The sequence below is a fragment of the Thermobia domestica genome, chromosome 2 (assembly GCF_964235325.1).
Source record: "Thermobia domestica chromosome 2, izTheDome1.hap1.1, whole genome shotgun sequence".
NCBI lineage: Eukaryota > Metazoa > Arthropoda > Insecta > Zygentoma > Lepismatidae > Thermobia > Thermobia domestica.
In genome coordinates, this window is record NC_137455.1 from 181,602,815 (window position 1) to 181,669,730 (window position 66,916).

The 66,916-nt window shown below is 35.6% G+C and overlaps 1 protein-coding gene across 1 annotated transcript; it reads right to left on the reverse strand.

Moving 5' to 3' along the window:
- Positions 1–20,549: 20,549 nt before the first annotated feature.
- Positions 20,550–59,880, reverse strand: mRpS29 (mitochondrial ribosomal protein S29). Its single transcript, XM_081748140.1, has 9 exons — positions 59,549–59,880; positions 53,165–53,277; positions 49,601–49,814; positions 48,130–48,222; positions 46,142–46,278; positions 43,102–43,262; positions 37,288–37,429; positions 27,351–27,443; positions 20,550–26,020 (listed from the first exon to the last, which is right to left on the reverse strand). The coding sequence occupies exons 1-9, from the start codon at positions 59,574–59,576 to the stop codon at positions 25,820–25,822; spliced, it is 1,182 nt and encodes a 393-aa protein (XP_081604266.1). The 5' UTR covers positions 59,577–59,880; the 3' UTR covers positions 20,550–25,819.
- Positions 59,881–66,916: the final 7,036 nt, after the last annotated feature.

Sequence of the window (66,916 nt, forward strand, 5' to 3'; positions counted from 1 at the left end):
TATATCAAAGTAAATTAGGTTTAAATTTTAGGCAATAGAAAATGTTATTCTGTAATAAGAACTACTACTCGAAGTCTTTGCTACAATCACTAGTTGTTACCATAGCCGAATGGTCTAAGTCGTTCAGCGTATAAAGCACCATTCGAACTTACTTCGAGTTCCCGCCGGATACAATGCTTTTTTTTCTCTCTCTCTTTTTTCACCTGTTCTCGATGTTTCTGTCTGTGTTCTTGTCGGATTCGATTAAATAGAATTTCGAATAGAGACCAATATATATGATAAATAATAATTTATTTGCGAGTCTGCACTCGTACAATATACATTTTCGAGATTTTGATTTTGGAAATGAAGTGTATATAATATTGAATAGTAAAAATAGTAAAATAAAAAAATATTCGTATAAATATTGATTAATTAATTAGTGTTAAACATGGCTTTCCAATCAGGATTATATAGAGAGGACTTACTTCTAAGTGCAATCCAAGAACAAATATTTGAGTTTTAATCTGACCCAAAGTTGGTAACTTACAGGATAATTTATACATGATTGGTATTGTAATTTTTATGCTTTTATTATAATCCTCTATAAGTTAAGATTTTACAAATTCTAAATGTAGAACGAGAAACAAGTGTAATATTATATTTGTTACGAAAAGCTTTTAAGCAATGATGCTTTCAGGGCGTGATCTGAGGGAGAATTTGAGACCCCTCTCGAGCTAAGAAATTTCCGCCTTCAGGACCATATATTCGATCGTGCTCAATGTGGACTACCAATGTTTACCCTCCACCCGCATATTGAAATTCCCCCCGAGGATAATTTTCTGAAGTCAACACTGTTTATAAATAGTTTTTCGTTACAAATCAGAGGATAATAGAGTAGTGAGTATACTTCATTTTTTTTAACTATGGATTTAAGATTCGCAATTCATATAATGTTCCGTTCTAATCGAATTTGAAACAAAAGAAGTTTTCAATGAGTTACTTAAAGAAATATTTTCAGCCTCCGGATGAAAATAGGAAGACACTTAAAAAAGAAACAACTTGCCACCGGGTTTGAACACACAAACATGTGATTTGTAGTGTATCGACGCAAACCACTCGACCGTTTTGTATGGCTTTGCACATCTTCTTTTGCCTTTTGTGAAAGCAGTTTACTGTTCCATACTCGCTTTTGTTTATTCCGATACGACTATGAGTTATCAGTAAATATTTGGACGTTACAGCTCTTGCAATGTATAAAAGTGTTTTTAGAATAAATCACAATCGATATTATGTCCTAATAACATACGTAAAACAGGTTGAATTCGTGAAATAATTGAGGTTGGACTGAGCGTAAATGTTTTCATAGTTAGGAGCCTGGATATACAAACCCGCTTAACGTGGGGATTTAATATTGTGAAATTTGGTACCACAAATATAACATTTATATATCTGGCTCAGTTTCGCACTCTAACAGTCATTTGTTTTTATGTCATCAGTTGGGACATATGTCTGTCATGTTCTAGGTCCTTTAGGTACATACTATTTCTGATACCCTAACAGCACAAGATGTGCTAGGCATGCTACATTTAGGTGTTCTAAATTCATCTCCTACATTTGATGTATTTGTTGCTTGTTTTTCTAAGCGATGGTGGACTAGAAGCAACAAACGCATCAACTTTATTAGATGGCAACTGTCACTGATCATATGAAAGTGAATATGGAATAACCATGAAATAAAGTAAATAGACACTCGTCATTTTGTTGTAAAATTACATGGCGAGCAGATTTTATCTCATTCCAAACGGTTATCGTAGAATATACGCGGTTAAAGGAGCACTCTGATTAGTCAAATTCAAAAGACCTCAACAATTTATCCCTCTACAAGCGACGTTCTCTTCATCGCCTCCGTGGCCAAGTCGGAAGAGCACGCGGCTAGTAATTCAAAGGTTGGTGGTTTGTGCCCACCCTACCCTGGGGTAATTTTTTCATTTGTTTAAAGTGTTATTTAGAGTCATCTTAATGTACACATTACGCATATAGGTGATTTAACATAGTTTGGGGAGTAATTTTGTGGTTCATTGACGTTTACGGCATAGGGAACATACTGGGCACGTTCCGCAGGTACATGTCAGGCATGTGCCTAGGGGCGGACATAGACTGTGATAATCACTTGCCATCCATGTGATTTCTCTCTCATAGGTACATAAGACACATACTGGGCACATTCCCATGTACCTGAGAGAACATGGTAGGCATATGCCTGCTATGTACTTGTGCTGTTAAGCACGGTAAGCACTAGCGCGCTCAAAGCCACCGTGGTCTCCCATGTGATTACACAAATATTAAACAACAGATCGTTGAAGGCAGATCTATGTTGCCAAAACCACCTCGCGCATTGTTTTTGACGCCTGCTTAGTACCGACGAAGGCTTTAATAATGTCGGGAGTGACTACTGTGGTGTCGGAAGTGGGTGAATGGAGGACGGTATGTTTAACGGCACACTTCCATTAATGTCCAAATACTCATGCAGTCAAATTTTGGAAACCCAAAAAATACATGTCAATGATCTTTAAATCAAATATGAACATCTTTTTTAGCATAGCGAATAGAAATAAAATGTACGCACACTCTCTTGGTTTAACACATTGGAGATAAGGACAAACTTTGGTCCTGCGCCAAATAGGCGAACCTCAGCGTTTCTATCGCATCCAGACGAACGCTGTCTAGAACACGTTAAAAAAAACAGGTAATTGTTTTGTGTATTTCCCCGATTCTGTGGTTAAGATTTATACATTTGTAGAAGTTCGGATTTCTGTGCCGAATAAAGGATGCATTTTGATTCTTGTTTCGTTTTCGTAAGATTATAAGGAAGATTTAGTATAAATAACAACTAAGTTGAAACTCTGATGTGTTGTGATTTAAAAAAAAAAATTAAATGAAAATTTTCACTTTTACGCCCCACGATTATGCCCAGCCAATTAGAGAAGATAGATGATTAATGTAACTAATTACGAAAATATCATGGAATAACACTCTGGGAGGAAACGGGAGATCAGATCCCTAAGAAAATTTACGGACATAATATGTTTGTGTTACATGTAATTTCAGAAGATACCTTGGTTTTGTACCAGAATGTAAATCTAGATAAGAAAATTCAATGAAAATGAAAACTTCTTTTTTTGGACTGCGGAAGAATTCATTTTGATGTAAAATGTATGTATGTGATTATCATTTTGATGAGAAAGTTATTTTAAAGTAGAACTAATTTCTTATTGTAAACAGAAATAAAGTAGAAATTACATTAAATGAATGGGACATAGTAACAGCTGCTGTACCACACATATTACAACCTTGTGATTGTACGTACTTGTAACGCAAATGTATGGTAATATGTATCAAGGTTAATTCTTATAAACTCGTAGACTAATGGAAGTTAATGGAATGAGTGATGGAATTTAATGATTATGAAAAACATCGAAGTAAACAGGAGACTCCCGAGAAAATCCATGAACATTTTGTCCTCTACCGCAAACTCACATAGCCTGGAATAGAACTAGAAAGCCCTCAGAACAGAGGTGAGCGCTATATTGCTGAGCCACAGTGTCTCTAATTGTAGCTACAAGTGTTCAATCAAGTCAAATCAGATTTAAGTTTACTTTCATTAAGGGAAGATGGACTTCTAGCCAGAGACTACTTCTGTATTTAAGTTCCTTTATGTTTATTTTATACAATGTACATTCACATTCAAATGCCCAATGAAATCACAGTATATAAAAAGAACATAATAGATTTATGTTTTCAAAATATATAAATTCATTAGTAGAATTGATGTAGGACATGTCATAGACTATGAAAGCAATTGAGCTGTATTTTCATGTTAGGTGAAATCTCAATATGCACAAATGTTTTAGTTCTTCATCTTTGCCTAGCTTCCTTTGCAGAACTCAATTTCTTCAATGCATCAGTTGTATACGGTTGTTTTCGTAAAGAATGAGTCATGAACAAAGCTTGAGACGAACACTTGTTTTCTTTCCATCTTCTCGGACGCCACGTAGAAAACAACTTCATTTTAATTCAATTTTTCCAGCAACTCAAGCAGATAATCGAATTCCTTAACGTGGTAGAAGACAATAAATATTCAGGACAAATATATTTAGCTCAAATTGGCCAACAAAAATCAAGGGATTTCGAATTTGTCGCAAGCACAGGAAGAGTCTATAAAAATAAATAGAATATGCAAACTAAATTGCAACGGAAGCGCTCATCTTAAAACAGAAACACACTAAAAAGCAAATAGACAAAAACAGAATTGTTTGTTTGTGTAGAAAAGCAGTAGAATAGTTGCAATAACGAAAAATCATCCTTTCAGGTAAGATAAAAAGTAATGGAATTTAGTTATGAACAATCTTATGAAATAATCCACATAAACTTCAACTTTGATCTTCGTCCTTGTATAAATTTGTTGTTGGTACGACTTACATTGTAACGGAAAATTGCAACACTCGTAAATGCAAAGCTACTCGTATTTCTGTTTCATGCACATTCTAGTGGTAACTGTTTTCTTTCATCCAAAATATTTATAATAGCCACACAGGAAGAATATTACTCAAGACAGAAACTGGTAAGATTTCCTACTGCGGAAAAAAAAAGCCTTCTTTCATTGTCTTTTTAAAGCAAATTTTTATTATACAAGAGAACTGGAATCTATCCATCTTATGAAAATTATCTAACATTAATAGACAACAACTATATCCCTACACTTGAATAAAGGTGAAACGTAATAGATCTAATTTTTCTCCATAAAATAGCACAAAACGAGTTTAATTGCACGGATCTCATATAGACACAAAATTTTCATGTCCCAACACTTAAAACTCGTGCTGACAATTCTGGCCTGTTCTATTGCAAGAAAGCAAGGACCAATGTATTATTGAAATCACCAGTCTGGAGAATATGCTCTTCTTATAACAAATTATGTATCGAACACAAAGAAATTGACATATGTAATATGAACTATATGTTTAAGAAAACTATTGTAAATTTATTTTGTAATACACCAATACTATAATTGGGCTTATGTCTGTTGTGTTGACAAATAAATAAATAAATATAATCAGATGCTGCATTTATAAAGCAGGTAACCAACTGACTCATCATTTACTTTCTTATTTCCCAACATTTAATAGGTTTGATCCATAGCAAAAGCAATCAGAGAATTTTTCAAAAGGGTCATAATTGGAAACCAAAATCCTTTACACCATAATATTTTATGTGCATACTAGCATAAGCTCGTCCAGATCTGCCACCATGCCAACTTCGGTTAAGATCGAGTATATCACCGATTGCTTTTATTATTATTATTATTATTATTATTATTATTATTATTATTATTATTATTATTATTATTATTATTATTATTATTATTATTATTTAAAGAAAAATCAGAAAAGAGGAAGAAAAGAGGTTTCGAATGCAAGCTTTATTGCTTTTCAGCAACATTTGAGAAAATATTTTCGCAAGACATAAGAAAGTACTTGTGGTACTTATATTATACCATCTTTTACATAACGTTTGCGAAACTCCGTGCCGCAAAGAGTTAACCGTTACTAATAAGTATAAACCATGATCACACCGTACAATGACAATCAGTGCAGGATAGAAGGAGATCTAGGTCCTATGTTTACATTTTTGCGCTTCAACCCCACACTTTTCCCCGATTCCATCAAATCCTTCCATTTTCATTAATTTTCTTACTATCTATGAAATGTTGTTAACAGGAACAGTTTTATAATATTATATTCTCTAAACGGTTCAAAGTTCTTATTCTGTAACCAAAAGTTCTTATTCTTATTCTGGGGCCTCAGTGGCTCAGTGGTAGAGCGTTCACCTCTCGTGTTTGGGGTCCCGGCTTCAAACCCTGCTCCCGCCAAGTGAACTTTGTATTGGACAAACACCGTGTGCGTGGGTTTTCTCGGGGTTCTCCCACTTTCTTCATTCCACCATTTCATTCATCTCTCATCATCACCGTCTCCTTTAGCCTAACCGGCATAATCGTGGGACGTAAAACTCAAAATTTTCATTTTTATTCTTATTCTAATAATGCTGTAACCAACAGAGTACCCAGCAACCTGAAGTCTTAATCCGAACTAGTAAATTGCCCTGTGAGGAGAATAAGGGAACGATGCAAGTTTGAATCAATTAACAAGTGAATTTTCTTTTACAGTGTAAGACTACGGTAGGCTTCAAACTATATAAATTCAATACTCAAACTTAAAGTAATGCATCTTTAACTACTAATGCTATACAGAAATAAGATCAAAGTTAGATTCTGTTTCTGGGAACGTTGTATCCATATCAAAAAGGTGTTACTCATTATCGCTCACTCTTTTTGCTCTATGGAGATTAAAATAGAACCGAAGGACCAAATTGACGTCTATCATTTCTGGTTGCAATAAAAAGCATAAAATCATAGGAAAAACATATTCTTGATACTGAATCCATACCAAAAATCTGCTTGTCTCTAATTATTTTCATTTTATTCATTATGCGATCAGTGTCGTAATCGAATAAATGTAGATTTTCATCACTTCCGGTTTCAAGAAACAGATAAAAGTCGAGACAAAACTCATTCTTAGGGCGTTTAATTTGTGTCGAAAACTATATTTTGATATCCTTTGTTTTTGCTCTATGGAAATAAGTATCGAAACCTGAATTATTAGTGAATTCCAACCATTTTCGGTTTTGGTATAGTGTATAGTTCTGAATCGATTGCTGAAATTCGCTTATCGCTATCTATTACTGTTTTGCTCTATGGTGATCAACGTTAAATCCGAAAACGGTTAACTTCTACCACTTCCGATTTGAATAGAGGTTTAACGGAAGATTTGGGATGCTCAATCGATTGCAGAAAACCGCTTTTTGATATTTCTTACCGTTTTTGGTCTATGGAAATCAATACTGAAAACACTAGTAAATTTCAACTACTTCCGGTTTTGGTAAAGTGTTGTAAGTGGTGATATGTTCTCTTGAAACGCTTACGGCGATAAACATTGGAATGGTTGTTGATTTCTACCACTTCCGTTTTGAAAAAAAAAAAAAGGGTTAGACTAGAGGATATAAAACTTGTTTCTTGGGACTGAATCGATTGCATAAAACCGCTTCTCGATATCTTTTTACCACTTTTGCTCTATGGAAATCAGTATTGAAACCAGTAGCAGTAAATTTCAATCTCTTTTGTTTCAGCAGAGTGTTGCGATGGTAACGGATATGCTTCCTTGAGACGCTGAATCGATTGAAAAAAAGCCTTCTTTATATCTCTTACCGTTTTTGCTGATATATGTCGACAGACAGACAGACGAACGGACATCTTCTTCTAAGCCTTCTTTCAGTTAGTTAGGGTTGGCCATTCCGGTCGTTGTTCCCCACATGTTTTCATATCCACTGTGACACCACCTGTACCATACTTCACACAATCTTCCCACATTTTCTTTGGCCGAGCTTGCGCTCGTTTCCAATTCAATTCTATAGCATCAACATAGTGAGCTACGTATTCCGAAGGTCTTCTTCATACATGCTCAAACTATTTCAGGTCTACTTTCTTGTAGTTTTTCTAATAGTGGTCTCACTTTTGCTGTTCCTCGGATCACTTCATTCTAATTCTGTCCTTCCACGTCACTCCACCGCAGCATCTTCATCTCCGCAACATAAAACTACTGTTCCTCTCTCTTCGTCATCCAACATTCCTCTCCATATAATATGCCTGGTTCATTGCTATTTTGCATACTTTTCTATTTATGCGTACTGGTACCGTAAGATTACTCAATACTCCTGCCACTTTTCTCCACTTACTCCAACCGCTGCTACTTCTACTGTTTACACCTTCTATTCCTACACTTTTCTGCAGTATTGATCCAAAGAACTTGCATTTGCTCGTCATTCCACCTCTTCTTCGTCAAGTCGTATTCTTGTATTCTCGATTACATTTTTCCTGAAAGGACAAGGTAAATATTGTTTTGGCTTCACTAATTCTAAGTCCTTTGCTCTCCAATATTCTGTCGATGTATCTAATTTCTCTTGCAGTGCTGCCTCGGTCTCACTCGACAGCATGATGTCGTCACCAAATAGTATATCCCAAAGTGTTAATTCCTGGATATCCTTTGTAAGCTCGTTTATTACAACTGAAAAACGGTATGGGCTAAGACTAGACCCTTGATGAAGTCCCACTTTAACTGTGAACACTTGTTATTCCAAGCGTTTAGCGTACGCGCCTTTGGCGTGGGAAACCCGGTTTCGATACCTGGCAGCTCATGTGGTTCGGATTCCACGTTAATCCTTAAGTCCCGTCTCATATAGCCTTACTGCTGAAAGACGTTAAGCTCCTTTCTTACACGCGCTCTTCACTCCTGTACTACATCCATTATACAATCTTGATTTATTCAGATGTATGTGTTCGGAATACACTTCTTCTTCAGTGCTCAACAAATAAGATCTCGTGGCACTCTATCATACGCTTTCTCTTGGTCGATGAAAACCGTATGAAGGTCCTTCTGGTATTCTCTGTACTTTTCCTTTAACATCCTACTTCTGGTGCGAAGTGTGCCTGGCTCTTTCCCGGCCAAGTAAGTTTGTGGTGGACATCGCGTTCGTGGGTTTTCTCAGGGTACTCGATTCCTCCCTCATTTTCAATCCCCAAATACTTCCATCATCGTTTACTTCCCTTACTCATCCTCTCCGTTGGTCTAAGAGACGTTAAACACAAAGATTTTTCCATTAGCATCCTAAGTGCAAATATTGCATCCGTTGTCGACCGTCCTGGCATTAAACCAAATAAGTTTAATGTTATTTCGGTCTCTTCTCTCAATCTTGCTTCTATCACTCTCTCCCAGAGCTTCATTGCATGACTCATAAGTTTTATTCTCCTGCAGTTGCCACATTTTTGCACATCTTTGTTTTTAAAAATTACCACAACGTAGCTGCTGCTTCATTCTTTTCGCATATTTCGTGTTTCCAATATCCTCTTAAAAAGTTGAGTAAACCACTGCACTCTTTCCTTACCCAAACTTTTCCATGCTTCGATAGGGATATTATCCAGCCCTGGGGCTTTATCACTTTTCATTCTTTTTATGGAATTTTCCACCTCTATTTATGAAATTTTCCACCTCTACTATGGTCACAGACCGAACCTGATTCCTGGGTAGAATTTGCAAGTTTCCCTCGGGTTTTCATCACTGAGAAGTTTCTGGAAGTACTCCTTCTGTCCCTTCATAATCATCTTTTTAGTTGTCAGAATCTCGTTATTTTCATCCTTGATGCAGTGCACATGAGAAATACCTGGAATATATTTATTTTGCCTTTCTCTCACGTTTCAAACTGAGTAAATTATTTGTTCTCCCTCTTTTTTTCAGGTTGTAGTAGGCCTACACTTCATATAAAAAAAATTGAATTGCAAACGCCGTGCAGTTAGGCCACCCAATTTACACATTCTTATCCCATAATCGTATGTGGTAAAGAGACCTCTCTCTCTCCTATCCTCGTCTTTCCCATATAAAATCAGCAAAAAATATGAGCGAAATTCTAATGTCAAAATATACACGTATTAGTATCGATAAAATGAAATAATAAAAGCGAGACGAAACAAGATTCATAAATTGATGTAGGGAGAAACTGAAACACACACACACACACAATGAAAAATTGAAACCAATGGATATCTGTTAGACAGAGGTACAGAAGTAAGACAGAGAGAAAAAAAGAGGAGAAAAGAAGAAAAGGGAGAAAGATTTAAAAAATGAATTTAAACATATTAAGGAAATAACCTAACATTATAAAATTCAGTTTCCAGAAGTCCAACAGCAACATAGAAGTAACTTTTGGATTTTGGATATTTTTTTTTTTTTTCAGGGCTATTCAAATATATAGAGAATGTTTGAAAAATGCATTAAGTCACTTTCAAGAGGAACACCAAACTTGGTGATCAAATTAAATACTCAATTTCCAGTGGAACTGTAGAGTTCTGAGACACATCTACAATAATGTCAAAAGTTTATCACACATGCTTCATTTGCGCATGTGCAAATAGTGGCATGTATTGAACGTACTAATCTGGGGTAAAAGTGAGGGGGAACGCGGGGATACCGTTCCCCTACCTCCGAAAATTATCTGTGGCGTCCCTCCACTTCCTAAAAAATACAATGGGGAAAGATAGGCACGGGGGACTGCGTAACATCATGCGCATCTCCACCTTTCCAGATCTACTTTTACCCTTGGTACTGATCCGAAATACATTATCATAAGCCCAGTAGATAGCGTAGGTCATACTTTCCATTCCAGACTATTAATACAAACTGAACAAAAAATGAGTAAGTTGTATTTTAGTGCTAAATTTCTATCAGAGAGAGCCAATATTACAAGTTTAAATCACATAATGAAAAGTTATAAATTCGAAAGGAAAATTGAATGTTCCTTATAGCCTAAGCATACCTTGTATATTTTATATTCCAAACGTAAATAAAATACATTGAATTATAGGGTGCAAACAAATTTTGTGTCAAACTAATATACATTCTCTCTTGAAATAACCAAAAAAGGGGCATTTTCAAGTCATCTCTGAAGATTTATGTTTCGAACTTCCACTCTCGATTTCACCTATTGCGAATATGACGTTCTAATTCGCACAGATAAATGAACACACAAGAGCTGAAACGGGTCATCGTGTCAGTTTGATGATGTGGGTTAGGTTATGGATCGCCACTGGGTCGAGAATTCGAACTCGTACTGACCCGGTGATTCGATTGAGACTTGATAACCCGGAGAACAAAGAAGATATTTTATTTGTTTCCTTGCGTTTAAACAGTATTTCTTTCAGAGGTGACCAGGAATAGAGATTTTATCCCCAAAGCATGAAAAATACGACGCCGAAATTCCTAGTTAATTAGATTTTTCAGACCAGATCGATCGGGTCATTCGAGTCAAGTTTTAACACCGGATGTTTCTGTTTGGTTAGGGCTAGTCAAAACTGGCTCGGCTTTAACTCTGGAACATGCACACCTACAAAAAGAATGTATGTATATGATAGTCAAAGTGAGGGAGAAGCAAGTCTTTTCTTCAAGTTTTCTAATTTTACGTTCATTCCCGATCCAGATTCCACAGTAAGTAGTAAATATGTCCATATGTCTTAATAAATTAACTACTTTTGCGGGTGCTTAATCAAGGAAATAAAGATCTGATTAAGCGGCGCCGTCAAGCAGAAAATGGAAATGTTACTAAAATGATAGATGTTAGTACTGGGAGCGGACGACGCGCCGTTAAGTTCACGTAAATAAATAGAGAGAGATTTTAGATTATTCGGAGAGAGATGGTTGGGATAGGGTGTGGGAAGGAAAGATTTCAGAAATTACAGTACCTGTGGACTTTCCATGTTTCTGCTAGGCTTTTCGCTGTCTTCTATGCTAGCTGGAACCGGCGAAAATACAACTCTGCAATAGGTGTACAGAAATAAAAAATATGAACAAATTTGCTTAATAATGGCTAGTACACCACTGGCTGCGTCAGTATTGTCTAGTTCTGTACAAGGTACAATGCCATTATTCTCCTGCTGCGACAAAGGAAGCTACCATCCCCGCCATCCAGTCCATGTTGGTTGAAATATCATTGTTACCTATCGTTGGCCCAACGTGGGACCAACGTTGATAACTGGTTGGAAGTTGAATAATGGTTGTGTCATCATTTGTATTGTCGTTGGCCCAACGTCGATCTATCGTTGATAAATGGTTGACGTTCATTAACGGTTGTCTTATCATGTGTCCTGTCGTTGGCCCAATGTCGATATATGGTTGAAGTTCATTAACGGTTGTGTTATCGTTTCTATTGTCGTTGGCCCAACGTCGATATATGATTGATATGTGTATAAAGTTGAATAATGGTTGTAATTACGGTTGACTTTTTGTTGGGCCAACGTTGTAAAATGCTAACCGTTGTCAAACGGTTGCGGTAACGGTTGATCTTTTGTTGGCCCAACGTTGACATAAACATTAACGGGTGAAACGTGGTTGAACAAATGGTTGACGCGACATCAACGGTTGGGAAATTGTTGAAAAACTGTTGTTTTCTTCGTGGGACCAACGTTGAGAAATGGTGCGTTGGCCCAACAAACGCAAAGCGGACATGCCCAACCATCGTTTCAACGGTTGATAATTGGTGATATCAACTAAAAATCAATATTTTGCCAACCATTTTTGGTAACATGGGCAGATACACGATGTTGCTCGATCATCGAAAGATATGTCGACGGGCTCTTAGCAAGAACGGCTGTCTTGTTCAGAAAGTTATACTCGGTTGACTCGCTAGCCACTGGACTCGCTAGAACTTCTCGATGGACTTAAACAATTATACCAAAATCTCCCGGCAGACTGTCTGTCTGCAATGAATCTTCCCGGTCAACTCCAACTATCTTTCTTCCGGGTAGCCCTGGGTTTATAAAGATGAATTTCTCCGACGTGTTGAATTCGGGGTGAAGTTCGTGTCCACAGATACTTACGTAAAAAGGTTAGTTCATCAGGGAAAAGGATTCTTTCAACATTTATTACATAAATCATACATTGACACAATTCATTACAAACATAAACACTTTTCAAATCCTGCAAAAATACAGAAGGCTTGTTTCAGCCTTATGGTAATGAAGTACAGACCCGTGCCCTAGGGCGTAAAACCCCGTTTCCACCAGCGATCATGTTCGATGTGAGAGCCCCGTTGGTGAACGATTGCACGACATCATAGTTTCCACTGAAGGAGACCTCTATTGAGCACTGCCTGATCGAATTTCGCCCACTCCTCCTTGCACACTTTCCAAAGGCCACAGAGTTTGGTCGGACGACGCTTATTGATGTTCCATTTGAGGAGGCCGAAAGCACAGAAGTCCATAGGGGGTGCATCTGGTGACTTGACGGGGATGTCTCGAAATGGAATAGCCTTTACACCTGTCTCCTGATCCATATGTGTCATGTAGGCCACCGTTCGTTTGACAGTATGGCTGCTGGCCTTGTTCTAGTGGATGAACACTCTGTCAGTTCATTGCCATACAAAGCCGGGGCATGTTGGCGACAGATGGGTTCCAGTACATGATCGATATAATACGCTGCATTCAGGTTGACATTTGATGACACCCAGTGTATCAGAAGCTTTCATTTCGCACAGAATCCCGTCACTACCATAAATCCCTTTGGAAAACTCACCTTGCAGGAGCGAACCAACTTTGCATGATCAGTTCCATCACTGCGGCGGTAGTAAATTGCACGAATCTGCTGGGATCCTGTCAAATAGATCCATGCTTCATCTAAGGTGATCACATAACGCCATTTGTCACCTGCCAGGTAACCTTCATACAGCTTTCTGCATGCCACCCGCCGTTCTGCGATGTGCGTGGCTTCAGAACATGGACCCGCCGCTTGTGTGCACTTCTGAGTCCCAAATTGTCGCGTATGATTCGGTGTATAGTTGCAGTTGACCGTCCAACATGCCTCGCTATATTACGTTGGATGGGTGGATTCTCCTGGGTCACAAACCTACATACCTTGGCAATGACGTCTTGACTGCGTTGTGGATCCGTTGCTTCTTTTGCCCCTTTTGACGACGCATGGCAATGGTTTGCTCTGGGTTTGCATTGCGATGGATGGCTGCATTAATTCCCTTATCAGATACTGTGAAACCTTTCTTCTTGCACTGTGTTTTTATTCGGCTATAGTTGTAGCCTATATGTAAGTGCTGCGATGTAGCCCTCCCAAAAAGGATCGATTTTCGGCGGCATTCTGTTCACACACGTCTCTCCTCTGCACGGCTTGTACACAAGAGTCTGGCTACTCCGCACTGCGTGCGTCACGTTGCTGACGCGAAACTATCGCCTCTGATGGCGACTGCAAATTGCTACCATAAGGATCAAACAGCCTTCTGTACGGAAGACAACATTATCTACATTCTCAGACACAGCTGAAACCATTATTATGATTTAATCTTCCGTGTCTTGTCATTCAGAGTTCCGTCAAAATAGCTTTATGTAAGGAAAAAAACACAACTGTCTCTAACAATTATGAGTTTCTAATAAAAAAAAAATACAAGTTTTCAGTTTCCAATCGATCGATAGATCGACTATCAATATCAATCAGTGAATGCCAATCATTGATCTCTTCACACTACTTTTACTGATACAAACACCTCTTATGAAAAAAAAATTGTCATTCCCTCTAGAAGTAATATTCATCCCTCTCTGTTGTTATAGATTGCATTTCACAGATAACATGTAACTAGATGGTTCGTCACTGCCCACGCATAACCATGACAGTTAACCGAAATAAGTATGCCACTCGTTTGTATGAAAAAAAAAAGAAAAACTACTCAAAATGGGTCTGACTAAAGATGTGAAAGAATAACAAAAATGGTGAAATGAGGAAAGTTGGAGGAAACTGGAAAACTCCGAGAAAACCCACGCACATGGTTTGTCCACCACAAAGTGCACTTGAGACGAGCCGGGATCGAACCAGGAACTCCACGCACCAGAGGTAAGCACTGTAACTTACCACTAAGTTACCGCGGGCCCACCATTTTTACTTAATTATTCAACACAACAAATTTACTTACTGTTATCTCTATACAGTATCCTACCAAGACTACTTCCAAAAGACAAATATATAAATTTAGAAAATGAGACGAGAAAATCTTTCGAGAATCGAGACTAAACGAGAAAGAATCCTTCGAAAATCGAGACAAAAAAACTTTTTTCTTGGCTCATCTCATCTCGTCGACGACATGTATCACCTACACATTTACAGTCAGTATCAGTCAATGTATGGAAAATATATTGAGTTAGAATTTACAATCAAAAAATTATTAATAAAAATTCGAGTAGCGGGAGAGGTTGAGAATTAGGATTAAGAATAACCTGTATACAATTATGGATTCGTTACAAAGATTGTCATGTCCACACATCAACATACGTATATTCATCCGTTATAAGATATTCTAATTTCTTTAGTGTCTTGAATCCAGATCTTTCAGAAGGATGTTCGAAAGTCAATGCAGAATTCATTAATATTTAAAACACGGATTATGGTACATTTACATAATCAAAATAAAATTTGCCGTATAATAGTAAACTCGGTTTTTACACACGAAACAATTTTCTACAATTTCCATTCCTGTCTTGTGATGTATATATCCAACTTGCTCTTGGCTAATCGATTGACTATCGTGGGTTATAAGAGAATATATGCGAGCTCCTTCGTGGCTAAGCGGTTAGCGTACGCACCTTTGGCGTGGGAGACCCGGGTTCGATTCCCGGCGGGAGCTCATGTGGTTCGGATTCCACGTTAATCAGTAGGTCCACGTCTCATATAGCCTCTCTGCTGAACGGGACGTAAAACTCAAAGTCAACTCAACTCAAGAGAATATATGCATATATAATTTGTCAGAGCCCTCAAGCTTTGCTTCGAATGGCTCTATTAGGTTAACCACATTCAGCTTTCCTTACAATGAATTGAAAAACGACCACTAGCTGATAATTTATGACGCTTTAAAAATTACTGATTAAAATGTGCAGTTCGAGCTTCTTTTACACACACAAAAAAGCAAGCTTAGCTGTACCTCGCTTATCTTGTAGCTTCGTTACTGGTCCTATTGATATTTTCCTAACTTCTCGATTTCCGTTCCGATGTAGTTAACATAAAATAAATAAATAAATAAATAGAAAGGGATACTTAATTTGTACCTGCATAAAGGACCATGCAGACACACTTTCCTATTTCATACCTTGGTTCGACAGAAAATATTCGATTTTCTGATGATGAACAAATTTTTGCCTCCTGTTTTTCGTGCATCTTGAATAAAAGGGGTGATCGTGATTGCACTGCATTTAAATATACCAGAGGCATATAATAACCTAGAATTTCGAATTACTAAAATAGAAATCTGCAGTTTATCTGCTGTGTATGCTAATTGAGAATGTATTCAATCTAGGAACAGAACAAGGGGTCATGTGCAGCAAATATGTGGGGATTCAAAGGTATCACTTTAGTACACTAGACGTTAAAAAAAACCTGAAAGTGTACCTCAGTAGAAGTATCGGCTGCAGCATTAGTAACAATACGAAGCGCTCGTCTACACAATGCAGACACTATAATAAATATCCCCTTATATGACGATAGAAAGCAATAGAAACCTTCAATTTCATTACGCATATTTGACTTAAGTATCTAACCAATTTGTCAAGACTGGCAGATTTACAACAAACTACTGCTGAAGGAAATAACAGTTTTAGATTTTATCCACGATTTTGTTTCATTTAATTCCTGACGTTAGAACAGAATCCTACTGTTTTCATCCTCGAATTTCGAACTCTTTTTACCCCTCTATCTATGAGGGAATGCTACGTTACACATCTTAGACCTTCTAAGTAGAATCTTTTTATAATATACACAGTACGGCAATTTGAAATCGGCTCAAGGTGAGCAATTGAGCTGAGGTGCAAACAAAGAGGAATGTTTCATGAGTAACGGACACCAAGTGTATTGACCTTGACTGGTAGTTACGTATATGGTCGTGATGAGAGTAGACAGGTGTTGCTAAGCTGCGTACTGAGTTTAACATCAAACAAAGAGCAAACATCAAGTTTTATTCACATCTAGGTAAGACTGCTACAGAAACTTACCACGTATTGCAGCAAGTGTATGGAGCCACTTGACTATTACATGTGCGTGTATTTCCATGGCATAGGCGTTTCAGGGAGGGACGAGAGTCAATTGAAGACGATGAACAGGTGCAGAAGGACAGTGAGAACATAGGAATTGGTGGAGAAAGTATGACTGGAAGACCGAAATGCGACACTGTGAATCCTTGCTGAGGAGTCGCAGTGAACAAAGAAACTGTGAGGCAAATAATAACCCACGATTTCAACAACAGGAAAGTCTGTGTGCGTTATTCCTTAACAAATAACCAATCAAGGGGCAGGGTTGAGCACCGCAAAGAACTGATTGCTACCGCCAATAGGAACCCTAACTTCCTCTTGAATATCATTACTGGGAATGAGATATGAGTTTCTCGATATGATCGTAGACAAAACGTTAGAGTGCAGAGTGGAAGTCTCCTTAACTCTTCACAAGCCAAAAAAAAAAAAAAAAAAAAAAACTGCGCCAGTCAAAATCCAAAATCAAGCTTTTGCTCATTGTTTTTCGCGATAGTGAAGACATTGTGCATAAGGAATCTGTGCCTACAGGATAGACAATTAATGCCTCAATATACCTTGAGGTATTGAAGCGGTTACTGCAACGTATCATAACCCAAGTGTCGGAGTGATATTTGATGGCGTCTACTCCATAACAATGCCCCAAGTCACAAGGCAGTGATTGTGCAAGACGTTTGTCCAAAAGAGATCTGTGTGTTGTCCCACCCTCCCTATTCACAAAATTTGACCCCGTGCTATTAGTTTCCATTTCCTAAGCTCAGTCTACACTCAAAGGTTCGTACTTTGATGACGTAACAGCCATTAAGAGGGCTTCAACTAGGATTTTCAACAGGATTCCACGAAAGAACTTCAAGCAATCCTTCTATGCACTGACGACCAGGATACAACGATTCTCCCTCTCGCTATTTTCAACCCCAAGCTATAGCAGTAAATCTCTTAATCTATGTCAAAACATACACAGCATCATATAAAAATCTGTGTTTTTAATAAATATTCAGGAAAATATGTTACATAAAAATGGAGAGAATGTGCTGCCTCATTATTGGCCCATTTCAACTGCACGAAATTGAAACAAAAAATCCCGGAAAAATTTAGACCATATTCGACGAAATTGTATTTTTTTGCAAAAGTTATCATTGAAATCCTCTGGCAAAGGGTGAATCAGTCCTCATGTTTGTTTGACTTCAATCGCAAGACTGAGAATTATATAAAAATCTCAATAAACACATACATCATATTGTGTTGAAATCGAATAATATAAGAGTGTTTTTCAAAGTCTGGGAGGAGAGAGGAGAGGTTCAGTCTCTCGTTCTCGATTGATTTAAAATTCGAATAGTGGGAATGATTATAAAGCCTCAAAAAGTACATACTATTTTCTATGAAAATCAAATATTTTTAAGAAAGACATCTTGGATTATATATTTAATTGGAGGGGGGAAGGGGATATCATGCCATATTAAGGAAGAAATTCACAGTCCATTATTGACTGATTTTCATTCCCAAACACTGGAGATTGTGAAGAAGAGTCAAAGAAAATTTAGATTATATTGTATCAAAACCTAATGAATTTTGAAAAATTTATAGTGGAAATCTAAAACAAATCGGGGATACTAGAATTTTAAATCCATTACTTTGTTCTTTACTAACTTTAACTTCCTGTTATGATTGGGAAGTTTCAAAGAAAATATACGACATATGACACCGAAATCAAAATTTACCATGAATATTTTTTATTGTTATGGAAGGGGGGGAAGAGCAGGAGTGGGTTGAATTCATCCTTTCATTCTTGGCAGTTTTTAGTCTCAAGCTGTGAGGGTATATACAATGCCATAAAGAAAATTGACAGTACATTTTGTCATAATCGAATAACTCTTACGTACCGTACTATATACTGGAAAACTGTCTTGCATGTAAATGTGCAAACTTGTAATATGGGGTGGATTTTACCTTCTTTTTAATTGATGGATAACTAGTCCAAAGAACGGGGTTGTTTCTGCATGTTGAAGGAAGATATATACTAGTTTTCGTTAAAATCGGATAAGTTTTAAGAGAGTTATCGTGGAACAAGAATAGAGGGACAAACATACAAATGCCAATCGAGTCGAATGGTAATGCTTTGTTAACGCTTGCTTCAGTAAACTAAGCAGCGTAAGATAGAACTACGATCAGAATTTTAAAAATTACTAGCATATATTACCCGCTTCGCTGGGTTGAAATGAAAATTTAAATGCACAACTCCGTATCTCATGTGTTTAGCGACCCAGAAAACTATAAATTCGACACTGCTAGTGGTCATTTTCGATCATTTTTATATATCTGTTTCTCCCCTCCCTCAAGTGGCGGGGCTGATTTTGGATTTAAACCGGATCGGAAATGTCACTGTTCATCTGAATGATCCCGAAAACTATAGATTACACACTAATATTGGTCATTTTCGATTATTATTATATATAGCTCCCCCTCCACGTGCTGCGGCACACGGCATCAGAATTGTCAATGTTAATCTCAGCTACTCCTAACACTAATATTAGTCATTTTCGATCATTTTTAAATGTTTATCCCCCCTCCGTTGTACCCTCCCCAACTACCAGGGCTGAACTTAGATTGAAACAGTATCAGAAGTGTCACTGTTTCTCTCACCGACTCCGAAAGCTATGGATACAACACTAATATCGGTCGTTTTTGATCATTTTTAAATTTCTCTTCCCCTCCTCCATGCTGCAGCACACGGCATCAGAATTGTCACTTTTAATATCAGCTACTCCTAAAATTATGGATTCAACACTAATATTAGTCATTTTCGATCATTTTTAAATGTTTATCCCCCTCCCCTACGTTGTACCCTCCCCCTCCCCAACTATCAGGGCTGGATTTGGATTGAAACAGCATCAGAAATGTCACGGTTTCTCTCATCGACCCCAAAAGCTATAGATTCAACACTAATATCAGTCATTTTTGATCATTTTTAAATTTCTCTCCCCCTCCCCTTCGTTGCATCGTCAAAGTGAATAGCCTAAAGTAATCCCTGTCCCTAAAGTCATGTATGTTGAAAATTTCATTGAGATCGGTCGGGTGATTCAAGAGTGATGAAGTCACAAAGGCAGTCATTTTAATTTTAATTTATTTGACATATATCCCCCATCCCCTAGGTTGGCTCGTCAAAGTGAAACGATAAAAGGCCCGACCCTCATATATGTTGAAAATTTGATCGAAATTGGTTGGGTTCAAAAGTTATTAGGTTTTATTAGTTTTTATTTATACGTCCTCTTCCTCTCCCCCGCCCCTAGGATCTACCGTTAAAATGAAATTACAAAAATGTTTCCAGATCCGAACCTCATGTATCTTGAAAATTTGATTGAGATCGGTCATATAGTTCAAGAGTTATTAAGTTACAAAAATAGTAACTTTCAGTCTTATATAAATTGATTTTTATATATCTCCCTCTCCTTCTTCTCCACTACGTTCTCTGTCAAATTTAAATCATATAAACGATCCCAGGCCTGAACCTCATCTATGTTGAAAATTTGATCAAGATCGGTCGAGTGGTTCAGGAGTTGTTTCATTTATTTTTAATACCTCCTCCTCCTCCCCCACCCCTCAGTTCTACCATCAAAGTGAATAGCCTAAAACCAGCCCAGCCTCGAACCTCATCCATGTTACAAATTTGATCGAGATCGGTAGGGCTGTTCAGGAGATTTAGAGTCACAAACATAGTGATTTTCAATTTTATATATATAGATTAAGTTTACTTCTTGCACTTGACTTTATTTCTATAAAGGATTTTTTTCTTTATCTTGTATATTTACTGATGTCATTCATCCATTAATAACAACAGCAGTAATTACTAAATAATCAGTTTATTTTGCTTGCATTGGAAGCATTAGCAATTGACACAGAATAAATACACATAAAAATATGCCATTAGCGAATTTAGTAACCAAAATGAGTCACTAGGTTTATGCAGTGGTAGCATAGCAACAGATGTGACATCGGAAATAAATTTAATCCCTTACACTCCACTGTTCTTATTATCACATGTCATCATATTTTGTATACAAAATTAACCATATTTACCTCAAAATGTCTATAATACATAGCAAAATATATATAACAAATTACTTAATTTTATAATATATATTTTGTTACAGACTTGCACAATATGAAAATGATCATAACACTACCGTATCTCAATTTGCGCAAAATATCCAACTCAACATAAAAACCTCAGCTACTGATTTTAAGTGTTTTGTCTTGGTATTACATCCAACGCTTCTGCTACGTAAACTAACACAATATGTAGAAGTATAAATGTAAGATGAATTGAACTACTTAAGGTCAAATGAAATCAAATAACAAGTCTTATGCTCTAGAAATTAGCGATCTGCCATTAAAATAATGTTTTACCTAGTAACGTTAAGAAACAAATAAATGAAAAAAAATCAAATTTAAAGTTTTTCTGCTATAGACTTGGGAGAGAAAAGAATAGAATTTGTTATAGTTTTCCCTGCAAATTTTTTACTGTTTATAAAATTCTATTGTCTGAAATAGTTACTCTCGTTGAGATGCTTCCCATTGTCAAAAGTTATTTTCATTCGAAATATACTTTGACCACGATCTGTCAACACTAAGTAACATCTCGTTCTTTTTTTTCTTTATATATATATAAACTAAACGAAATGGAACACCGTGAATGTGATACTGATAAACACATTGAACAACCAAACAGCTTAGCGACAAAAGTAGGTTTCTTCTTAAAAATAAATACCGACATATCACTCGCAGGCCAGATGGGTTTTATATATAAAATTATTCCCATGGCTCTACCTTTCAGGCTAAAGAAAACTACGAGAAATCAATGATAAACAAATGAACTGTGAAAAAGATAATACCTGAAACACACGCCCTGAGCGAGATTTCAACCTGTGACAGACAAATCTTGCGGTCGAAAAAGCAACTACTTAAGATCACTTGACCGTTATCCAGCAGAACAGGTACTACGTATATCAAAAATAACCAAATCAAATCTAGTCGGAGATTGGAGTATCTTTTCTGTGGAAGCTTCAAGACTAAACAAAACCAATTTTGTTTATGTATATGATTTATATATATATATATATATATATATATATATATATATATATATATATATATCAAAACTTCGAGGTTAAAAGAAAACCAAGATGGCCGTCAATATTTCGTTTTTGTCAGATAAAAGCTCAACTTCGTCAAAAATGAAAAGTTCCACTAAAAGACGAATTTAATATCTAAATTCAAAAATAAGTGTAAAACACTGATGTAAAATATCCCTTAAAACATATCTTCAAACACTTTTCAATATTTAAAGATATCCAGGAGAGAAACACTGATTTTTTAAAAAAAAATCATTGGTCCACATTATGGGTGTCTCTCCAGATAACGTCTGGCTTTTCCCAAAATAGATAGTGTGCAAAACTGCACAAGCATATCTTCATACGATATTACAAAAACAAAGTATATATATATATATATATATATATAGCTGAAGAAAAATATTTCTTAAACATGTTTCATCGCAATATCGACTACAGCAGAACTTAAATAAAAGAATAGATTAAGAGGCAAGTGAACTAGCTACCTATGTGTAAATAAAATTGTTCAAACTTCAAATCGATTATTATTATTATTATTACTATTATTAAGTATTCTGTCATTGGCAAAATCATGTTATTAGTAACTACCTTATTCTTTTGTTTGATTCGCAAATTCGGTTAATTGACTTTACATGAAATTAGGTTATATTAAATTTTACATATATTCAAACTTGAAAAGAAGTGCGTGGTGTGAAAGTGAAATAGTGCCTTTGTCCTGTACACTTTAGCATAGTGTAAATTAGGGATGGGCAAAACCTGTTTCTATAAAAACCGGAAAACAGTTTCTAGAAAAACCGAAATCTGGAAAACCGACATTTTGGTTTTTCACCGAAACCGGTTTCGGTTTTCAAGACCGGTTGTTTTCACGGAAACTGGTTTCGGTGAAAACTTTTGGAAAACACAAAATTATTTGTGTCGAAACGGAATCGGTTTCCGGAGAACAATGAAACACTATTCTGGTCTGAAATAGAACAAATTTTGAAAAAAACGGAATCGGTTTTGAAGAAAACCGAAACCAGATCCGGTGAGAAACCGAACCGGTTTTAGAGAAAACCGAAACCGGTTTTTGGTGAAAACCGAAACCGCGTTTTTTATGCCCACCACTAGTGTAAATTGATATATACTAGTAGTAACTGTAGTCTTTATGATTTAAATTATACTTCACGAAGTAAGAGCTTAAAGTGGTAATCAATATAAATTAGCTATGGTAGTACAAGACTCATTTGTTAATAAATGATTGTAACGAATTTAATTCTGTATCTTTACAGTTTATACCTAAAATATTGCATACAACGAAAAAGTTCAATAACTAGTATAGTAACAGAATTTAAGCCTGCCTCTGTTATCGTAGAAAATGAAATGAAATGAAATTTTTGAGTTCTACGTCCCACGCTTATGACAGTTAGGCTAATGGAGAAGGTAATGATGAGAAATGAGTGAAATGAAGAAAGTGAGAGGAAACGGGAGAACACCGAGAAAACCCACGTACATGGTGTTTGTCCACTACAAAGTTTACTTGGTGTGAGCTGATATCGAACCAGGCACCCCAAGCACTGTTATCGTAAAACTAAGAGATCATAGTGTATTCTATTAAACTCACCAAGTCAATCATGGGTACTATAATTAAGACTTTTACGGCAAGAGTGACTTTGGTTTAACGTAGGGAGTAGAAAGTAAATTATTATAGTGCAGTTTTACAATATATCGCCAAACTTAAACTCGCTTTATTTGGTCTGTATGCAGATAACCCCTTAGACTTCCGATAGAATCTTGAACACAATTTACACCATTTCCATGGAAACATGGTGCAGAGTCGTTTCAAGTGGGCGTAGCTTAACAGTCTTTTTAAAGTTTACTTTCTTAGTTCATATTGCATATACAAAAGAAAGAAATATTTATTTATTTAGTCATTTATTTCACACACCGTTCTTTTAAATTAAAATAAATAAATAAAAGTAGTGGAAGTTCCCATTCACACAGTACGTATTGGTGTTGACCGTAACAGCATCGCCATGTGGTGGAAGTTTTTGACGAGACTTGAAGCGGAGCAGATAAACCTTAAGAACTGATTTTGCTTCGATCGAGCTATAACCGCCGCAACTCTTGCTATTGTCAGAAGCGTTGACGAAGTAATTTGGAATAACCAACTGACTCAGTTCGGACATAGCTTCTTCAAGTTTCATCTCTTTAGTAGCCTAAAACAATTCACTTCAACTAAAGAAGCGCAATCCATCGTCCGCAGGTGGTTACACGCTCAGAAAACGAACTTTGAGTAACAAAGTATACTTCACTCATAAGCTTGCGTTCACATCACACACACAAAAACACGAAATGAATCATTTAAAATATACTTTCCTGTAATGTCTCATCAGTCAACAGCGATTATCTTGAATCTCTGACACTTTTTTTTATGTATATTTAATACAAACCTTCGTACATATGAGAAACAAATATTTCTAATTAAACATTTTTAAATAGATTATTACCATCAAAAGTTAGTGCTTACTCCGCCACTGATGATAAATTACTATGTTTGCAACGCCACCTCTGCATCTTTATCCCGAGCGAGATTTCGAGATAAAAGAAATTATTTAATCATTTTGATCAAGAGTTGCTCTAATCATGTTTCAGATTTTCACTCCAGTTTCTGAGCTATAAGCCCTAAAAACATATTCACAACAGTTTCTGAACGAAGCTCTTTTATAGATGTCCGTATTTGTGTTTCTATTTGAACACACAATCGTGTATCTAATTTGTTTCTGGTACTTCACCCAAGCATTCACTAATTTCTTAAATTCTTCACGCATAACGACATTACTTGAATTTTTACCAATAGACACATATCTCCTTTATATAAACGTCGAATGTCTTATTCATGTGTATAAAGACTACATGGCGTGGGAAACTTGCATTTGTTCAGTCCAGAAAATTCTACAGAAAAGATAATCTACATCACAGTCTAAGTGTGGTTTACGAACTACCATTATTAATGGTGACGACATAACTGTCAAAAAGGCTTTCGATCAAGTTTTCTTTTCTTTTTTCTTTCTTTATTTTTTTTTAAATCAGATTTTATTCCTGACCAATAGACCTGACTTCCCTAAAAGTGATAAGTCAATATATTTTGCATTATTAAGACGTTAAGCAACTTCACCATAGGGAAAAGTTTAAAAATAAAAAAAAAGTTAAAAAAAATAATTTAAAAATCGACAGTACGGATGGTCAGTCTGAATACGATATGAACCTACTTAATATCACGTTTTTCAGACCCACTGGTCGTAATGAACGGCACAAAAAATATAAAAACTAGAGCCTGAAGAAATTACTTTAAAATAAATCTAAGGAATAAAATTATTAAAAACAATGTTACCTATTAAGTCTGTACTCATTGACCATGCATTATTGCGCTTTTGTTCCATCACCTATTAACAAGTGGAATAACTGATAATCATTACTGTAATATTTAAGAAAAAATATGACATACTAAACAATTCCGGAGCCTAAAGCTAGATTTACAACAGTTTCACGCCATGATCCGTATTAATTCGTTATATTCAAATAATATTCGCAAATAATACAATAGCTTTGTTACCATAACCACAGGCAATCCGTATGTTGTCCAAATCTGTTTATTAAAGTATCTTTTGACTTAGAAATATTCTGTTTGTAACACCTAATCCTGTATCATATCTGTTAATGGTACCTTCACCAAAGGATTCACTGGTTTCTTAAATTTTCCATATAACAATGACATATTCCTTATCAATCTATACTATGTAGTTATTGCAAAAGAATAATTACAAGTATACAAATTAAAGAAATACTCTATATTAATGACTGAAAATATTATCACAAGTACACATATCTTAGCATTCACACGCACACAAACATCACTCAAAAAATACATCTGTACACTTCATATTGTATTCACACGTATCAACAAGCGTATTTGCTCTACAAAAAGATTTTTGTTTTTAAAAAGTTACAGTGAGGAACACAGTTTCATTAATTTATGAGGATTCATTGCACTGAGGAATGCTAGTTCCCTCTTTCCTTGTTCAGTTTGTGCTTTCTCTGACTGTAACCAACGTCGTTCGATGTAATACGCTATACAACTCTCAAGTTCTTGATCGTTGTATTCATCAACTTGAATTGGTACAAAAGGATCCAGATGCTCGAAGCCCTGAAATCAAATTTCATTAGTAATAGTTTTCTAAAGTACACAAAATTTGTTTTGAAATATTTAAATAGTAAAAACTGGAAACAATAATATTACTTTCTCATTGTTACTTCTAAATCACGAGGGCTCATGTATAGATAAAAATGAAATCTTCGTGACGTCTTGAAAATAAAAAAGGAATTAACTGACAGAATAGCATCAAAATTTTACGGCAATAAAGTGTTCGAAACTTAACTCCAAAATATGACGCGCTGGTATTGAGTTCAGGAAACTTGAACTGAACAAAGCTTTATTTGTATTTGTCACTTGAAAAAATACGCTAGCTAATTTCAATACCTTTTATTTTTTTTTTTTTTTTTCAAATTCACAAAAAAATATTAAAATTTCTTAGTCTCGTATCAATACACTTTATTTTTCGGGTTTTAAACGCTGTAATTCGCCTAGAAGTCGAAAATTTGACATCCAAAACGTAATTCACGGGATTTCTACTTAAAATAATTATGAAACGAAATTATTAATAAGTTTAAGCAATGAACAGCTATGATAAGGGTCACATACTTTAACTGGATAATACATAGGATTCTAATGTCCTATTTCAGGCTTTCTAGGTACCCGAATACCTAAGTACAGGCTATTTCAGGCAGTTCTGACAATTTCTACCGGAATAGTTCCCGAATTGCTTCCCAATCACGAAAAAACTGATCTGATTTTTTTAATTTTTCGTGATTGGTGAGTCTGTTCCGAACATATAGTATATGTGTATTTTTAATACTCTCTTACCAATTAAAAAAAAAAAAAAGAAAAAGTGTAGTGTCCTCTTTACTATTTTTACTCCGGTTTACTTAGGAGAGGATTCCTTAAGAAGAAAAACTGCCTCAAAATTCTTAAGAAAATCACATGAACTCAGAAAGTACAAAGCATAATGGAATTTTCAGAAAATTAAGTCTTACATTCTTCTCATAAACTCTCTTTGCTGTATTATGCAACTGGAAGTATTTTTATCTTACTCTATTTTCTATTAGCTAAATCACTATTCAGTGAATACAAAGTGATATATTATCTTTCTTTATAATTGAAATAGAAATTGTATATTCGGTAATTCTCTTGTATTAATTTTCTATTCTCTCGTGGCCAATTGGCTAACGCCTATGCTTTAACCAAACTATAGTTCCAGGTTCCAATCTATTTGATATAGCTCGCTGCAGGAAAGAACATAAATTAATAAATCAGTCAATCTTGCATGAGGTTCCATGGTGATTTTGTAGGAAAAATTAAAAAATATAAATGATCCTAAACATAATAAACTACACAAAACAATTTATTCCGAACATACCTCCTTCCCTAACTGATAGAGTGGAAAATCGGACCTATTTTCACCTTCAGGCGTTGCCCTCTGATCTACTGATACAATCACAGCACTGTTCCTCTGACGAAAGAAAAAAAAAGTAACATTTGTAATCTTAAAAATTTCAGTCCCACAAAGCACACATTCATAGTATCACAATTTTCTTTGCAAGCATAAACTTAACATTTCTTACCAAAGCAAACTGATCTAAATTAAATAATAAAAGTGGTCGATTAAAATTAATCTTTCAAATTTAATGGCTTATGTATCATCAACTTTGAATCGTGGTTTATAATATTTTTTCTTCAATATTATATTCTACAACCACAGCGTATATGAACTACTAAAACAATTACTTGATCAAACAAGTAAGTAATATTTGTATCTCGTCTTCATCAATGACTAATTTGTAATTTCAGTTTACGTTTCGTTACCTATACTTCTTTCACTCCACACTCTATGGTTCATCAAAATGCTTTATGCAGCTGAAACTGTCTACTTTACGAGTATTTTGCATACACATTAACCCATATTTACTACTTTGAAGAGCCAATTTATACCAAAACAAATAGAAAATTACAAGTAGAAAGCAATGTGCGTGCAAAAACCTAACTTCTATCTTGTGATTAATAAAACAAGGATCAAAAAGCATGTATGCATTTAAAACCATCGAAGCCGGCTCCGCAAACGCTTGTGAATTTTACCAGTTTGCAGATTTTTTTTTCACTGTAAAAGATCTTCAGACACAGAATGTCAAGTTTCCCCACTTTGTAGTTTCAATTATACAACAAAAGACTTTCAGAATAATATAATAAAATTAAGGAAATTATAAATAAAATTTATAATTCTAACAAATTAGAACGTCTTTTTATAATAAAAAAGTACACAAAAGAGTTTTAAAAATCAATTACGAATTACTCCTTAAGAACTATGCAACTTATAAACGTTTCACACTCATAGGAATATATTAAAGTGGCATTTTATTCACGTGTTGCCATTATTTTGATAACCATATATATATATATATAAATAATTATAAATGAATGATAAATTAATCGGTGTGTGTATGCACGCGCTTTAATTTTAACTTGAAATATTAATTTTTAATACCTGCACCTCCTATATTTGACTCTCTACATCATAACAAATCCTTTTTTTCTATATTTTTGCAGTATATACAGGGTGATTCAATAAGAACGTACCAGGCCTATATCGCAGCTAATACTGCACGTAGAGCCTTCAAACAAAAAATTGCATTACCAAATCGTATGTGTAGAATGCAATAAAAATAGTAGCGAGACCAGTGGCGTCTCGTAAATACCTCCAACGGGGGGTAACTTCAATATTTGAAATGGAAAGTGGTATAACTGTTGGAATCGTTCGAAAGGACATTAAATGTCATGCAACTTTTAGAGGACAAACTATATCATATCCTTTTCCATTTAGACGCTAGAGGCGTTGTTGCAGACTTGTATCTGACTACCCGTAGCAGGCCTTTATCTCAGCTAATAATGCACATAGAGCCGTCAAACAAACAACTGAACTACCAAATCGTATGTGTAAAATGCAATAACAATAGTAGCGACATCAGTGGCGTATGGTGAATATATCTAACGGGGGTCATCTGCAAAATTTGACATGGAAATAGGGGTTGGTTGTGCCTCCATTGAAACAAGCGCACAATGGGAGAAACGTCGAGAGGAAACACGTTGGCATATTTCTTCCTCTGTGGCAGCAACACGATCGCATTACGAGGTCAAAGTCAGATGATGTGAGGGTTTCTGCATGCGGAACCAAAGGGAAGAGTAAATACTGGTCTGAAACGAACGGGACGTACAATTGTACATACGCGGAATCACACCGTGTAAGTGGCGACAACAATGGCGTCAGCAAGAGACCAGACGAGGGAGGGTACATACTGTAACAGTAAGCAGAGGTACATTTGCTGCTGTTGAATGAAGCTCTAAATAGGGAACCAATGACATACGCAATATTTGAAGAGAGTGGTTTCCGTATGGCTGCGACAGAAGCGCAGTGGATGGGGAGAACTATGATGAGGGACAATGTACGATGCTATAACAAAACTTAAGAAGAAACTATTGGTTGCAACGAAGAAAGACGAACCGAATGTGCTGTTGCCAAAGCATGGAACAAAACATGGGTACAGAAAGCTGAGGCGTTGCAATCAAGCCATTGGAGAAAGATGAGTAAATTGCTAAAGAATCAGCTTACCTTCTGCGGAGTGTAGTTGATGCCCCCTGGCTTTCACAAATGTTCAAAGTGATGTCCCCGAACAGCAATACAGCGATTTATTCGCTGTACGTAATTGTGAGCAACAGCTTTCAACTCGGCCACATTGATGGCCCGGAATGCGGTTGTAATGCAGTCTTGCATGTTGCGAATTGTAGTTGGTCGGTTGACATACACAAGATCCTTAATTTGACCCCAGAAAAAATAGTCCATACAAGTAAGGTCGGGCGACCGCGGAGGAAACTGTGGATTGGAACCTCTTCCGATCCAGCGTTGCGGAAATAGAACATTTAGCTCTTCCCTACACATGGCAGCATTATGGGCTGGACAGCCATCTAATTAAAACCACAGCGCCTGACGTATATGGAGCGGTACGTTTTCCAATAGCGGCTGTAGATGGTATCGCAAGAAATCACGAAACATTGCACCTGTTAAATGACCAGCAAAAAACCATGGCCCAATGGCCTGAGTTCCTACAATGCCACCTTACACGTTAATGCGCCATCGATGTTGTCGATTGACTTCTCTCATCCAGTGAGGGTTCTCCGCTGCCCAGTAATGTGCATTGTGAAGATTCACGTTGCCATCACTGCAGAATGTCGCTTCATCAGTCCATAAAATGAAGTGAATGAAATTTGGATGTTTTCTCATGCGATTGACCACCCAGTTGCAGAACAGAAGCCGTAAATTACAGTCCGCATTACTTTGTTCTTGATGCAGAGAGAGGTGGTACGGGTGAAAATGTGATTTCCACAGAATACGCAGGACACTACCTTGACTGATACCCCGATCTCGTGCGATATGCCGCGAAGATACATGAGGATTTACTACAATAGCGACAAACACATCAATGGCAACGTCTTCGTTTTGTACGACTCTTCTCCGGACACCATAGCGTCCACGCATGTTGCCTGTCTGCCGCAATCGTGCTGCTAATCTCCGCAGCAGATTGTGAGAAATAGCTTGTCGCTGTGGATAGCGATCAGCGTATAATCGAGCTGCAGCCCTTTAATTTTTCCCGGTATTCCTCTAAAATCATGAGCATTTGGAATGCCTCCAAATTCGTATACCGCATGAATGTTATTTACTACCGACACTTCCTACTACAATCACTCAAACATCAACACAATCAAATAGGTTTCACTGCTTGTGGAAGTTTCGTATTCGTCTCGTCACGAGCTTGTAATGCACAGGGGTAGTAGAACTCAATGCACGACATCTTGTCCAGTACACGGACCGCTTTAACTCACTGTAGAGGTTAATCACTCTCGGACTCTAAAAGCTTGTGTTACCAGTTTTGGCTACAGCATCGCTCCTTCTGCCCTCTGTATGACATAGCAGCAATCGCCTTCTCTCGATTTACAACACAGTTTTTATCATGTTTGCACGGCGCACCACCTCTTGTGATTTCGCCACATAAAAAAAAACAACCTCAAACTAGTTAAGTCTCACGTCACAAGTAAACGTTCTGTCCCAATAATTCGTGATCCTGGAACTGCTCATATATTTCGATAGAGGAGGGTCACGAGGGAATACAGGTAGTCTGCTGGGCAAACAGCAAAAGGTTGGGGAGCAGAAAACCTCTAAACCTATGACCGGAAAATAGGTCAGAGAGGCAGACAGGCCCCACAGAGTTAGAGCAGAAAAGCACAGGATATGCAATAAATATGTACATGTATGTCAGTGCAAACGTGTATATGTACGTCCGCTCTTCTCTTTCTCTGATTTTCTCTTTGCTGACTTGTCTCAGTCTCCGCCAGATCACTTTGCTTTTCTTTCCTCACTCTTCCCCCCCCCCCCCCACTTGTTTGCAAAGGTATTCCTTAATGTTTTAATATTTGTTCTCGTCTCTCTCCCACTCCAGTTTGAACTCGAAAACACTATTCCTACGTCGTTTCAACTACTACTTTCACTCTCCCCAACCTCCTGATATGTGCATGGGACTGAGCCGGTAGTAGTCGAAATGACGTGAGTGTAGTGTTCTACAGTTCAAACTAAATGAGAAAGAGACGAGGACAAACATTCATATATAAAAAAATACCTTTTCAGGTAAGTGGGGAAGAGAGTGTGAAGAAAGAAGCGAAGTGATCTGGAGGAGAGCATTAAACTGGTCAGCAAAGAGATGATCAGAGTAGGGAAGGAGCAAATAGGGAGATGCAATGACACACATGTGTGCATCGCACATAATCTTTCCTTTTCTGCCTTGACCCTACGGGACCTGTCTCCTGTTTTCCAGTTACAGGTTTAGAGGCCTTCTATTTCCCAACCCTATGTTGTCTGCTCAGCAGATTATGCCTGTATTTCTCCCTGATCTTTGTCCATATAAATGTGGCTGGATGGAAAATGTGCATTTAATTCTCTTCCGACGATTTTCTGTTTGAAATCACTATCTTCAAAAATAACGGAGTTACAGCGGTTACTACAAACCTTTGTAAACTGTAAAATAGGTTTACGCGCCTATATAAAACGATTGCTCAAAAATAAATAAATAAATAAATCCAAATATAGTATAACTTTGTGTGCAAAAATTAAGAATAAATTTTATCAGCAACTATCACTAATTAGTTTGATATGGATTTTCCCCTTTATAATTTATGTGATGAGAGTGGGCGGTTTAAAACATCAGGCAAAATGATGTGTATGCAAGATTTATTACTCAAGTTCGCACAATAGTTAGCCTGAAACTATAACAAGACTGTTAGGAGCTAAAGTGTCTTAACACAAAGGATTTTCAATTAGCTTTCAAAATTTAGGGGCCTCAACCTAGTCCCTCAATAAATATAGCCTTGTCAGTAAACACTCTGCCTCTCCTATTTTTTACAAGTTATTTACTATACTGGATATGGAACAGTTTGAAGTGTCTGTTCTCGAATTTTGAAATGAAAATGAAATGAAATTTTTAAGTTTTACGTCCCACGGTTATGCCGGTTAGGCTAAAGAAGACGGTGATGATGAGAAATGAATGAAATGGTGGAATGAAGAAAGTGGGAGAAACGGGAGAACCACGAAAAACCCATGAGCACGGTGTTTGTCCACCACAAAGTCCACACGGCGCGAGCTAGGATTGAACCAGGGACCCCAAGCACCGGAACTGAACGCTCTACCACTGAGCCACCGCGCCCCCTTCTCGAATTTTATCCTATTACTTAATGCAAAGTTGAAATAAGCTATTCTTTGTATTAAATCACTTTAAAAAAGATGAGGGTGTACGATATGAAGAAGATAGTTCTTATATATAAAAAATCACAATAATTATTGCTGAAACTTTTTCTATTTCACGTCCCTACTATAATGTCTGTTTTCTTTTAGTGTAAATTTTAATGTCTACTTTGATCAACTTTTATACCAATTAGCCTTCCTATATCGTAATTTTTATTGCTCATGTTCAAGCCCTAATGATCATGTGCAGAACTGCAGAAACTTAATGTGCAATACAAACTGTCGAAAAGCATAATTCTTAGCGTGTGACTTGTGTGTTCAACTTTCTAGAAGCACAGAACTTAGAAATATATATGTTAACCCTGTTTAGATGTTCACACCAAATATTAATATATACTGCTTTCGGTAAATAAAAGAAAAGTAGTAATTATTGATCCACAAGACTGTTAATTGACAGAACTGACAATTGTCAATGGGGAAATCTAAAGAAAGTCTATTATGTGGGTCACTGAATGAAGAGTTAAGGGAATATTGTACTATATGCGACACAAACATTGATATTAAGCAAAACCAATAAAAAAAGATCGGAAGACTTTCGAAATGGGTGTGTGACAGGGTTTGCCCAAGTGGGCCCAGCCCGAAAAAACCCAGCGGGTTTTTTCGGGTTGGACCCACCTGAAAAAAAACGCCTTAAAACCCACCTGGGTTTTTGAGCTTTTTGTTAGTATATTATTGTTACAACTAAGGTGATCACATTGAAAGTTATTTTTATCAGATTTTGAACTTTATTTGGGCGAATTAGATGCTTTCACTTTAAGGTGGACAACAACATTCAACATAAGACCTTTATAAAGTTCTGAATAAACTGAATGAATGAATAAAAAACTTCCCTTAGCTTGAGATAATTATAGAACAAATTAATGTGTGGATTATGTTTATAGCCTATTTGAAGTAAAATAAGCAATTCTATATTTTAGAGAAGTACTTTCCGTGAATAGCGTGCTTGCTGACTCGGCGCCGCCGAGAGACGTTATCCCTCATAAGTTGACGGGTTTAAGGTCTTAGGTGCCGGTACTAACAGTAAATATGTAAATACATTAGTAAACCTATTAGTATTATTTCTTACCTTTGGTGGTAACAAAAGTATTCAGTAAAATTTGGTTTTCCAATAACAGTCATTTGTTGCTACCCTTCAAATAAGCATTCTGTAGAATCAACACCAGCAATAGCATAAAAATTCCTGTCAAAATTAAGAAGCTTAATGCTCGGAGCTCCCAAGACTACGTAACGCTTACTATTTCAAGTGCTGAATTCAAACTTCAGTGTTAATTGAACTTTCGATGTACAGTAAAGCAAGCTGCATTTTCAGGGAAAACCTGTCGTGAAAGAAGTGTTCGGGAAATTCCCGCAATTGAATGCGCAAAGCATCGGAAGTGAATACTTCAACAATAAAACTATTTATTTTACGCTGGAAGATATTTAATTTCATTTATTACATTTTGAAACATTTACTTTATAAAATATGGATTTATAGGCCTATTTTTGTTAATTGTTTTAAATTAATTTTCGAAAAAGAATTGGGTTGGTTTTTCACCGGCCTGGCCGGAAATATTGCTGTTATTTTGATTAAAGCCGGTGACCGGTGCAAACTTCTTACCAGCCCATTTATGACCGTTTTTTTCAAACTTGTATCTAGTTCAAAACATTGATTTAAAAAGTAACTTTCATTCTGTAAATCCAAAACTCATCTTTCACCATCTATCAACGATTAATATATTTTGTTCATCTGCTTACATAATTTTGAAGAGATGACAGGGACAGTATCACGGAAAATTTGAAATTTATTTGTAAGGAACTTTAGACATTTATTGAGAGTAAAAAAAGGACTTCTTAAAGCAATTTCCTGTAGTTGAAGTGTAAGTTAAAAGAATAAATTTAATTTTCCAAATCCAAAATTGTCAAGATTAATTTATTCATTTGTTTCGATAATTTTAAATAAGTGGTGATAAATACAAAAAAATGATCAATGCCGATTTCAGTTTCTTATTTATAGTAAGGATGGCCAATCCTGGAATTCGGAAAAATTTCTGAACTCTGGAATTTTTCGAAATCCGGAAAGTCAAATTTCCGGAATCCGGAAAATTTTGGCCATTCCTAATTTATAGCATTAAGCTTATTATTGAATGTACCAAGGATATACAGAATACAGGTGCTAATGCACTTTTGTTCACGATAGTATTTTCCTCCCTATGGGGGAGAGGGTCCGAACAGAGATACGTTACACTTAGACCTATATTATAGGGAATTTTGCGTTGCGGGGGTACGGTTTTTCTACTTTCCATAATTGGCAAACACTAGAAAAGAACCGTCTTGCAATAAGTGCTCGGGAAATTCCCGTAATTGAACGCACATAGCATTGAAAGTGAACTTCAACAATAAAACCATTTATTTTACGCTGGAAGATATTTAATTTCATTTATTACATTTTGAAACATTTACTTTATAAAATGTCAAATATTTATTTCATATAAGACATTTTGATGAATTACGTCTTTGTTTCAAATTAATACAACTATTTGGTATTCATATTTGCCGAACGTCACTCAGGCTCCTGGGATGATCTACATTTGTTCGTTTGTCTGCCTGTACTACACAGTGTTCAACTTTCGGTCTTTTAAATTTCCAGGATACAAACTGAGGACACTCTAAATTTTCTGCATAGATTTTGGCGGCATACGAACGTAAAATTACAAAATGGCTCTTTAAAAAAAAATAGCGGATATCCACGCTACAAAGGGCAGTTTTCGGTCTTTCAAGTTAAAATTTTCAGAGTAAAAGCACGAGACTAAATTAGCTGTATATATTTTGACGGCATAAAATTTCAAAATGGCGGCCATTATTCAAAATAGCGTGTATCCATGCTACAGGGTACAATTTTCGGACTTTTTAAGTTCAAATTTTGAGGGTAGAAGCACAAGACATTCTAAATTTGCTGTATAGATTTTTTCGGATATCCAATAAAAAATTTCAATATGGCGGCCATTTTTTCAAAACACCAGAGAATAGAAAAATGTTGCAAGTTGTGACAATGACAATCTTGAAATGCAAATCATTTTTTAACATTTTTACCCCAAAGACATTGAAATATTTCGAAAAAACCCAATTAAACCCGAAAATACCCGAAAAAACCCACATGGGCCAAGGTGGGTTGGGTTTTTTCAAACCCTGGTGTGTGAAGAATGGAGATAATTAGCTGGATCGAACAGAAAACGTATGAGAATGTGGTAGAAAAAGAGGAGTAAGAAAATAACAATTTTAGAGGTAATTCGGAAGAAGAAGAGGAACTGATTGGGACATTGGCTCAGATGGAATTATATCATGACGGACATCCTAGAAGGTACTGTGGAGGGTAAAATGAGGGAACGAAATGTGCTCAGCCGACAAATGGTATTAAAGCAAAAAATTCTTATGTCAAGACGGAGGTTAGCTGAAGACCGTGGTGCACGGAAGCTCCTCAATCTGCAGCAAGTCAGCTGCTAATAATGGTAGAATACCTATGATGTTTTCAGTCTGCCACCAGCGTCGCTATTACACAGTTCTTACGTACAATGACATGTAGTTCATTTCAAAGAAACTCGTTGGTTGATACAGAAACATAACGTCAAAATCAAACATTGCTCATCCTACCATTTCGAAAGCAGACCAGTAGACAAATGCACCCGAATTTAGCTCCTCTATTGCTATATAATTATCAGACAGACTCAAAAAATGGCCTAGGTACTATTTGTTTCTACAGCACAAACATGTTTAAATCAGGAACAGATTTGTTTATGGCAATTTCTTCTCATATACTTTGTTTCAGAAATGTAGGATAGCTTGTTTCTCCTTGAAGGCTTTCGAAGAGATCACATATGCAAATAAAACCGTTAAGTCAATTTAATAGTAAGACTATTCATGGCTTTGGATTAATTGTTTTAACAAAAGAGACACTGACCAAAGCTTATGTCTGAAGAAGGATATGCCGAAACAGTTACAAATTATAATTTAAAATAAAGTAAAGTTTTAAGCTTTGGTCAGTGTCTCTTTTGTTAAAATCAATTTAATAGAGAAAAAGACCACGATTCAACTCTTGATTTAGCCTTTTTGCGTTAGCATGTCAAAAATATTTTTTTTTTTTTTTTTACACAAAGTCATTAAAAAAAAGAAAAGAAAAGAAACTTTATAGACTACTACTGTCATAGGGAAGTGAGCATCAAGATTTTAAAGATGCCCGGCGCCCTTACAGACAAGTCATTGAAACTCAGTGTACAACATGAAATCGTGACCCCTTCCTCGCAAGGTAGCCTGGTGGAAATGCAACAAAACGCGTGAAGTAAGACACATTGAGAAAGAAGCGCAGAATGTGATATGAAATATTCTTCACAACCCTTACGTGTTCCCTATATATGTAAATCCTGTTAAGATTTTCCTGAATTATTCTCAAAAGTATATATACAATACTGAAATGCTTGCTTACCCAATTAAATTTTGTCACAGATAGAAAAGCTTCTGTCAAAGTAAATTTCGACGGTGGAACCATACTTTTATCAGTACGTAATACTTTTGTTATAGGATGAAAGAATGCATTATATCCATCAATAACAACCAATGTTTTACACCTGAAAAAAAAAAAAAAAAAAAAGTGTGTTTGAAATAATTCTAACAATGTTAAGTTAAACAATTACACTCTACACTCGAAATACTTGGACCTTAATGTCTCACAGAAATAATCATGTACAGAAAGATTATATTAAGTATTTGCAAAAGAATGTCACAATCAAAATTACTGATAACACTTTTAAAATAAACTTGAACACCAACCTCTCCTTACACCACTTACGCGGTCGTGTAATTGATTTGAAAGACAATGGTGAAATGCATGTTTATCAGATAGTAACTGAAGCGCATTGCTATACCCGATAAAAGAGATGAACAAAAAATATGTTTCATATGTAACCTTCTGGTTTAGAAAACACGCTGATCCGAATTCGAATTCACTTAGGATTCGGAATTATTCTCCCCAGTTTAAAGTCACACTAAAATTACTTGATACGTAAATAAAAAACAATCAAATTGCTTTCTCAAACGAAAAAATAATACATTTACTTCATTTCATGGAAATCTTCTGGCAAAATCGCGCTCGCTCGACTTTCGAAAGGAGTTTTATTCGAAATCGTTGCATGACCTTCCGAAAATTCGCACGAAGTATATTCATCCCATTTGAAGAAAATTGTATATATCTTGCTCTAGCTGTTTTGCAGTTCCTCAGAATCGAAAAGCCCTATTACGAAATTATGCTGCGCGCATATATTCGCTATGGACGATCTTTGCCGGAGTATTAAATCACAATATAGTCAAACTATACACATGAGCATTGCTCTGAAGAAAATTATAAAAATAAAGGGAAAAGCTTTTCCACAAACCACATAACAAGAAATAAAATATAAAACGAAAAATTTTCTAAAATTCACTCATTTAAATAGAATGTAATATACACCGTTAATCTATAAAGAAAATAAATTACTCGTCATTATTTTAATTGTGTAATATTATTTTGTTAATTATTATTACACAAAAACTTATTACAAAAACGTTACTGTTTTCATTTTGTATAATGCATACTTTGCATAATAAAAGGAATAAAAATACCAACCTACATTATGTATTTATCTTTTTTATAATCAGGCTGCGATAATTTCGACACCTGTAATAAGTCTCTCTAGGTAGGCTTATTAAAGGGTAGAAATTATCGCAGCTTGATATATAAATAAGAATGTGCAAAGTATGTTGAATGTATTCCTATTCCAGTATTACAAAATCTTATTACTTACTTGTGGCTACTACGAAAGCTGTGATATGACCCTTAAATCAGGTTTCCTTGAGGGTGAAAAGAGAATGGGATGGCAAAGAGCCTGTTCTGTGTGAAGTGATCCTGCACGGTCTTGCATCTTACATAAGAATGTCAAACACAACTCAATCAATCACTACCACTTGATTCACGCTTCCATTTTTAATCAAAAAGTCGAAATAGACAAGAAAACAATTTTCTACGTTTAAGAGCATTTTACATTTTTAACACTTTTTTGCCTTAAAAAAAATCTTGTAACCTATTTATGTTACTGAACTATCTAATATTTTAAATCAGTTTAGTATATTACTTACTTACTACTAATATATTCGTATATGCAGCTATGCAACAAAAATCGCAATGAACAGGATACATATATTACTGTAGTAGCGTATACTTTTGTGTTCACTTCTTATAAAGTTTCACTATTACAATTTAGCTCTTCAATTTGCAGACTATTTAAAATGTGTGTGCTTAACGTTCGGCAAACAGCTTCACTTTTAGAGAACAACTTCGTTTCCAGTTGTACGGTAACAGTAAAGGTAAGTATATTTAATCCTATGTTCTTTCGCCAATATCTTCTCAAAAAAGACCAGGTAGAATACAATTTTCTCTACTGAGCTGAAAATACGTTCCATCAACGTAAAAAATAAACTACAATGCAATTAGTCAATTAGTTTTGAAATTATTGACGAAAGAGCATGCATGATGTGTATAATCACTTTTGCTGGTGACCGCTCTACAGTATAATGTATTTTCTTTCTTGCACTTTGTGACTTGTTAAAATTGTTACAATATCAGTTACAGTATTTTTTTTTTATTCTGCTATTCGGTAAATATATTTGGGACCTGAAAGTGAAAAGTCGCCCTAATAAAAAGGACTGTTTTCGAACTCGTCCCTCTGAGCTCCTTCGTGACTAAAGGTTTTGTCTACGGGACTTTAGCGTGGGAGACTTGAGTTCGATTCCCAGTGGGAGCTCTTGTGGTTCGGATCCCACGTTAGATCCATGGGATGGATATCGATCAAGAGTTCGTAGATCCACGTCTCATATAGCCTCTCTGCTGAAAGGGACACTAAGCTCAACTCGGACTCGCCCTTAATTTACTTAACATGATCATTTAATTTGATTTTTGTACTGTCACTAGGAATGCAAAAATATACTGGCGTTGGCTAAAAAATGCTTCAAGAAGCTGATAATTAAAATCTCGAGGTCGCTATCACACGTAGCTGGTCTGTGAGCAGTTACTGAAGGTAAAGATAGCAATATTATTACCAAAAAAGTTGCAAATGTGAAATTCCTAATGGAAACTGACACAATCACAGAGTAAATGTGTGAAACTGTTGCTGGAGGTGTACGATAATGCGATGTCATGTGAGCGGGTATTTAAGTTGTACGAACTCTTCTGACAGGACGTAAAAATGTTGAAGATGACGAAAGATCAGGTCGGCCCGTCACAGCAATACAAAACGTAAGTCTTTGCTATTGGTTTAGATGCTAGAGTATACGGGATGCTAGATGGTTTAGATGCTAGAGTTTAGGTGCGCGCCTTTAGTATACGGGATTCCTGGTTCAATTCCCAGCGGAAGAGCGTTGAATGTAGACTCTTACACTTTTAACTGTAGATTCACGTCTTATATAATCTCGGTACTCAAAACGGACCTTAAACTTCAACAAATAATCAAGAAAAACGTGTAGTAGAAATGAAGTTCGATCGTCGGGTCAGCATTCGAACACCAATACAAAACATGATGGACATCGATCGATCAAGAGTCAGTCCAACAAATTTTGCAAGGCAAATTTTACTACGTGACAGGATTACAAGATTCCCAAAATGGCAGTTCGTTTCTTTGATTTCAATATTTGTATACTGGACTTACATTAAATAGTCAAATAGAATATTTGAAGTCCGCAGAAAAGTAATTCAAAGTGAGAACATGATGTAAACGTACTTTCATTACAAACGGCATGTGAGTTTCGCGTCTTTATTTCTTTGTGGGAAGTAGTATTGTTTTCTTGTCTGCAAGATGGAATTTAGCCAACACAAATAAGTTGGGCTGGATAACTTAGTTGTGCAGGTAAACAAGATAATACCAGTTTAAAACTGAAACCAAAACAGCCAGCACCGTATGGAACATAGAACTCAAGTACTGTACGTTGTAAAATCTCTTTGTTAATCAAAGTGTTCATTATACGAAAGTAATGGCTAGTAGTTGAAGAAAAATTTAAAAGCCGAAAAAGCGTAAGTTCTTTTTTTTTCCCTCAGAAATCCGAATTTTAACTTTCTAAACCAAAACACAAGCTACTTTGCATCTCTAGATATTACGAAGAAAGAGCTAAAGAGGACTGAGATTAAATTAAAGAATCGACGACTTAACAAAAACTTGAATCAATGGGTAAGTTGAAATATAAGAAAGGATGTGTAATTGGGAGGGAGGTTAAACAGTGTGTTGGTCTTTTTCCTTTCTAACATGATTCGGCTACTTAAAGGAAATAGTTATATGTCTATATAGTGACGATGATAGTACTGTAAGTGGTAGAAGTGTTACACATATTTGCTTGGGAGCTGATATAGCTTTCGTAGGAACATCTAACGAAAATCTGAATTGGGAAAATAATAATGTTTAACACATTCGAGTCTCAGCATGTCACGTAGCCGTGATGTTTTTTCTTTTCGTCAGTGGACGGATCACGTCTCCCCAACGTGCTGAAATTTTAGTTAATTTGAACATTGGATGGCTATCCATAGACGACTTTCGACTTCTCACATATCTTTGTGATCCTTTAAGTACTTGTAAAAAAATCCACGTGGCAGTGCATCCTGTGCAGAGCGAGTTAGAGCAACAACAATTAGCATAGTTTTCCGCGTGTCTAGTAGCATTCTCCCTTCGCCAGCAGCCATTACTTTCGCGTCTTTATATGCAGTTTTGACTCAAAATGGGCGATTTATCCGAAGAAAAAATATGGAATATGCTTGATGAGTTTGCTGTTGATTCTAGATCTGAAATTGATGATTCAAATATTGACCCACACTATGTTGGCTTTTTTTTTTTTTTTTTTTTAAGTTTGTAATGACTGACCAATAAGGATGATTGTAACATAAGTATTTATGTGAATGGGTGGGGATCTTTTCTTTGTAACATTTTCTTAGGTACAACAATCGTATTTATTTGTTTATTTGTATTCTTATACATTTTCTGGCAATGGTAGCACGGCGGAAGAGCGAATGCAAAAAGAACCAACGACAAAAGGGCGACTTCAGCCAAAAAATAGAAATAATCGGCCTTGCACTATATTTTTATCTTATACCTTTCTGCCATTTCAAAGTATCTAATGTTTATATTGATGGTTTGTAACATCTGGAGGGCTGTAATGCGCCAAAAAAGCTCATATACTTATAATCAATCATATTGCTTGTCGGATTTTTTTATAATGGAAAAAGGTACATTTATGAAAAATATAAAAAGATACATAAAAATGAGAAAACAGGTTGATAATGTTTATTGCGTAGTATTAAGTTCATATTTCAAGAAAATAAATTTTTCTTTGCTCTAACGTTTTTACACTGTTTTTTTATAAAAATCGAAAAATATCGCAAAAACTGCCTACTTGAAGGAAAAACATCGAAGAAATGGGCTCCAACTCGAATGTGTTAAAAGACGAAAGCAATGGTGGTTGGAAATGTATCAAACATGAAAGAATAGTGGAAGGATGTAAATATATGATTACTTTTCAGTACCTCGGCAGCATTGTTAGTGACGATATAAACCGTAAATGGGAAATAAAAGCAAGAACAGCATGATGAAGGAAGCGTTTAGAATCAAGATAAAATGTAGTAAGTAAAGAGTTCAAAAAGATTCATCAAATTTTTCAGTATAGCATCATACTCTTGCGAGGCATAAAGGTGAAACGATTAAAAAAAAAAAAAAAAAAAAAAAACATTATAAGTGCTCAAAATGTAATTATAAAGAAATATTCTCAGCTTGGTAGAACCCAAAATTTATGAGAAAAACACAAGCGAAGACGATCGAAGATAGTACTATGGAAGCTTCTGAATTTGCGGCAAGTTATATGCAGAGGTGGTGGAATATTTTTGATAATGATGATGATGATATACAAGTATATAATGATTAAATCATCGTGCTCTTCCGTCATCCCATGAAGTATTTTCAAGTAGCACACAAACACACTCATTGTATCGTACTAAATTTACTTCATCTGATAATACAATTGCTTCGATTAATTAACAAGTTTCACTTTTTTAAATGAGTTTTATATTTTTCCAGTTACGTTAACATCCATTTACCAACCTGTCGTAAAGAATGTCGAACAAGATGAATTTGAAAGCCTAACATATAATAATTTTGTTGTTTGAATAATATTTAAATTTCTTGAGTTGAATTCCGCAGGAAATTTATTTTTAATGAAAACTCTCCGTACTTACTTGTTTTTTGTAGATGCCAGTTTAATTTCCCCTAGCAAAGCTACTACACATTCAGAAGCAAACTTAGCTCTGTTAATACCATGATCAATCAGATCAAGAAGAGATGACCCTTGAGGAGTTGCCTCACGTTTACTCCACACATATTCTTTGGAAGTAGTCAACTGAAAATGAAAAAGAACATACTAACAATTTATACAACATGACATAATAACATAAAAGTATTTTGCTTAAATACATTCGTTAAAATTAATTACCGGATTTCGTTGATTTCTACCAGATAAAAATGCTACCACTTCTCTTCTATAAACAAAGAGAAGAGAAGACTTCAAGATGTGGTAATAATATAGTACGGTGTGCACTACAGTAACATCACGAAATTTCTTGATTTTCCATAACCAGAATATAATTTTCCGTAACTTAATGTTCTGCAAAATTTCGCAGAATATTTAAGTGTGAAAAAATAAATATTAATTGCTGAAATGTCCAGCTAAAGTATTAACTATTGTTTATAAAGACATTATAGTAAATGACAAACACAAAATTGAATAATGCTGCAATAATTGAGCTCGCTAATCCCACATTTATAAACAGATTTACCCTGCACTCGGTATGAAAACTACTAAAATAATCTGGGCAAAAATTGTCCATCAAAGATAACTGGGGTAACAGTAATAGCAACAAATAAATATTTGATTCTTAAAGTCAATCTTATTTACAGTGTACTTAATACATATACCTGATTGTTAATAATATCAATCTCTTGGAATGTTATTTCAAGAATTTATTCGTTTGAGTTTCCAGGTGTACTGCAGTTTTTTCACCTAAGTAAGAAAATCCTATCGACCACCACAACGGATCACAAAATAATAATCTCCCTTTACCGGTCCTAAAGTAGTACCGACTAACACTAAACTGCCAATGTTTATCCACAATGTTATAAACATGACAAACTATCACACAGAAATAGAAGAAATAATAATTATTATTTTTAGTTTTTCCTTGTGAAACACCAAGATCATGAAGGACGAGAGTTAATATTGGGTTGATGCTATTGAAATGTCCAATTTTTTACATGTGGTGAGAAATCGCCCACCCGCGTACGACATCACAAACTCTGTACATAATCGTAGAATAAACTCGGGTGGCCAGTCAATCAGGAGGAAGTACAAAGGGTGTTCAAAAAGTTTTGCACAGTGGTCTCTTTTTTTTTATTTGTTGCAGGAGGAGAATGAATTTTTTTGTGAACATACTTGGAACATTTAGCTATACACTGAGCCTACTCAATGTAGCCTCCATCAGCTGTGACGCATCTGGTCTAACTTTTTTTCGATGCTGTAAATGCACTTTGGTAAAATTCTGGGGATTGACTTTTACACCATCGCTTGACACAGGAAATAAGATCTTTCTCACTATCAAATGTTTTACCGCGCAGGTGGGCCTTCAGACGTGTTTTGCTCTCAGGTTCAGACAAAAACAACCATGTTCCATCCTGGGTAATGACGCCGTCAAAACAGTTTCCACTCTTCAGTAAAGGTCGTCATGAGACCTTCGCACACATCCTTCCTCATCTTTTTCATTTCTCTTGTCAATAATCTAGGCACCCAACGTGCACAGATTTTTCTGTACCCTAGTGACTGTACCACTCATGCCACTGGCGTTCGACAGCTCTAAATGGTGAGAGTAATCCATCATGTCTTTCTTCGTCGGAACGAAACAATCACTACGGATCGTTATATTACTGAACTCCATCACATGCAACACGAACTTCTCAGGAAGAATCTAACAATGGTCTACAGACATAGTGTTCACGTGTTCACGCCCACATATCATTCAAAAGACGTTGCAAATCTTCATCCATTGCAGTATGAAACCCTTCTTCACCCATTGTACTCTCTAGATGTCTCTTCCACTGACTACCACCTCTTCCAATATTCGATCATTTCTTGGCAGGGAAGAACTTTGCAATTGAAGACTTCTTCGCAGCTGGAGACAACTCTGACTAACCAGGTATTGTAGTCCTCCCCCCTCCCTTTGAAACTGACACATATCAACGGACATTTGAATCGCACCAACTAAATATTAACCAAGTATTGAATCCAATACAGTTGGCCGATGCACAAACCATCATGCAAGGTTTTCACAGTACAAGCCGTTCCCTATCATACTATTTCGACTCCAAGGGAGTTGAATTACAGAGCCATGCCACCAGTCCCGGGCTCATCATTATTACCATGGTGATAGTGATTATAATGATACTCGATGTTATTGTGGTAGTGGTGTGGTGTATTCTTACTATTTAATAGTTTCCCCAGTTTGCCTACTAATATTACCGCGTTCTCGACTGTTTCCCTCATTAGTAGAAACTCTTCATATTAATAGTTTAGCGAGTTTACTAAAGAGTCAGGTAGAAATTACTGAGTTATACATACACATACAATGTGTACCTTCGAGTTATAGCAGCTTCAGATCATTAGCATAGCTTCCATAAAACAAGCATAGCATAGCTTCCAATGTATCACATATACTTTCGTATTTATCAATCTGAAACTTAAACTACACTACTGATAATCATAAATATTCTGTCGTCTTCAATGCACTATTGTTTACTATTAACTTCTTTGTTTTCACAAAAGAATTATCCATCAACTTGAATCGTCTTCTTCCCCCTCTTCTTTTTGCCTACTACATTATCGTCTACCACGTCACTACGACCACATTTATTTTTCAACCAGTTTCTCTTTCGTTTGCCTTTCTTCCTGTCAATATTACCACGTTTCCGCTACGACTGAACTCTTTCCCTCATTAGCAGAAACTATACATATCAATAATTTAGACAGTTAGCTCTTTTTTCTATTCCTCAAAGTCTTCCGTTCATCCAACTAATATTTTCCCATTCCTCGCTATACTCATAACAGAATATAGATAACTTTAAAACTACATTACTATTCTTCCTCCACTACTACATCATTATCACTATATTACCAAAACAAATTCTCTAACACATTTTAAAAACACGATTATAAACAGTACTAAATCTTACATTCAACTCCTTTAACAAATTTTCATTTTGAAACTTGAAGTGCAAAAGCCAAGATGCTGCGTCAAGTGGATGATCAACGTAACCTTCCCTGGTGGCAGAATCAGCTGTCTCCTTGAAATGTCTCGTGAACTTCGGAACTGAAATGGGAAAAAAAAGAAAAGGTTACTTGTTCCGTTCTTAATGATGTAATGTCCACAGACAAAAATTGATATAGCTGAAGTTTTGCTTAACGAAATCTGTACTAGGCAGAAATTTGTATTTAATGCTATTATTTTGCGGTTCTATACATGTTTAGGTAGTGTAGTTTCACGCATTATTCGGAAACCTCTCCACAACGGAAACAAATTGCATTACTATAGCAACGGCCATTTATTCGAGGTACACCCTCGATAGAACAAATGAGGTGGATTATAAATTTTAACTAATCAAGAATGTATGACTAATTATGCTTAGTCTGCTATACGAAAAAGTCCATGATCTCTTCTAACAATAAGTCTCATTTAAAATTTCCTTAAATTATTTGTCAATAAATTAGAACCTTTTGGACACAATTAACAGTTATTTCATAAATTAACTCAAAAGGCACTCATCATTCACTTTGCTCTTCTGTACTCTGTTGTGGGTTTGTTTTAAAAAATCATGTTTTAGCTCAAGCATTCTCAAGACACAGATATGAAAAATGTGGCAGCTGGAATAGGATGGATGGGAACTAAATACATAGGTGCTAACTACACGCACTACCATTTACACTAGTAAAAAAAATGAAACGAAACCTTTGAGTTTTACGTCCCACGATATGTCGGTTAGGCTACAGGAGACGCTGATGATGAGAAATGAATGAAATGGTGGAATGAAGAAAGTGGGAGGAAACCCACGCACAAGGTGTTCGTCCACCACGAAGTTCACTTGGTGCGAGCTGGCATCGAACCAGGGACCCCATGCACCAGAGGTGAACGCTCTACCACTGAGCCACCGCGGCCCCTCGATTTACGTTAGTAGTGAACAATAACTTTCTTGAGGCTAGTGCAGGTTTTCCAAGTAATTCTGAAGTCATTTCGTTCCTTTTGTGACTGGTGATGATTATGAAATTGTCATTTATGTTATTCCAATTTTTATTTAGAATGCCCATATCGGAGTTTGATTGCTTTGTTCAAATGAATAAAAGGTACGGGCCACTACACTAAACTTTCTTGCTTCAATTCCCCAAACTAAATCATGTTACGCTGCAGTTATTAAAGACATATTTTCTTATAAAATAAACAAAATTATAAGGTGTTTTCGGAAATTTTCGCCCAAAGAAAATTCACCCCAAAAAGTAAAATATTACTTGCAGATTTTTCCATAAGAAAATGACTTTGCCATATGTTAGGGTTATTAATAAAATATTTGTATATAAAATAAATTGCGGAAGTTGTACTTCACAAAACCGTAAGAAAAACTCACTCGAAAAGTAGAGTTAATATAAATAAATAAATTATTCATATATTTAAATACAAGTTCTCTTGATTAACTTTAGCTCTCTCCTTCTTGGTTCCTTCTCAAAAGGAATAAACTGTTACAGATTTTTTTCTGGAAATTTAAGTTTATTCTGGTAATGAGTAAAATTTTAAAGGTATTTTAATCACATATAAGAGAGTATGTTCCTCAGATGCCGCGAGAGTTTTCTTTCCCGTGTGTTGGCTCTCATTAAACACTATGGAACGATATGTAGACGCGGTAACTGGCCGCTTGTGCAGTAGCTTCTTGTTTTGCTCCATTTATTACCATTGTATCATAACCGTTCTATGTATGCACATAATAGTTGCGAATAGCGGAGATTAAGTTGTTCGTTGGGTAGAAGTCAATTCGGTGAGTAACTAAGGCTACAGTCGTTTTAAATAGAGTGAATTTGCAAGTTAAACCTTTATATACTGTATTTTAATGACAAATAAATAAATTACAAGAATTAAACTTATAACGCTAACTGGACATTTTTTAACGCAACTTACCCCACGGAACGTGTATGAGAAGATATCTACCATTAAAACCATAATGAAGAATATGAGCTAGAGTCATTGTTTTCCCACTACCTGGCTTTCCAACTGTTAAAACATTAAGGAAAATTTCAGTATAACTGTTATTGATGTGACCTTAATACCAACTTTTCATATAACCATTTCGGAAACATGACAACAACGTACCTGACCATTTTGCTCAGAGCTTATATTATAAACTTGAACAGTTAATCTTATCAGCATGATACGAGCAATTCTAACTTAATAGATCAAACATGTAAATTATCACTATTGAAAGTATATAAGTGTATATATCATTTCCACCCAAGAAAAAAATAAGTACGACATAAAAACAAAGAAACTTTAATATAGACAATGTCTTATCTACTACGTTCTGGAATGTTTTAGAACTTATTTAAATATTTCCTCACTAAACGTGCCAGAGTTAATATGTAAGAACGAAATGGGACGTTCTGTATTTAAAGTAACAATCATCGCCAATTTCTTTGGGAATCCCAGTAGGTCTGGATATACGAATCCTCTCTAACATCTTCTTTCAATCCACCCACCATTCTTTACCCTGAATATTTACCAATTTTATTTACATTTGTTCCACACGTTTTTGCGTTTCAATTTGGCGTTTTTACTTCGTGGGCGCTTTCCGTGGGCCATTTTTGTTTTAGATAAAGAACAACCACATTCTAAAAAAAATAACTGAAAAACGAAACTAAAAACTTTTCAACATTGTTCTACGTGCCAACTTTTATTATTATTATTATTATTATTATTATTATTATTATTTCAAATACGAACAATATTTCCAGCAGGCATATCCACTTTTTATGTTAAAGGACACAGGCTTAATATTTTGCATAACCTGACACTTCTTTACATACAACGTAAGAAACTTTCCTAATCACAAACTCATGACGATCATAGTGGGAAAATAATTCCGAATATCATCTAAAATATTCCTTGACAGGAGGTAAGTTTCAGAACTATCATTAACAAGTGCTTAATAAAATGCATTATAACATCAAAACCTAAATACATGGGTCTGCGTAAAGCATAAAAAAATAACAAAAAAATCCGAAGATTTTGACTGACACAATCTATCTTAATTTTATGCTCAACCTTAAAATCATGATTTGCATATAATATGAAATAAAGAATACTTAAAGGATTTCTCTAATTCAAAAAGAAACTAACCACCGATTTCACGAACGGTCGTTAAGATTACCAATCATATGTACTCTCATAAATAAATCTCACAGTTTCAACTGTTATCCTAGTCATAATAAGTTGGCCTTGTTTAGCTTAACGTGTAGCGATAATATATTCAAAAAACTAGATATCCACCAAAAACTGCAACTTACACGAAACTTTCAGACACTCAAGTAATTTTCTCTAAACACATATACAGCATATTCATACAAAACCTTACGGTCAATAAATCAAAGGATACATAACACATATCGTATGGCTGGCCCAGAATAATCTGCTGCTCTGAGGTAATCCATAATTTCGAGGGCTGGACTGCGAACCATTATAGATGTTTCTTGGAATGTTTTTACCTGTTTTTCATACAGAAACGGAAGTGTGCCATTTATGAAAAGTTTATTAGCCACGTTAGGTGGTACAGTGTAGTATCGAGCTGCATGACTTTCATTGTGGTTTAACTGTAATAGAAATAATAATACAAAAAACGCTTAAATAAATCCTAAAACACTGTTTATTAACACAAAGTATATAAAACACAAATTCAGACCGTAGATATGTAACAAATTACCTTACTAACTCACCTAAAACAGGCAAATTAAATACGAACTTTGTTTTTCTTAGTTAATTAATACCCATTTCGTCAATTATTCTTACGAATTCCCTCGTGGCTATATAGTTAGCATGCGTGATTTCGGCACGGGAAACCCGAGTTCGATTCCTGATGGGAGCTCACGTTGTTCTCATCCCACGTTTTGCATACAGCCTCGATGTGAACGCTAAATTTTAAATCAATCAACCATTTTTAAATCTACAATGAAAATACATGATTCTGTACCTACGAAAATCTAGCACAACATCCTACAAGACGATCTCAGTATGAGTACCAAAGCATAGCTGTAAGCAACGTTAATATTGTTGCTAAGAAGAACCTCTAGAGGAAGACAAATTAGTAACTATTCCTGAGATTAATGCAAGAATAACTTTAGTATACGGCAGGTTTTGCATCACCATTTGCGGGTCAGTGAACTTGAAAAAAAATGAAATGAAATCTTTGAGTTTTACATCGCACAGTTATGCCGGCTAGGCTAAAGGAGACAGTGATGATGAGAAATGCATGAAATGGTGGAATGAAGAAAGTGGGAGGAAACGGGAAAATCCCGAGGAAACCCACGCACACGCAATCGAACTAGGGACCCCAAGCACCAGAGGTGAACACTCTACCACTGAGCCACCGCAGCCCTCAGTAAACTTAAGCTAGGAACCCCGTTTGTTTCAGTTGCAGAACCTTGAATGATCCAACAATTCACGTCAACTTCAAGACCTTAACTTGTTAGGGGACTTATTCTGGCAACAAACTAACACTAACTGTTCAATCAAATATGAATTCCATACTTTAATCTCGAAACCTAAAAGACAGTCTAAAGAGTAAGGCAAACTAAATTAAGAACATCTACTTAAACCTAGTTCTGTTCCTTCTGTTGCATTCTGGGATTATGATGGTGGCTTACTTACCAAAGGATTAGGATTAGGAATTACATTTCTGGGTATTCGAAATTTACGAGCTTTCAAGCTCGTCACGTATGAGGGATGACGTCCTTCTGCGATAACTACCCGGGAAGGTGGAGAAGGAAGGATGCGAAATAGGCCATGTATGTTAGGAACCATCCCGGCATTTGAGTAAAATGAATGAGAAAAAACCACGAAAAACCTCACACTCCGGATTGCTGGCCTGAAAAAGGTCTTAGAGTTGACTGAGTGTCCCTACCTGAAAAAGAACCCGGGACCGCTTGCATCAAAGGCGTTAGCGACTACGCTATGCGGGGCCACTTGTACCAAAGGGAATCATAATAACAGTCTTCTGTCAGATCCACAGTTACAACTGCTTACCAAGAACAGACTTGGAAAAAATCCGCAATCGATCACTGCATAAACATGATAATATAAAAGTATATATTATTCCCTTAACGAAGTTAATAAGAAAATTTTAAAATGCCCTGAAAGTTACTCGCAACTCCAACACGGACACATGATCAAGGGACACTATTACTCGTAGTTAACTCCCAAATTGCGGGCAGTTATCAAGGGAAAAACGGGACGCATGTTACGCAGACAAGTCTTTTTGCAAAGGATAATGATTCCGCCCACAGAAGTCACTACACAATGAAACAAATCGAGGGTGCAAGATTTCAACTACATATACATCTTTCCTACTCCCCTAGATCTCGCTTCTAGCGACCTCTATTTGTTTCCCAAATTCGTATAAATTCGCGGGAGGAAGTTTCGTGGCTTGCTGACCAACTGCCAATTTTTTTCCACAACTTATAACAGTTCTAGAACTAGGTGGACGAAATATATTTTTGTTAGGGCGACTTCCGTATTTAAAAAAAAAAAAAAAAAAAAAAAAAAAAAACCTTATATATCAGGGCAATAACTGCTGAGCATTCCTCGTACAACAAGCGAACTTAATAGTACTGTTCCGTGGAGGTACTTTTTATTTTCCCAATGTTTCTCCACAGAAAACACGAGCCATTCTCAGGGTAGGCAAGAAAATATAGATGAAATGATTCGTCCAGTTCCAAAACGGCTCTTGACCATTTACAGAAAATGCCAAAAAGCGTGGAAAAAAACAAAAGTAGGATCTGCATGTTTTGTAGAACTGGGATTAATTTAGTGTGTTCTTGTGAAAAACCTAAACATAATCAAATAGTTTCAGTTCTACAAATCGCATCCAAATAGATTCTTCAGTTTTTTTTCGGTTTCCTGGGATTTCCTGTAAATGGATAAGAGCAGTTTTGGAACTGGACGACTTAAATAGGAATCAGTATTAGCATGTTTTATATTACAGACACTCTAAGAAGGAATCACGTTTCCGTACGTGAAATTTAAGTGAAATAAAAAATATTTTCAGGAATACTACAGGCACATGTAATTATAAACGTATTTTCCGAGACTTGCACAAGTTTAGCATTTTTTAAAATAAGCACTACTTTGTATCCAATATATATAGTGTATACAAGGTCAGTGTTTATTGTAATTTATAAATATTGTATATATCCTATACAGGCCCGTATTTATGTATTGTGCGCCTCTGTGCTCTAAAACATTTGCCACCCGCCGCACAAAGTTTGCCGCACCCCGAAAACGGCCAATATTAGAGTTGAATTCATAGTTCTTGAGGTCGCTGACATGAATAGTGACAGTTTTAATGCAATTCAACTTCAAGGTCATACTCCACTCCCCAAGGAGAGTGCGAGATTTTAAAAGTAATAGAAAACGCCATATATTAGTGTTGAATCCATAGTTTTCGAGGTCGCTGAGTTTAACGGTATCAGTTTTCATGACGTTCAAGTTTATTCTCACCCCTTATGGTGACGGTGGGAGAGGATTACTTTCAATAATAATCAGAGAAGCTAGTTAATTAGTAACTACTGTAATTAGAGCAAATTAAACACATTAACATATTTTCTCGCGCTTGCGCGGGACTCTGCAGATTGCTAGTTTTAAATATTAATGTGAACCTTAAAAACAAGTCCAAAATTTTGCCGCCTCCTAAATTCAGCCGCTTTGTGCTCGAGCACAGAATAGCACTTACCTAAATACGGGCCTGATCCTATAGTGTCCATTAGCAAATATACAGCAAATTCTTTGGTATTAAACACTATCATGGAACATACTGTACGAAACACCAACAAGTCCAAGTTCTGCATATTTCATTATGTCAACTGTAAGTTACGTGACAATGAACATAACAAATGAAACAAATTAAAAAAAAAAAAAAAAAAAAAAAGGAAAATCGATTTCCACTTACAGGATCAGATTCTGCTGTCCGAAAAAATGATATGCGATCATCCGCTACTTCAGGTGCTGTCGATGATAAGCAGCGCTTTATGGTGTTCAGAGATAGCGGTCTTACTAAAACTTCTGAAAGCAAAGCAGAAATCATATAAGAAGGGATTAAGAAATAGTTAGCACAAAACTTCACTCTTCTAAAAGACATCGTTTAAACAGAAAAAGCTACTTGAATTAATAGAATGCATTCAATATTCATTAAAACGTATTTACCCCAAAAGCATCGAAATTATTCATTTGTGAACGTTTCGGCAAAAAGTGACTGCCTTCATCAGCAAATATCTTTTCAGAAAACTAACGTTGTTTGTGGCACATGTAGAAATAATCCGAAACCAATATGTCCTAAAGGGGCCGGGTGGCTCAGTGATTAAGCGCTCACCTCTGGCGTGAAAAGTCCCTGGTTCGGTACCAGGCAATGAGAGTTTGGGTAAACAACATCGTATCAATGGGTTTTCCCATTTCCTCCAGCATTCTCACTCCAGAATTCTTTTATTCATCATCTGTCTTCTTTAGCCTAAAACAGTGGCTCCTAAGGGATGTGTCGCGAAATTTTAGAATTGAACCAATTGAGAATGCCCCAAGAGCACTGCCAGAACCAACTTCAAAAATATTAATTTTTTTTATTAACTTCTACAGACTTTATATCAATTGTTCTATCTTCTTTATTATTATTTTCATTAAACAATTCTTGTAATATCTCTATCTATTTATAATTTCCTTGAGTACTAAATTTTTCCCACATGTTTTGTTTAAAAGTTCTGTTAAAACGTTCTACGATATTGTTGTTTACGAAGGCACATGCTCAAAATGGTGGACTCAAAATTGAAAAATTCGCAAAATATCATCTCTCTAAGACTTACGGTTCCCGAAATACCACTCCTTAAATCCCCCGAAATCGGAACTTTTTTGCCCCATATTCCAGGAACGATACGTCATAGAGAGAGGATACTGTTGTTGATCAATACCTAAAATGATGGTAAACATTTTGCTACCAAATAGTAACCGGTGGCCACTGGCCAAACCTATTTCCTATGCTAGGAAGGAGCATTACAGCTAGTTGTTAACTGTAAATAGGAAGAAAAAAATATATATTTGGAAACAAAAAGTCATTCTTGACTAGAAAAACCTTACTAGTAAAAGATCTTATGTTATTACGGTATTATTTTTTATACTAGATGTAGATGACTTGGAATCAAATATATACAGACATACACAATTTATGCTGATATGAATGTTTACCCTGAATAACTGTACAACTTTAAAGCAAAGGATACTGTTATTCATTGTTTAAAAAAAAAAAAGAAAAAGAAAAAGAAAAAAAGTTATGATGACGGTAGTTTAAAAATTGTATTAAAATTATAAAAAAAAAAAAAATTAAAAAGGATATACATACTCGGTGTGCAACGTAATGTAAAATTTTTGCAGTTTGCAAAATTGTAGGATACTCTACACGTCACATTTTATTTTGGTTCATTACTGATTAAGATTTTTCAAAAGTAATGCATACTAAGATGGTCATAATTATCTTTCTTTCGTGCAATTATTGTGAACGAATTCTATGAATCACTGTGACTGTTCACTCATATGTCATAACACCATCTCAGTTCGAATATTTATTTAAAGAGTTATCATAGAATATATTTATATAAAATATTGTTATCATTGACTACAATAATAATTCAAATTACTAGACACTAGTTTCGTTACTTAAGAGCACTATATTTCAAAATACCTGATAATTGCTTCTCAGCAATTTGATGCACTACTAAATTATATGCGCCCTCTTGAATTATACATTGATACTTATTTATATACAAAACCCTGGTAACGAGAACTATTACCATAGCAACCGGATTACGACATATAAACGAACATTTTCCTCTAGCGGGAGCAAACCATAACATTTACAAATCAAGACTATTCATGACCTTTTTATAATATTTCTTCTTCTTCTAATTCGTAGCTATTGCCAGATAAAATAGCATTCTTACCCGGCATATTAAATAAAATAACAGTAATAAATATATGTTATCCTTGTAATATTGGGAGAATAATATTGTACTTCTACTGAATAAATGTCACAAGCGAGAAACCCCTTGTGGAAGAAAACATAAACATAGAAACTAAGAAACTCCCGATTTTGTTTTTATTCTAACAGCACATGACAAAAGAAAGCTCAAACCTCCGTAGTTTATCAGCTTAAAAGAAATAATATTTATATTGCTATCCTAAAAGAACCAAGTACAAGCGATTAAAATCAACTAGTCGATTTAACTAAAGCAAAATAAACATTTTTTTTTCAACTTTGGTTGAAACAGATGAGGCACACCTGCTGAATATACATTTCGATTTACAATTTTAGGTATTCTTTGTTTTTATTATTATTATTATTATTATTTAACTTCGTTTGTTATATCTGTCTTTTCATTTTGACATATAACAATTGCCGTTAGTGGGGTTCCCCGCATGAAGTGTAGAATTTAACATGTCACTTCTACTTTACATTAAGCGTCCTCGTTTTTGACTTTATAGTTGGGTTTTCGTTCATTAGTTAATCTGCTTCTGTGACAAGAATTGCGATACAATGGCTGGTACAAGATTTCTTTAAATTTTGTAGTATGCTTTTTAGAAACCGAGAAATATGGTGTAACATTCTCTATTACTATATTATGTTTCGATTAATTTAGGCCTATAATAAGAGAGGAAGTTAGCGTGGTACTACATTTATCACACGGTTTGAAGCAAGCAATATTAAAAATACTTGTAGAAAAAATACAGCAGGTGCCACCATGGTATCTAACCGACTCAATTTCTGAGGAATCGAATCATTGAATGAATTGCCTAAGGTAAAGACGTGCCTTCCTTTGTGCAACATACTAGTACCTACAGGTAAAGAAATTTTGCAGACATAATTAATATGCACCTAATACAATTAACATTATTCGGAAAGTAAATTATGATTTTAAAGTTTAAAAAAAAAAATCGTAAACTGTATAATTTTCATTTCGGTGATATCAAGTGTAACTACGCAGGCATAACGTTACTTATTGAAGATTAAAAAAAAAAAAAAAAAAAAGTTTATGGAATAAACGCTTCCAGAACTAGTATGTCTATTCTTTTCTTGCCCGAAACACTTCTATCTAAACACCTACAATAATAACTATATGCGTGGAGCCCAAATAAAATTCTAGTATATTAGGCCCTTGTATTGCAGAGTAGATCCAAGATGCTCACCTTGAGTTACATAGTTTAGGTTGTTTCACATTTTTGGACTTAACCTCCCGCTACTTGACCCTTATATTACATTTATTTTTAAAGGAGAAAATAATTTTGAAATCATTATAATTATCCATGTATACTGTAAATCTGTATCAAGGTGAACGTAACAAATATAAACGCGCCAACAAAAGCATAATTTCTCTGAAAGCACATTATTTCTATCGAAAGAGAAAAGTATATTTCTAAAATTTCCTTAGGTGTCAGTAGTTTAAAAAATAAATCTATTGAGTTTTAAAATTTACAGAAGAAATAGGTAATGTTAATTTGAAAGCATATCGTGTAAGTAATCAAAATATGTTGGCATCTTCTTTCCGAGATATCTAATAACGTAGAAATACACCAACAAAAGTTCAATGTTTCATACAAGCATTCATGTATAATGAAGCCATCAAGTCAAAGCATGTGTTAATAAATGACTCGCTACTATGAAAGTGTCCAAGAATAATAAAGGAAATTTTATCTCATGACGCGGAATAGGGAGGAATTTTTTTTCGAGTTCTTGAACTTAGGAAGGAATGTTGAATAAGGAAATACAGAAGTACAAAATAAATATTTTTTTCTTATCCGCGACCATCATTTTTAAAATTTACAAAAGAAATACGTAGGTTATTTTTTGCCACTATCTGGGCCTATGCTCATACTTACTCGCTAATACACCTGCTCCCCCAGGCCCTCAACTTCCGCCTTCCATTTGCGCGGGTTAGAGACAATTCTTATTTTTAGTAAAAACAAAGCACACGTTGATATGCGTTTCTTTAACTGTTCTTTCTACAGCATACCAAAAAAATCCCGTATTTATACTCATATCCTGTATTTATACAGGTTAAGCCCTCCTAAAGTTGATTTGCACATAGAAGTGGCACTCCATCCATTTTTCTTGTTTCAAATGATTCCCTAAGACGTTCTTAACTGTTATTACCCCAATAAATGTTCAAATAGTTGCATAGATTGATAAATGCGTACGAACTGATGTGCTTACCCTTATGGGGATAATTTTGGAACTGGGAGGCCAAAATCAGGTAAAATTACCATATTTACACGAGAAATGAGTTGATGTTACGTAAGTATAATTACTAAGTAATAGTAAGTATAATTACTAAGTAATAAACTCAACTAACGTAACCTAACCTAAACCATCAAAAACACAAATATTGGAAGAAAGTACGAATTTTAAGCAAAGAATTCTAGCCTTCCAAATCCAAATATCCTAACCTAAACCGGCTAGAGTGCAATTTATGCCGAACAAGTTATTTTGTCACTGAAAGTGGTATTGGAGGAACAGAATCACAGTCACTGGAACAGGTACGGAATCGGAGTTTTGGTGGCTAGTGGCACTGATGTTGGCCTCCTATGCTGTGGTTGGTTGTACTGAAGTCGCTGATTGGTTATGTATTCGTAACTCATGTTCGAATGTTGTACGGTTGAACATGTGTGTTGCGTTGGTGAAGTATGGATGTCAGTATGGATTTAAGTCAGTTCGGATGTCGTTTTGTTTGTGATATTCTCAAGTGTTTCAGATTTTTTAATTTTTTTTTAAAAATGTTTGTGATACTGAAGTGAATTCCTATCGTTTCGCAATATTGTGTGGATTGATTAACATTGAGAAGAATTTTTATCATATTTTTTTGTTTGTAATGTTACTAATTATGATTTGATTATCAGCGAATGTTCTGAAATTTCCTCGAAACGTAGTAGGCACACTGTTTCGGATTGGTTGTGTTTCTGTAAAGTGTGTCTTGAAACAATCGTTAGAAATTCTAGTGACCTTATCGGAGGTCTTGGAATAGCAGTTGAAGTGGACGAGAGTTTGTTCGGTAGAGATAAATTTAATGTGGGTCGAATGTGCCGTAGTCAGAAGTGGATAGTTTGCTGCTGGTTGGTGAAATGTCTTTATTTTTTTTGGCATGCTGGATTGATTTATAATTAGTGGTGAGTGTTAATTTAATTTTTACAGTATTTTTTTCTTATTACGTTAGATTTATAGTAGTGGTTTGATTATTTATTGTTGTTTTAGGTGTTTTTATGGTACTTGAGCGGGGGGCTTGGAGGGGCGGTACCCTCCATTTAGATCTGAAAATTGATAGTCACCGTTTCACCTGAATTGATTTCTCGGAAAACTTCAGCGTCAATTCTCAAGGATATTGCCCCTGTACGTAGTAATAGAAGAATAAATTCTTGGTGAGTGTGGTAGATCATTTGGTTAGCAATCGTAATCTATTATCATTGTTATGATATATCTTAGCTTGCTGGTGAAGTTAGATTACGATTGCTTCCATCCATGGGATTATTTTTGGGAATTGATCTCTGAACTGTTCCGAGGAATCGATTCCAATGAATGTTCGGCATAAAGTGCACTCTTACCCCTAAACCATCAAAAAATACAGAAAATATAGCAAAAAAGCACGAAATTTAAGGAAAATATTCTGGTCCCCCAGTTCCAAAAGGGTGCTCCCTTACGGGTATAAACACGCGCCCAGACGTACGCTATGAAAGTGGCTGTACAATAAACAGAAACCAACTTGTGCTACGTGTCAACTGAAAGAATGCTATCTAATAGTCAGGGAAGCAGCGCAGAGGGAGAGGCTTCTGTAGGTAGCAGAGACGCGTTGGCGATGGAGAGTGCACACACTAATGAAGGGAAATAATATGGTAAATTTAGTAGTAGCTCTTGTTTAAACTAAAAATCTGAAAAATTTACAAAACGGAAGTAAGCAAGGTTGATTTGCAGTTTTTATATAGTCTTTAGGTGTGTAAGCTTCGGAGTAGAGTTACGTTTAATACAAGAAAGAGTAACTATTTGTAACACACGGAAGCTACCTAACAATTTTTAATGTTTTAAGTAGTTTTTTAAAGGTTTGAAACTGGAGACAGTTCTAAATTTAACCTGAAATAAAACTTTATATCGCATGATGTTTATATTTAATACATGCTCAGGAATTTTAACACAAATATATAGGCCTTGTACTGGTTTGAAAATATTATGACAATGAACTTGTTCATAAAATACAGATTTCTATATCACGGATAGCACGAACAACTGATTAAATAAGTTATGTTTACTTACTAAAGCTAGTTATTCTTTCCAGTATCATGGTAAGTACCTCTGAAGTGATATTAACCACTTTAGTATTTCAGGTAAATAAAATTCATCAAACACATACAACGTGATTTTTTTTTCTCCAGGTGCAGGTACTGTTTACAGTAATTATAATTGAAATTTCTACGATACCGTGATGATTACTAAAATGCACTCTGTATTAAGTACCGGACTCACGCCGGACGAGCAGAAAGCCGGGCACAATGCAGAGCTTCGACTTAAATACAGTTCATCACTTATTTTCTGACCTTCCACAGAATAGAGTTACATAATTTCCATTCCTGAACCTGATATTTTAATATCCCAGGGTTGGAAACTTACTGAAGCACAAGGTTCAAATAAATCAAAATTATCGAACAACATACAATCATCATTTAAAAAAGCAATCTCTCGATTGGTTTCACGCAGCTTTCCTCCCTTCACTGCCCCGGGCCACATTTTAAGTTTCTTTGTAGTTTTACTTCTGTAGTTGTTAGTAAATTTCAATCATAGTCTACTTCAAGTTTTTTTTTTCTTTTAGTTCTGTAATTCTCTCCATAGCTACTTTTATTATGCTATGTGATCTGTGATAGCTACTTTTGTCGTTCCACTATAGGGGTAAATTCGTAAAAGCCACCCATAAATCTTGTTTACTAAATCGCAACGCAAAAAAGTAAATATAACTGGTATGTCGATCATCCCAAAAGTAAATTGCGAATTTTACATTATGTTGACGCAAACCATTACCGAAAGTGCCCCTTTAATGCTTAATTTATCCAATCATCCCATCTTGTTGTTTCGAAATATTCTTAAGAAATATCATATAATAATAATAACAATTATAATGATGTTGATGGTGGAAAAATTAACCCAGATATATCTAACGTCCCATACATGGAACTTGCTACACTTTGGAACTTTTCAATAGTTCAAACCGATTGTTCACTCTTGCTATGTGGCTAAACTCTAATCACAATCATTGCACACCATCCAATTCAATTCGTGTAAGTGTCCTAGGAAAAACATGGAGATGTGCAAAGAAAGCCGTACCTTTTTGTTAGAAAATTGAAGGCGTTTTGCATATTCATAGTGCGGGGATTTTTTTTTTTTTTTAGTGTTGAATTGTGTTAAATACAGTGAACTATTTCCGATAATAAACGTGCTATAAGTGCCTGGTTTTTAATGTTAAGATAAAATAAATAGGTTTGAGTGTTAGGTTTGGTCGGTGATCTTTCAATTGAATTAATTGATTGTTGTTTATACACTTGTTGAAATTTACTCTTATTTTCGTTTTAAGGCATACTTTGTATGTCCTTTGCATCATCTTTAGACTGTACCGTATAATATTAATATATCATGTAGTTTGATAATGTTTAATTTAGTTTTTTGAATAATGGATGAGGATAATAATCTATCCTCAACAAAAACTTCAGATCCTTATAGTTTAACTAATATGGCAGATCCAGTAGACAAAAATATGTCAGTACTCGAAAAATATAGTCGTAGCTGACGTAAGCACAAATCTACCGGTATTGCCTTGTAGGTAGAATAACTTATTAGACTAATCTAAGACTATTAATAAAAATAAAATGTCGTTTGAAAATCAAAATAAAAATTACACAGCTGGAACCTAATAAATATAAGACTTCGCACTTAGCTCCGCACTACATATTCATACAATCTAAAACTGAAAAATTGGGCAAGAAACATATAGTGTATATTAGCCCTAGGTATAGAAACAATAGAAGGCATAGGTAGAAATCTACTTAAAGTCAAATTTCATTCAAGTGAGGAAGCAAATAATTTCTTAGATCGTTGATGTACTATCGCAATACAAATGGGAAACAATCACACCGAACCATGTTTTACAATACGTGTGTAACTAGAGACATTGACACTGATACTACCACGGATCAGTTATTAACTGACATTCAGAGTGATGTTCCAATAACATCTGCGAGACGAATACACAAAAAAGAATCGAATCGTCAATTTCAGGCAATCAAAACAGTCATAATTACCTTCGATTTGCAAGAGTTGCCATTAGATGTTAAATTGTATTATATACGCAGTAAAGTACATATATACAGTGTATATGCCATCAATTAGGCAATGTCTAAATGGATGTTACAAATATGGTCATTTAAAACGAAGTTGTAGATTAAATAAAATTTTCTGTAAAAATTGTGGCGCCATTCATCAATAGGAAACGTGTAAAAAATCTAGTAAGTGTATCAATTGTGGTCAACAGCACATGGCAGATAGTACTGACTACCTTGAAAAGCTCCAACAAAGAAAGTAGAATTAATGGCAATCAACAAAATCTCATTTACTGAAGCAAATATATTAGTAAATGAAATTCAAGATAAGTCTAACACTATGTATACACATTCTCAGCGAGACTTTTCAAAACCCATGGAAACTAGAGATTATCCCAACCTACTGAAAAGAAATACAAATACAACATACGGTAGTCGTTATATGGTACAGTCCGCGACTTAGAAATTGTTACGAAAATTCTAAGTCCAAATTAATAACAAAATCTTGACCCGTTTTCTTATGCAACCCAGAAATACATGTCTCAATCGATTAGTTATTTCTTGTCTTCAATCCAACTCTCTCCCTCCTCCGCCTCTCCTTGTCTAAAGCAGCGTGTGCGACGTAATAATCTTTCCATTCAGACGAAAAAAAACACGAATCAAGTTTACAATGTTATAGCTCTAAAACAGTCTTTTTCATTCGTTTGTTCTGAAATATCTTTAAAGAGTCTATTTTTAAAAAAAAAAAAAAGTCACATAATATTCCCATAGCTTCATTAATACCTTTAGTTTCATTCTTTCCCTTCTTTAAAGACTGCAAGCTAGTAAGATGCTCCCTAAGAAATCTATGGAAATTGCCAATAACGGCAGTAAAGTTTTGTGCTTCCTAAGGTCCGTAATGCACGCACAGAGCTCGAGAATATCTACTGACAGAAATGAATGTTATTCAATGATTCAATTCATTTCTTTTCAGTAATTGCAAGCAAATATTCCAAGAGCGTCATTTGGGCAAGACAGGAGGATGTAATTTCCCCTCCCTTGAGCTTATAAATACATATTGTTTGAGCAAATGTATAGTAACACACTAATAAAAAGTGAAAAATTTTTGTCGGCGGACTCTCCCCCCCCCCCAAATAAAATCTAAAATGACGTTGCTTTTAACAACAAACCTATAGAGTTACGATAGCACATTGCTAGAGAGCTTACATTTGCTTTCAAGAGTCGAAGGTTTGATCTCAAGCCATATGAGTTCCTGGGTGACATTGAGAGAGACAGAGAGAGAGAGAAAGAGATTGAAATATGGACACAGAGAGGAATTATTTATATACATTAGAACTGGGGAAAATGATCGGACAGCATTCGTATTATGACGAAAATTGTGATTTTGTGAAACAGAAGAAGGGAAGGTTTCGAACTGCGAGGATCACATTAGGCAGTTGTCGAATTAAGGTGGAGAACACTTTTGAGAACATCAGATGATTACGAATGGAGAGAAAGATGTTGAGAACTGAGGAATTAAGAATTTAAAAAATCTGAAGCTTTCGAGACGGGTTTCGAACCGCGAACCATGTAGTTATCGAACCATGACTTTATCCATTCTGTTACGGAGAACTCTGTACTCATGCACATACGTTTCCTTTAGCTTCGTTGAAAGCTAACTTAATGGAATATTCCAAAAGTTGACTTGGTGGATGCGCCGTTCTGCTAGGATATAAACCTCTTGTAACTTAGTTACAATGTGCATAATGAACTTTCTCCTTGTTCAGAACACTTTTTAGGGCAATAAAATGTGATACTATTGTGTTAATTAGGTTACATTTGATAGAACCATCTGATAAAGTAATTCCAAACCCTGTGCGTCATTGTCTGTTATGTGAATGGTTAATGTAAATTACTCATACGTGTATGGTCCGAGCTCGAACCAACACCATTTTTATTGATTATTTTCTTTGAGCTACGTTCATACTGTGCATTCCACAAGTTCAATTTTGAAGTGATGTAGTCACAGCTAGTTTAATTCGAAATTATTTTCAAATATGATATTTGTTATTAGATGCGTTTCTTTAACTTGCGATGTTTCAAACTTGATATTAAATCTTACAATCTTAATGTAACTCATTTCCCTACGGCATATCATCAAGAATGTTTGCACAACGACGACAGTCAGGGTTAATACAAAATTCAGTTCTTACTGTAATGTATGTATATATATATTCAGAGAGTTTGATTCAGAAAAAACGTACTGTGCAACATTGACTCTTGGATGAATTTCAAACGAATTTACTATACGTATAAATTACCATCACAACAACCTATTGTGGGGGCTAAGACACTGAAACCATTGCAGGGAAACAAAGGGGTTATAAGTAAAAACAAAAATAATAGAATACTAGAAATATTGGTGTCAAATTCATAGTTTTCTGATTCGAAGAGATGAATAGTGGCTACCAGATGGCAGTCCTCACTTGTTAGTAGCCTTGCATAAATGGAAAATTGTTTCAAAAGTATATTTTACATTCAAGTATGATTGTTTAAAAAAAGCTTGTCCTTCAACATTGTTTTTTAATTATTTTCTACTGTTTTCTTATTTATAATAACATATTTTCTATATATGTTGTATTCTATGTTATACGTTTTCTAATTACATTTTACGTCTTACATTTGAAGAGGAGCTTATGACAATTCACAGCAGCAGGGACATACACAGAATGCGGGCCTTGGCAATCCAGAGCTCCCGCCCCACGAAATCACTACTTTTTGTAAATTATATCTAATTTTAGATATGATGACAGACATTTCTGTAAACCATGCCCTCAAAAAGCCTTGTCTACGCCCCTGCAAAGCAGTGAAAATTTTAGAAAGTGAGCAGTTAGTAATATTTCTCCAGAAGTTCTATCTCCGATTTTGCCGAGTGTGATATCAGTATATGTGCATTATCACTTTTCACCCGCAGTGTATTGAAACGTACTAAAAAGAAACAGTTCTGAATTCTTCACTGGTTCCCCCTATGTCCTCATGCCAATACGGTCGACCTTGGACATATCCACATCTAAAATATCACCTTCTATGTCCAAGGTCACGAAAACTATCCATTCGACACAAATATAGGATATTTTCGATTCTTTTTGCCTGTCAACTGCATGCCAACCAAGGCTTAATTTGGACTTACGCACTATCCACGGTGTCTCTATTCATCTTTGCACATTAATTTGACACTAAAATCGTTCGTATTTGACGTCTTTTATATGTCATCTTCACCTCTTGGTAGGGGTGGTTTCAGTGTCTCGCCCCCATAACCATGGGGAAATTTCAACCAATGTAAGTATAATTATAAATTACCTTTTGCAGGTGATCTTTTTCTAATAGGAATTCGTTAACTACTTTCACGATATCAATGTATTGCCTTTTTTTAAAGTAAGATCCTATACTCAAACACAAGTCATGTCTTTCAAAGCTCTCATGGAAACCGGAACGAATCGTCGTATACATGTTACGTTTTTGAAGAGAAAAAGAGCAAAACTTTGATTACACAAACGTACAATGGTATCATTTGCATGCAAATTTATAACTTATAAAGCGCGTTGGCTTGTTAGATGAGGCGTTAGTGAACGGGCTTTCTGCCGGTGATCCTACGTTCGAACCTCGTCCATTCTTGTTGTGTTTTTCTTTTAGCTACTCTGAGTTTATGCATTCCAGATCTTCAAGTTTGAACCAAATTTAATACCAGTTAGTGAATTAAAAGTAGCTGACATTATATTCAAATACGAGACGTTATTACATGCTTTTCATTAGCTTACAGTACTCAACTTTGATGTCAACTCTTGCATCCTTCATTTAACTCATTTCTTGACGTGTTTTGTTACAAAATTAATGATTCCTGACGGAAAAATTGCTTTACCAGTTAATGGTGACTGCTTTGAAAGCAAGTGCGAAATCTGAGAATTAAATGTCATATCTGTAGTTTCGTGTGTAGAAGAGACAAACTTGTGAACCAAAGGTTTAAGAACAACCCAAGTTATTAATATAAACGTTGCCGAAGATTATTCACTTATATCATCATAAAAGAAATACGAAAGACATTCTGAAACGAAGAAATACAACATACAACTTTGAAAGCGGAGGCAAAGGAACCTAACGTAACAAGACTAAAGACGATTTATTTACGGCGTAGTGATCGTGGTTGAGTGGTCATTCTATGTGGCTCGGTGGATGAGTGAGCAGTTCGCATCAAGCCGCCGTCGAGACAACATGGGTGCTCTGGTGCTTACACAGTGTACTATAGCCTATAGTATAGTGGACCATATATACGTTAGGCGTATTTCATAGCTTTGATTTCTATATCCAAGCAAATCTACTGAAATAGGAGTTATACTCCGTACTCTCAATTATTGCCGTTTCGGCGTAGTGTCGGTGTATCAGTGCAAACGTGAATATGGAATATAAAAAAGATCTTCAATTTAAACTAGAATTTGACAAGAAGTTCCGTGCAGTTCGACCAGTCCCCTGGGAATTCTACCATTGGATGAACTCCACTTTCCCAGGTATTTTTGATCACATCAGTGCCATGCAGTTACATAGTGAAAATTTTTGTATTTTTCTAAAATTCAAAACGCAACACGAATACTATGATTTTGCAGCTCAGGCCCCTAGTGAGGTCCCATTCACTCATTCAAATAAGGAAGTGAGTTTAGTTCGTATTATTTCCGCCGCAGATCCGACTACCCTCTTTCGTGTGTTTGAGTTCCCTATCGAGGCACCGAATAACTTATTGAGTGAGGCTCTTAGTGCATATGGTTCAGTGATTAAAATAGAAGATCAGGAATGGGCCCCTCCTTATCCACCTGGTATTAAAACTAGAACTCGCCATGTACATATCAAACTGACATCTCATGTGCCATCCCGACTTCTAGTCCATGGTTATAAAGTAGGAGTATCATACAGTGGACAACCGATTACATGTTTTCGATGCCAGAGTTCTACGCACACCGTAGCAAACTGTGTACTGAAACGAGGGGCTCAACCCCGAGGGGGAACGGGTGTAATCCCGACCACTTCCCCGTCAATTCCTCGCATGACAGAACTCGAAAAAGTGACTCCTATGACATCCTACAAATTAGCCCCACCTGTCATTTCTACGAAATCTGGTGACCAAGAAGATGATCTTGAGCATCGACCCTCGGTACCGGACCCAAAGGAGTTCCCTGCACTTACAATAAAGTCTCTTGAGAAAGCGAAGGACGATACCCAACTTCCCAGTAAACGAGTGCCTTTATCGACTACATCTGAGGCCTCCGGCATACGAGTAGAGCAGCATATT

Excerpts from the sequence above, each read along its gene's own strand:
- mRpS29 (XM_081748140.1), bottom strand. The coding sequence starts at position 59,576 with ATGATACTGGAAAGAATAACTAGCTTTA. Across the intron at positions 53,278-59,548 it reads GGAAAGAATAACTAGCTTTA|AAGTTTTAGTAAGACCGCTA; the intron begins GTAAGTAAACAT and ends CTTTGCTTTCAG. Across the intron at positions 48,223-49,600 it reads AGCCATACGATATGTGTTAT|TTGGAAAGCCAGGTAGTGGG; the intron begins GTATCCTTTGAT and ends ATGTTTTAACAG.